The sequence below is a fragment of the Cnephaeus nilssonii genome, assembly GCF_951640355.1.
Source record: "Cnephaeus nilssonii genome assembly, chromosome: 22".
Lineage (NCBI taxonomy): Eukaryota > Metazoa > Chordata > Mammalia > Chiroptera > Vespertilionidae > Cnephaeus > Cnephaeus nilssonii.
The window spans coordinates 4652737-4723045 of record NC_137093.1 but is presented as its reverse complement, the minus strand read 5'-3'; the positions used below and the strand labels follow the sequence as shown (position 1 = coordinate 4723045).

Sequence of the window (70309 nt, the reverse complement as noted above, 5' to 3'; positions counted from 1 at the left end):
GATACACGAATGAATTTAAAAAAACCTTATATTGAGCAAAAGAGGCCAGATACCAAAAAAATACATATTGTATTATTCCAGTTATATGAAGTTCTGGATTGGCAAAATCAATCTATGGGGAGAGAAGTCAGAATAGTGTTTATCTTTGGGAAAAAGGAAGCAGATATTAACTGGAAAGCAAGAGAGAATTTTCTGGAGGATAAAAATGTTCTATACCACCCAGCTGGCGTGGCTCAGTGGTTGAGTGTCAACCTATGAATCAGGAGGTCACGGTTCGATTCCCTTTCAAGTAAGGGCACATGCCTGGGTTACAGGCTCAATCCCCAGTGTGGGGTGTGCAGGAGGCAGCCAATCAATGATTCCCTCTCATCATTGATGTTTCTATCTCTCTCTCCCTCTCCCTTCCTCTCTGAAATTAATTTAAAAAACTATATATATATATATATATATATGTATATATATATACACATATATATACACATATATATACATATATATACATATATATATATATATATATATATATATATATATAAAATGTTCTATACCAGTGCTGCCCAATAGAAGTAAGATTCAATCCACAGCTGCAAGTCACATATGTAATTTAAAATTTTCTAGTAGCCACATTAAAAAAAAGAAAACAGGTAAAATGTATGTTAGCAATATATTCAAAATATTAGACTTCAACATGTAATCATTATTAAATTATTAATGATATATTTTACATTCATCAATATCCAATGTATATTTTGTGCTTACGGTACCTCTTAGGATGGACTGGCCACATTTGAAGTGTGCAAGTAGCCACACATGGTGAGTGGTCACTGTAATAGCAAAGTCTTAAGTTTACTTGGTCTGAGTTGTTGTTATATATAAAAACTCACCAAGCTGTCCACTTAACATGTGTGCATTCTACTTTATGTAAATTATAGCTAATAAAAAGGAATAGTACTTTACTAAAAAAGCAAAATAAAATTCAAAATGGGGATAGAATGAGAGAGTGGGGCTAGAGCAAACAGGCAAAGAAAGAAGCTGTATTCATAGATCTATTGACCCTCTTAGCAGGGAAATCTGTGTGCACTCGGGACCCCCAAGACTAGGCCAGAAAACCACAAAAGGTCAACTTGGGTGGAAGCCAATCAAGAGCTTAGTTTTCAGATTTCAGCATTCTATCCTAATTTTCCAGTGTGTTACAGGTGACATGGCACTAGCAATAGTAAAAGAAGATATTGACAAATTTACGGAATCCTTGCCACTTGCTCAGGATGGTACTGAGGACTTTCCTTCATGATCCCGCTGAGGCTGCTTCTTTTATGATCCTCCCACTTTGCAGACCTGGAAACTGAGGTTCGATAACTCCACTCAGGAGTGGTAAAGAAGGGATTTCAACAAAGGTCTCCTTGGCTTCGGCCTGATATTTGAACACAGGCAAGTTCTAACCACTGCCTCTACTAAAGCTTGAAATGCTTTACTTGCTTTAAAAATAAACAAATGAAGAGAAAGAAAAAGAGTGGATTCAAGGTTATGTCTATAAATAACATCACTTGCTCCCTGGCCTTCTGACATGCTCTCCTGAGGAGAGAGGAGAGCTGGGGTTATATAGAGCTTCGGGCTATCTTATCTGAATGCCCATGGAAGCGCGTCACATGGGGATGTCATTCCATCAGGAGTGTCCCAATTTCGAAAAGGTTGAGAACGGCTGCTGTGGATAGCCTCTGATGTCCCCTTCTTGCCTTACAGATGGAGAAACTTAAGAGATCCAGGGAGAGAGGTGCCTTGCCCAAGGTCACACAGCTAGTACTTGGTGACTCTATCTTTGCCTCTTCCATTGAATGAATCAAATTTTATTTCCATTGAATGAATCAAATATGCCTTCTCTACCGTGTCAGGTACTTTGGCGGTGTCTAAGCCTGAATAAGACTTGCTGCCAGTTCTTGGGTGTCTACGCTCCAGTAAAGGGACAAAATATATCAAGCCAAGTAGGTGGCCCTTAAGAGACCTTTGGAGGCTCAAGGGAGTGAGAGAGTACAGCAGGTTGGAGAGGAAAGGGGAGACTGGCATTTCAGCTGGATTGGAAAGCAGAAATGGAGGAGTGGGCACTCCCCAAAGGAGAGCCAGTAGGCACCTGTGTCAGCTGAATTGTGTATTTCCCATCTGCCCGGCTATGGCCCTATCTCTACTGTCTGGCATGGTGCTGGGTCTACATTAAGGCTCAACCATTGTTTGGTTGACTGATGAGGGATGGGACCCATTCATCAAAAATGGAAAAAGAAAGGTGCATTAATTCATTCAACAAATATTTGCTAAATGTCTATTATTTTCCATGCATAGCACTAAATGCTTTGCCTGGGACTTGAGTCAAATATATTAATTGTCACCAGGTCCACCTCTCTCTACCTGACATAATAGAACAATAATAGTAGGAGTAGGAGCTATAATTACCAGTTATTGCATGTTTACAATATGCCAGGTGCTTTGCTAAGCAATTTGCATTAATTGACTCATTTAGTCTTCTCTCCCAAACTGAGGTAGGTTACCTTTATTATCTTCACTTGACAGGAGAGGAAGGTCAGATAGAGAGGACAGGTAACATCCTAAGGCCACACAGCAAAGAATTAGAAAGGGGGGATTTGAACACAGGCAAGTTCTAAACCATTCTGGAATCCAATCACTTATTTCCATATTTTTGTACAGGTACCACCTCTTCAGCAAGATGTGTGTAATAGCATACCTGATCTTCCAGCAGCTGCTGTTGCCCTCTGCCCCAGATAATAACCATGCAATGACTTCCCTGCGCTGATAGAACAAGATCCAGACCCTTACAGTGGCCTACGTAGCCCTGCGTGACCTGGGCCCTGCTTCTCCAGCCTCATCTCCCCCACCCCACATCCCCTCTGCCCTCTGATCAACTGGCTTTCGAGACTGGACAGCACCAGGCTCTTTTCACCCAGGGGCTTCCTTTAGTCTGGAAAGGCCTCCTGCAGCTTGGAGCACCCTTAGCCTAGCCGGCAGCACCCTTTGCTTGTGCTAGAGCACCTTCATCTTAGTCTGGGCACCTGTCCCCAGCCTGATCATGCTTCCCTGACCGGTACATCCCGCTGTCCCTGCTGTGCCTGGTCACTTCCTTACCGTTCAGATTTCCGCATACATGTCACTGCCCCATGAGACCTTCCCTGATTACTTCTCTGATTCTTTTTTTTTTAAAATATATTTTTATTGATTTCAGAGAGGAAGGGAAAGGGAGAGGGAGATAGAAACATCAATGATGAGAGAGAATCATTGATCAGCTGCCTCCTGCACACCCCATACTGGGGATCAAGCCCGGAACCTGGGCATGTGCCCTTGACCAGAATGAAAACCAGCACCCTTCAGTCCGCAGGCTGATGCTCTATCCACTGAGCCAAGCCAGCTAGGGAACTTCTCTGACTCTTTATTCCTCTGCCTTTTCCTCGTTTCTTTTTCACCTGTAGCACTTGCCACCATGTGTAGTGTGTGTGTGTGTGTGTGTGTGTGTGTGTGTGTGTGTGTGTGAGAGAGAGAGAAATAAGATTCTTGAAAGTAAGACTGTTTTCTTCTTGTTCCTGTTGTATGGCTGGCACATAGTAGGCACTTTATAAATCTTGGTGGAAGGAACAATTAGGTAAATAATGTGATAGACACATTAGGCCTCAAGGAACAATAATAATTACTGTGGCTTATTGAATTTTTATTGCAGAGCAAGCACTTCTGTGCCATTTCATTTACTCATTAGAGAACTCGATGATGCAGGTATAATTATCATTATCTCCATTTTACAGATGAGGACTCTGAGGTTCAGAGAGGTGTTACCATTGGCCAAGGCCACATGGCCGATTAGAGTGAGAGCAGGGCCTCCACCCAGGCCTCCCTCTGCACTCCAGGTGTGTCTCAGCCATCATGCCATCCACTGCCTCTCAGCAGGCCCAGCTCCCTCTCCCTGCTCCCCCGCCTGTCCCTTCCTCCCCTTCCTCCAGTGAGGGGTCCTGCCTGGAGTCCTTAGCTAACAGAGTGAATCAGAAGGTCTGTGGGCACTGGCTCCTTCATATAGTCATTGAGATCCTTGTCGTTGTTGACTGAGAGATGACCAGGAGCCAGGCGTGCACTCACTCGCCGTGCCCTCTCCACCCCCCATGGAGTAAGGACTGTGATCTGAGGCTCAGAAAGGCAGAGCTGCCGGCCTGAGGTGACTCACCCGGGAATTAGGTAGAGCCAGGGTCCAAACCCATCCTCAGACCTCAGACTCTGACTCAGAAGAGGGAAGTTAGATCCCATCCGGAGAGCCCACCCCCATGCCACACAGCAGCGGCCGCTGCCCCTCCGGACTGCTGGCCTTGCTTTGCCATCAGGACCAGCAGGTCCCAGGGGGTCAAGCTGACCCACTACTTTTTCTATTTCATCCTCTAAAAATTTTGTATATGTGATGTTTTATAACAAAGATATTATAACAGTGTAATTGTAGTATATATATTAATCTACATATATTGGAGATATGAACTCAGAGATTGTTTCCTCTTACTGTATGATCACAAAAATTTGGAGCTCATTGGTGAAGACAGTTTATCCATTCATCATTTGATGGGCATGTGGGTTGTTCCCATCTTTTTTTTTTTTTTTAAATATTTTTATTGATTTCAGAGAGGAAGGAAGAGGGAGAGATAGAAACATCAGTGATGAGAGAGAATCACTGATCGGCTGCCTCCTGCACGCCCCACACTGGGGATCAAGCCCACAACCCAGGCCGCAACCCGGGCATGTGCCCTGACTGGGAATCGAACTGTGACCTCCTGGTTCATAGGTTGATGCTCAACCACGGAGCCACGCCGGCCGGCCTGTTCCCATCTTTTAGCGACTGTGACTAGTACTGCTATGATCACTCATGTACAAGTTTTTGTTTGAATACCTGTATTCAATCATTTCAGGTATATACTTAGGCGCTGGGTCATATGGTAATTCCATGTTTAACTTTTTTTTTAAATTTAAATTCTTTATTGTTTAAAGTATTACATATGTGTTCCTTTTCCCCCATTGACCTCTCCCCAACAGCTCCCACCCCCCAGCACATGCCCTCACCCCCTACTGTCTGTGTCCATTAGTTATGCTTATATGCATGCATACAAGTCCTTTGGTTGATCTCTTACCCCCCCACACTCCGTTTAACTTTTTTTTCAAAAAACTTATTTTTTTATTGATTTCAGAGAGGAAGGGAGAGGGAGAAAGAAACACCAATGATGAGAGAGAATCATTGATTGGCTGTCTCCTGCACTCCCCACACTGGGGATCGAGCCCACAACCCGGGCACGTGCCCTGACAGGAAATTGAACCCTGACCTCCTGGTTCCTAGGTCGATGCTCAACCACTGAGCCACGCTGGCCGGGCCCGTTTAACTTTTTTGAGGAACCACCGAAGTGTTTCTCACAGCACTGCACCATTGTATATACCCACCAGCAATGAACAGAAGATCCCAATTTTTCTATATTCTTGCCAACACTTGTAATTCTCTTTTAAAATGTCTTTTCTATTCTAGCCATCCTGGTGGGTGTGAAGTAATATTTCATTGGATGAAACTGCAAAACATGAATGAACTTCAAAAACAGCTAAGTGAAAGAAGCCAGACACGAAAGGTTACATATTTCATTATTCCATTTATATGAAATATTTGAAATAGGCAAACCCATCGAGACAGAAAGCAGGCTGGAGGTTGCTAGGGGCCAGGGGACAAAGGACTGGGAAGTAACTGCTTAGAATATGGGGTTTGTATTTGGGGCAAGGAATATGTTTTGGAACTAAATAGAAGTGATGGTTGCACAACCTTGCAAATGTACTAAATGCAACTGACTTGTACACTTTAAAATGGTTGTTAATTGCAATAAAACAAAATTAGTTATAAAAGAAATAGATGAACATGGTAAGAAAATAATTTTTTTAAACAACACAGTATGGTACTAAGTGATCTCTTCCCTCTCCCCATTTCCACTCACAAAGGAAATAAATAGATACTACATTTTATTACGTGTTCTTCTTCAAATGTCTTCTGTACATAGAGAAGTGTGTAATACATGTATGTGTGTGTTGTGTGCTTATATTTCCTTTTTCTTTTACATGAGTGGGATTATATCACACCCAGCATATTGCCTTTTTCTCTTGGCAATATATCAATGTATGCCCTTTCGTATCAATGCATTCTTCTTACTGGCTCCACTATATGAAAGTCCATACTGTCCCCATCTCTCTGAGTCCTGAGTTCCAGCTCGTGTTCGGCCACAGACTTGCCTGTGACTTTGACCTCCATTGTTTCCTCACGTGGCATGGTGTGGAGTCCCCAGCACCCATCAGGTGCCTGGCCCGGGGACTCCCTCTGCCCCGCTCTAGGACCCGCTGAGGGCACTGAGACTAACGAACAATGCTCCAGAGTCCGGACTCCTGCTCTTACGGCTGTGTGACCTCGGGCACGTTCCCTACCCCTCGGAGCCTCCTCCCCTCCTCGCATGGAGGATAGCGACAGCCCCACAGGAGGAGGCCCGTGAACCGCTGAGCACAGGGCCCAGTCCAGAGCCAGCTGGCACCACAGGACCTTTCAGGAAGAAAAGGTGGGCCTGGCCCTGGGTCTGTGGCCACCTGCTTTGGGTCGGGCTCTGATGTGGGTGCGAAGGCGGGAAGGTGAGGCCGCGCTGGGCGGCCCTGGGAACCCGGGAAGGAGGCGAGGCTGGAGTGGAACCGATTAGAATGGGAACAAACGGCTCCTGAATAGAAGCTTTTATTCCGGTCGGAGAGGGCTTTGTTCCCCAAGCACGTGACACACAAAAGCCTCTACTTGAATTCGGGAACCCTAATTGGTTCTCAGGTGGGGGAGGAGAGGGGTGTCCGGATTTAGGGATTCCTTAAAGGGGCAACACTGTGGAGAGCTGGGCTCAGGGTTGTGCTTATTGTCAGGGGGAGGGGCTGGTGAGGGCTGGAGGGGGAAGAGTGGACCCGTGGGGGTGGGGCAGCTGTTCAGAAAGGAGGGGGAGGGGAGAGGAGGGGACATGGGAAGATGGGAAGAGAGGGAGAAGCAGGGTGAAACTCACAGGCCCTCAGCCCCTGGCCCAGTGCCTGGAAAATAGTGAGCACGGAGGGAAGGAAGAGAGAGGGAGAGAGGGAGGGAGGGAGGGAGGGAGGGAGGGAGGGAGGAAGGGGGGAGGGAGGGAGGGAGGGAGAGAGGGAGGGAGGGAGGAAGGGGGGAGGGAAGGAAGGAAGGAAGGAAGGAGGGGAAGGAGAGAGGGAGGAAGGGAGGGAGGAAGGAAGGAAGAAAGGAAAGAAGGGAGGGAGGGAAATCCTCATTTCTTACCAGGTGCCAAAAAGGCCCTGCCTGGTTAGGGCCCTGCCTCCCTCCCTCCCCTCTCCCCACCCTCTTCCTCAGGGCTCCAGCTGCCCCAGGGCCTTTCCATCCTGAGATATGCCCCATGGACCCTGCCCCAGGGCCTTTGCACTTGCTCTTCCTTTTACCTGGCATGCTCTCCTGCCCCATCCCATCTTCTCCAGGAGCACTTCCTCAGGAGAAGACTTCCTGGACCCCGGACTCTAGTCTGTCACCCTGTTCACTGTCTTTCCGGCACTTACCACTCCAGAAGGTACTTGATGGCTGTCAGAGTCCAGCCCCAGGAGAGCAGAATGACAGGTGATCTTGTGCTCAGTGACACCCCAGCGCTCAGCATCATGCTTGACACAGGAGGTGATCCAAAGGCCCGAGGCTGGCGGCTGGCTGAGCGGGGAAGGGACAGTGACCACAGTAACGCCGGTCACTTCCGGGCACCTGGCGCCATTGTTTACAGCAGTGATGGCGAACCTATGGCACGCGTGTCAGCACTGACACGCGTAGCCATTTCTGATGACACCCGGCCGCTGAGGCGGCCGCATGCCGAGGATGAAACATTTGCTGCACCTGAGGATGAAACATTTGCGAAATAATGTTTTTTCCTCAAAGTGACACACTACCCGAGTTATGCTCAGTTTTTTGGCGAAGTTTGACACACCAAGCTCAAAAGGTTGCCCATCACTGGTTTACAGGGCCAGGCGGGTCATGCCTCCCTTTGAAACTTTCTAGCCAATGGCCCCGGACAGGTTACTTTGTCTCTCAGACTTCACCGTCTTCTTCCTCAGAAAGTACTGCCCAGCGCAGGGTGTTCCAAGGGTTGAAGAGAGAATGGCACCTGATAAACAAGGCCCCGGCAGGGGTAGTGCAGTAGGGGTTTCTGAAGAGGCGGGGGAGGCTCCCGACCTCTGAGCCCCAGCTCTGTGACAGACACTCCCACTTTAGCAAATGCTTATAAGTACAATCATGTTCGAAGCAGGTTTCGATTGTCCCCATTTCACAGATGGGAAAACCGAGCCTCCGCGTGGTTAAGAGACTTGCCCAGGGTCACACAGGTGATCAGCAGCAGAGTTAACATTGGAACCCAGCTCTCTGCCCATTCTAACCCTTGTGCATCTTTTGACTTCAGGTGCTAGGAGGCTGGAGGGGCAAGGAGGGGTTCAGGACCCCGAGGGGGGCAACGGGCAGGAGGAGGACGCTTAGGGACCTGCAAAGGTGAGTCTGCCCCGGTGCCCTCCGTTAGCACCGAGCCTCGGCCTTGTTCTATCTATAGACGGTCTTGATTTCTGAAGGCACAGCTCTGTGCGTCAGTGGGTTATTTGAGCACCTGCTCTGTGCCCAGCACTGGGACCCAGCGATGAGCAGGCCTTAGCCTACAGTGTACCGAGGGGCCCAGAGGGGAGCCGTTCTCCCTGTGGCCTGGGTGGTGGCGGTCACACTTGGTCAGAGCTGAAGGTATTGCCAGGCTCTTTCCTGCTCCCAGTCCCAGCCTGGGCCCTGGATGCAGGGCCCTTTAAGAAGATCCTGTCCCCCGCTCTCCCCCCGTAATTAGCCTGCTAAAGAAAGAGCTGGCTAGAAATGGGATTGTGCAGACCCAGCTTTGGGCCCCGAGGATGCTGGACGGGGATTGTTATGCTAATCGCCTGAGATCAGCAGTTCCCTGCCCTTCAGATGGCAGGTAGCGATGCCGGGCTGGGCCCCGCGGCCGGGCCGCAGTGCTGGGAGGCCAGGCTTTCCTCCTGCTTCCTGCCCCCCCCCCCGCCCCGCCCCCGCCTGCTCCGTCAGACTCACTCACCCTGCTGTCCTCACCTGCCCCGTGGCTGGGAGGCTGGCCTCTCCTAGAAATGTTCAGCTCCGCTCCTTCCACTCTCCAAAGAGAAACCAGGTCCTGGATCCGGGTCCGAGCCAGCTGCCCGCCTTTGGTCGGGTGCTCCTGGGGGACACAGGCGGAAAGGAGCCGGTACCAGCTCCTCCTGCAGCCCGGTTCTCATTGCTCCTTCCTGGGTCCCTCCTGGCCCCCAGCCCTGGAGCGCACACTGCGTGGTAGCGTGGCCGCTTCCTGGCTAAGCATCATGAGCCAGTGACTTCGCCTCAGCTTCCTCACCTGTAAAACAGGCCGATGCCAACAGGGCCTGCCTCGAAGGACTGAGTGAGGACGGAATGAGCAGGCAAGGGGAAGGCCCGGCGCTGGCTCGCAGCTCTCACGCGGAGCGGCCACTGCACGCCGGCGGGTGCCGAACCTTTCATGCAACACGGTTTTCAACCATCCTGTGGGGTAATTAGCATCATCACTCCCATTTCACAGATGAGGAGACCGGGACTCCAAGGGGCTAACCTGCTTGCCCAGGATCTACCCCGAGCGGGCCTTTCACTTTCTTTCTTTTTTTTAAAATATATTTTATTGATTTTTTACAGAGAGAAAGGGAGAGGGATAGAGAGTTAGAAACATCGATGAGAGAGAAACATCGACCAGCTGCCTCCTGCACACCTCCTACTGGGGATGTGCCCGCAACCAAGGTACATGCCCTTGACCGGAATCGAACCCGGGACCCTTGAGTCCACAGGCCGACGCTCTATCCACTGAGCCAAACCGGTTTCGGCTGGCCTTTCTCTTAACTTCTCTTCTACAGTTTGGCACTGACCGTGCAGAAGGTGAGCTCGGTGGGTAGCAGGTGCTCACATGAACGTGTGCAATAGTCATGTATTTAACGTGCAGGGAAACAAAGCCAGCATCTCAAGTCTGCGAGTCCACCGATGGTATCGCCTAGGTTAAACGGATTGGAATCCAAGCAATGACTCGCCCAAGTCTGACCCTCGCAGCTGTGTGCACAGGAGCCAGACACCGAAGATGGCTGAGGCCGCCCTCAGGGAGCGGGCGGATGGTGCTCACCCGGTGGTACAGCCACAGGGAACGCTCCTCCGCTGCCTGCCGGAAAGGGAGCAAGCTGCGGGTCCGAGCCGGACCGGAATGCGGCTCACAGACATAACCCTGAGCGAAAGGAGCCAGGCTCCTGGGGCTGAGTGGCTCCGTGGTTAAGCATCCACCTGTGAGCCCGGAGGTCACGGTTCGATTCCCAGTCAGGGCACAGGCCCGGGTTGCAGGCTCGATCCCCTCTCATCATTGATGTTTCTCTCCCTCTCCCTTCCTCTCTGAAATCGATAGTTTTTATTTTTTAAAGAAGCCAGGCTCAAGAGAGTCCATGCCGGGAAGCCATCAGGGGAGCCTTCTGGGGTGGTGGGACTGTTCTCTACCTCGACCTGGCTGCAATCACGTGGAGGCCACACAGACAGCAATGCACCCCGGGGCACACTTCATGTGTGTTCAAGCGAGTGTGTGTGATGTATGCATCCGTAAATCACTGTTCATAATTTAAGTTAAAAAAATAAATTCACTTCAAGAAAAAACAGGGTCTAAATAGTAGTTCAAGGGAGACGCGGATGTGCCTAAAACGCAAAAGCAAAAAATACCACGGGGGCCAGATAAAACACGGGACTCCTGGTTAAAGCTGGATTTCAGGTTAAAAAAAACCACACACACATACTTCTTTAGTGTAAGTCTGTCCCGTGCAATATTTGGGACATGCTTACACTAAAAATAAAACGGGGGCTTTTATTCGTTGTTTATCAGCAATTCAACTTAAACTGGGCGCCCTATTTTTTCATTTTTTTATTTTTTTTGCTAAACCTGGCAGCCCGACCCTCCCGGGCCGCCGCCCGTCTGGCCGCGCGGTGCCCAGGGCGGCGGGAGCCCCGCGCGGCGCAGTCCGGGGCGCAGCCTGGCAACGCGGCACAAAGGCGCCCGGCGGCGGCATCTTTCCACATGCCTGGTCAATGGGGGCGCGGGCGGCGCGGCCAGCCCGAGACAGCCGCACAAAGGGCCCCTCCGCCGCTCCCGCCGGCCGCTGATCCCGGGCCTTTGTGGCTTGGACAACGGGGGCGCCCGAGGCGCCTCGCAGGGACTTGGCCCGTTCTCATTAGGGGGTGAAGGTCCGGGAGCACCCCCTCCCGCTAGCCTGCCCCACCGTTCCCTCTCCTGGGGGCTGCAGGTCTCAGGTCTGGGGGTGCCCAGATCCCTTCCGGGGAACAGGGTCGGGTAGGACCAGGCCAGGGAGGGCCCCCTGATCCCAGAAAGGTGTGGAGCCTGCCCCTGGGGCCAGCCACCCAGGTCCGGCCTCCTGAGCCCCCTCCTCCCCACCCCGCCCCCAGTCTGCCCTGCCAGGCCTTTTCTGTCCCCCTGGTTACGGGCAGGCCTTGCACAGTCTTTATTTTTTTATTGAGCAAATATTTATTGAGCATTTGCCTCAGCTGTTCCCACTCTCTCCTGCCCCACCGCCGCTCAAAGTGGCCAACTGCCCCTTCAAGGGTCACCTCTTGGGAAAGGAGCCCTGGCCGTCTCCCACCCCAGGGCGGGGAGGGAGCCCCTCTTCTGTGTGTGCCCCCAGCTCCCTACTCCTCAGACTGGGCAGCAACAGCTAGCAGCTACTGAGCGCTTCCTCTGCACCTGTCCTCGCCGTGCTGAGCGGGGACATCCCGGTCTTTCGCTCTCACCACAGCCCTCCAGGTTGGAGCTGTTAGGATTTCCGTTTTCCAGGGCTGGAAACTGAAGCTTCGTAGGTTAAGGTGCTCACCCAAGATCATGCAGCTGACAAGTGGCTGAGTGGGGACTCGAACACCGGGACCCTCACCACCCCAAGCTCCAGGCTCTTGGCAGGACTCACTGCTGTGTCCCTGCAGCTGCACACGCGGTCTCCCTTCACCGTTTGCCGCACTGTATTAATGTGTCTATTTGCCCATTTTCTTCTGTTTTTCCTACCAGACTGATTGCGCTGTGACCTCAGCACCCAGCACAAAGAAGGTGCCCAAGGTGTTTGTGCTGCTCTGAACTACTGGGTTTGAGAACATTTTGCTAGGCGCTGGGGTGGGGAAGTGGGGGGCGGACCTAAAGATGAATCTGGTACCGTTTCTGAGCACGAATGTGCTAATCAGACACTCAGATCTTATAAGGAGTGCAGGGCTCTGGAGTCTGGCTCCCAGGTTCGCCACCTCTTTTTAAAAGTCGACTTCTTTGAGATATAATTTACATGCAGTAAAATGCACCCATTTGAAGTGTTCAGTTCAACGAGCATTGACAAATGAACACACCCACGTAACTAGCATCGCTGTCAGATATAAAGCATTCCATCTCCCCAAAAAGTTCCCCGAGCCCCTTGCAGTCAATGCCCGCCCTCCCTCTCGGTTCCCAGGCAACCACCGATCTGCTTTCTGTCACTATAGGTTAGTTTGCATTTTCCTAGAATTTCATATAAATGAACTCATACAATGTGCACTTTTTTTGTGTCTGGCTTTTTCTGCTCAACATTCAAGTTTGGAGATTCATTCATGCTGCTGACCGATCCCTTTGTCTCAAATCCCTTCTCTACTCCTGACTTTGATCTTCAGCCTCTTTATCTATAAAATGGGGGTGAGGGCCTCTGAGGTTCAGTGGAGAGAATGTGTACAGAGGACACGGGACCTGCACACAACAGGCACACAGTACATGCTCTGCATTAGTATAGCTTCCCAGGTAGACGGCAGGCTCCGTGATCTGCACACAGTAGGCATTCAGTGAGTGCTCTTGATTAGCATAACCTCCCTACTGGACTGTGAGCCCCCTGAGGACAGAGACCTTGTTCGTTTTGTTCACCACACTCGGCTAACAGCAGTGGCTACCATTTATTACAGGCTCAGAGAGGTACAGCAACTTGCCCAAGATCACACAGCTAGTGAGAAGGCAGAGGTAGGATTGAACCCTGGCAGCCTAGTCCTGGGTCCTTATTTTTTTAAAAATTACTATTAAGGCAAAATACACGGGTCTCTACTCGTAATCACTATCCTGAATGCCCTCACACGTCATTTTCTCCTTTCCCACAATCTCCCGGAACCTTCTCTTTGGTCACCTTCATCCTTGACTGAGCTCCCCATGGAGGCAGCTTAATATAAAAAATAACAACTATGCTACTGCTAGTGTGTATTTAAAAGCATGATTTTAAAATATTTTTATTGATTTCAGAGAGAAAGGGAGAGGGAGAGATAGAGACATCAATGATGAGAGAGAATCATTAGTTGGCCTCCTGCTGCACGCCCCACACTGGGATGGAGCCTGCAACCTGGGCATGAGCCCTGACCAGGAATCAAACTGGGACCTCCTGGTTCATAGGTCGATGCTCAACCACTGAGCCACGCTGGCCGAGCCTAAAATATGTCTTTTTTGTTTTTGTTTTTTTTTAGTTTCGTGCTGGGCAGAATTGGAAGCACTTCACAATATTAATTCATGTAATTCCCCGATCACGCTGTAAGGGAGGTCCTGTGCTCGTCCCCATTTACAGGTGAGGGAGTTGCGGGGTAGCTGGGGGGCTATGGTTCTGGAATAGGGACCCCTCCTTCGGGACCCCCGGTTGCCCCTCTCCATGGGCTTCAGGAAGCGTGCTCCCCACCCTGACCTGCCGTTTCTCTGGCCACTTCTCCTCTCTCATCCCTCCGCAGAGTCTTCTCTTCCTGCTCTTTCTAAGCAGCTCCCCAGCCCCGCCCAGGCCTTGGCAGGCCCAGGCTGCAATTTCCAAAGGACTTGAGTTCCTTCTGCAAAGGGGCTGGGACCGAGCCCCTCCCCTCCTGACGGCGCATAAATACCCCCTGTGTGCAGCGCCCAGGGCCCGGGAGCCAGGCTGAGACCTGTAATTAGAAACTTTTCTCCCTGCCCCGCCGGGAGGAGGGAGCCCCGAGCCTGGGCCAGCCATTTTGTTTGTCATGAATTATTCAGGAGAAGGGAAGGGGAGTTGAGAGGGCTCCTCTGCTGCCCAGACAGCTCAGGCCCTGCCCCAGCCGCCCAACCCACCAGCTCGGTCCGGTTCCCCCGTTCAGACCCCGAGAATAAGCAGGCACTTACCGAGGAGGCTTCCGTGGGTCTGGAGCGAGGTGGCTCTCCAGCTGAGGGTGGCGGGGACTTGCCCAAGGTCACAACGCGGGGAAGAGGACAGCTGAGCTGGAGCTGGAGCCCGAACCCTGGAGCAAAGCTGGACAGAGGACGCGGAGGGGAGGGGGCAGAGCCCGCAGGCTGGCCAGGAGAGGCGGAGGGTGCTTTTCTCCGCTCCTTGCTGCGCCCCTTGCTAACTGTCTGGAGTGAGAAGCGGGATCATGTGGGGAAAACTAACTTCTTGGAGCACCAACTGGGTGACAGCAGGCATCGTTCTGCATGCAGTGCCATCCACACAACCCTTTGCGGAGGGTGTTATGCCCATTTTGTGGATGTGGGAACTGAGGCTCAAAGAGACTCAGGGAGGTTATTGGAAGGCACATGCAGCTGGCTAGTAACAGAACAGAGGTTCAAACCTAATACATCCCCCATGGTGCACGCTTTTGCCCACACGCCTGACGGGAAAGAAGGCGGAGGCACCGTGGAATCCGGGCTCCTAAACCCACAATGATCCTTGGATTGGACTCCCCTGGTCAAACCTCTCAGGGTCCACAGCACTGGTTTCAACGCACTGCCCAGGACAAGCCCTCTGAGAGCCCTGCTCTCTGCCCCCCACACCGGGGAACCTCGGCCAGCCAGCCCTTTAGAAGACTCAGAGCTTTCGCTTTGGCCCAAAACTTGAAATTCTGAGACCAGCTCTAAATGTTGTTCCCAAGGAAGCCAAGAGCACAGGATTTGCGGTTTCACCCCTTCCCATCTGTGCAAACTTGGGCCAGTTTCTTAAATACTCTAAGCATCAGTTTGCCCATTGATGAAGTTAAATGATGCGAAGGAATAAATATGAGGAGTAAATAAGATAATGCATATAAAGCATCTATATAATAAAAACCTAATATGCAAATTGACCAAACTGCAGAACGACTAATGGAACAACTGGTTGCTATGATGCACACTGACCACCAGGGGGCAGATGCTCAATGCAGGAGCTGCCCCCAGCCTGCAGGCCCCAGGCCAGCCAAGGCAGGTGCCAGTGGGGGCTCCCTCAATTGCCCCACTGGTTACCATGCAGAGGGAGGCGGCGGGGGGCGGGGCTGGCAAGTGGGTGTCAACAGGGACCCCCGATCGCCCCACCGGTCACCCCACAGATCGGCCCTGATCGCTGGTCAGGCCTAGGGACCTTACCCATGCACGAATTTCGTGCACCGGGCCTCTAGTTTAGCATAGAATGCCTGGCTCATAATGAGTGCTCAATAAGAGTTAGCTATTATCGTTGTTATTTATTATTGTTATTCCTGATGACAGCCTCTCCTTAAGCTTGGTTAAGAGAGGCATGAACTACCAGATGGTGAACGTGTGTCTTTTTCTGGAAGCAGAACCCCAATTTCCCTGGGGAACTCTCCCTCCATCAATATCAGTACTCTACCTTGGATGGAGCTTACTCCAGCCCTGTGATCTAACCCGGCCATGGGATTGGTTGAAATATGGGCATGTGACCCAATGAGAGCCAATCAGAGGGAGCCCTGAGATTTTTAGCTGGATAGAGGCCATTTCTTTTCCACTCTGAGACGAAAGCAAGATTGGAGCTTCTCAGGGCATCTTGTCAGCCTGACGGGGAGTTTGTCTGCCTGAGCAGGAAGCCACAAAAGAAGGAGAGCCAAGACATGGCAGGACGCAGATGGAAATCTTTGAATGCCTGGGTCCAGTTGTGAGCCACTAAGTAATAATTATTATTAACTATTAACTTTTTCTGTTTGCATCTGTTTGAGTTGAGTTTTCTGTTGCTTATAGCCAAAAGTTCTGACAAAATATGCCAATGATATTCTCTCTCTCTCTCTCTCTCTCTCTCTGTGTGTGCATATATACCTTTGATTGAAATGACAGTGTGCATTGAAGACTCACTTCTAATTATTACTTTTGCTTTACAAACTTAGGTCAAGAGAGAATGTCCAGTAAGACTTTAAGGTTCACAACACCTAGGTGCAAATTATGGCCTTTAACTCACTAAACTTACACTGTCATGGAGTCGCAGACTTAGAGTCATGGCTTGGCTAGAACCATGGTTTTCCTTTCTGCTTTCAGGAAAACATTTAATTTCCACCCTGGGCGTAGTCTCTCCCGGCTTCCTTGTGGTGCGCTGTCTCTGTCTGCCTTTTGTCTGTGTGCTGGTGGTGTCAGAGCCGTAACTATCTGTTTACAGTTTCAGAGCGAAGCATTAATCCCTGTTTGAATTTCCCTCTTAGAGCTCCCTGCTCCACCGTCTCACTCTCTCACCCGTGTTTCTTTTTCAGTTGTGTTTCTTTCTGCACAAAGAAAAATGTCTTTAAAAAAAAAAGTGAAGTCTGACCACCTGCAAGTCTCTACATACTCTCTTTGTGCGCAGGCAACATAAGAGGAAAACATGTAGGCAGCACGATGTCTGCGTTGAACAGAGTTTACAGGACAAGTTGTCACAACCCCGAAGTTTCTAGGCCAAACAAGGAGACAGCTGTGAGCACTGGAAGACCGACATCGGAAAGCTGGTTTTGTGACTCACTCGCTGTGTGACCTGGGGTAAGTCAGTAAGTTACGTTCTCTTGCTGAGCCTCAGTTTCCTCATCTATAAAATGGGCGTGTTAGTACCTGCTTCACAAGGATGGATAACATAGCTACTGGAAAAGCACTTTCTCGGCCCTTTCCTTGTCTAGCGTGAGTTCAAAGTAATGATAAAAGTAGTATTTAGTGAGGACTTACTACAGGCTCAGAGTTACCTCAGGTGGTATTTAGCCTTAAAACCAGCCTGTGAAGGAGTTACTATTTTTAGACTCCCACTTTACAGAGGAGAAACTAGAGGACCAGAGAGGGTAAGTAAGTTATCAAAAGCACACAGCTAGGAGGCAAAGCTGGAATTCGAACCCTACAGTTTCACTCCACAGCCTTCTCCTCCCCATAACTGCCTGGCCCCCGGTGAGGTAATAGATATAGCCACCCTCCCTGGAGGCCAGGCGTGGCCAAAAGCTGGGATTGCTGCCTTTGATGCAAACCACATCCTCCTCTGACTTCCCCGCCTGGTTTACCAGCTCTACTGCACAGAGAGCTGGGGTGTTCCCCGCTGCGGGAGGCCTGGCGGGAATAGGAAACGGCGACGTGGGCTTTGAATTCAAATCCTGCCCTCTGCCCTAGCCACCCGCACACTCACGCTTCCTGCGTATGAAGGGGAAAGAGGAGACACCAGGGCGAAGGGTCGGTGGGAACCTGAGCCTAGTCCCCATGTGCACATACATCCCAGGAGCCTTGCTTGATCACCCTTATGCCAGCCGAGCACACGCTTACATGGACATGCACTCATGCAGTCACACTCATAGTGAAAACACAGGTACGTATGTGCACATGTGTGGCCCCACATGCACCTCCCCACTCACATACTCTCACCTCCCAGCCCCGCCCCCCCCCCCCCCATGGGGAGTTCCTGGCTGGTTCTGAACCTCATGAGGCAGGTGTGACATGCTCACCTGCACATTCCCTGGCTCCTGACTCCTGGTTCTGTCACACACCAGTTGTGTGACTATGAACAAATCCTCTCACCTTTCGTGCCTCAACTTCCCCATCTGCAAATGGGAGTAATAAATAGCAGCTACTCTCTGAGAGTCCTGTCGGGAATTAAGAGGTGTATCTTTCAGCCATCAAATCAGGCTCTATTACTCAGCAATAAAAAAGAATGAAATCGCCCTGGCTGGTTAGGCTCAGTGGATAGAGCATTGGCCTGTGGACTGAAGGGTCCTGAGTTCGATTCTGGTCAAGGGCACATGCCCGGGTTGCGGGCTTGGTCTCCAGTAGGGGGCGTGCAGGAGGCAGACAATCAATGATTCTCTCTCATCATTGATATTTCTATCTCTCTCTCTCTCTCCCTTCCTCTTTGAAATCAATAAGAAGAGAAAAAAAATATGAAATCTTGGCCATTTGTGACAATATGGTTGGACCTAAGGGGTACTATGCTAAGTGAAATAAGTTAGACAGAGGGAGATAAATACGGTATGATTTCACTTACATGAGGAATCTGAAAACAAAACAAAACAAAACAAAGGAACAAACAAAACAAAACAGAAGCAGACTCACAGATACAGAAAACAAACTGCTGGTTTCCAGAGGGGATGGGTGAAGAAGTGGCAGGGGGTAAGCAGTCTGAACCTCCAGCTATAAAGTAAATAAGTCACCAGACATAATGCACAGCACAGAATAGTCGACGACATGCAACACCTCCGTGCCGTGACAGAAGGTTCCTAGACTTACTGGTGATCATGTCATAACGTTTATCATTGTCTAACCTACATTGCACACCTGAAACTGATGTCATACTGAATGCCAGCTCTATTTAAATAACACAAAACTAAACTACAAGCCAGGTTCCGCAGGAGGCAGACCCGGAGGGGAGCACAGCACGCGGACCTTCATGAGGAGGGAGGGACGGGAGCGGAACGGCAGAGGGAAGCCTTGGCTGTGACAGCCTCAGCCAGCCCACCGAGAGCTCTGACGCTGAGCTGACCGTCAGCGTTGTCCTGAGTTGCCCTGAGGGGCTGAGTGTATTTACCCGCGTTGACCAGCCCAAGAGATGAGCTGCGCTGAGGAGAGGGCATGACCTTGGGGCCACGGTTCCCTTCCGCTGTGGGAAAGCCCCAGAGGTCTCAGCGGCGAGCGGTCAGCCATCAACACCTCCCACAGCTGGGAAGTGCGTTCTCGGTCCCGGAGGGGCCTCAGTGCCCCAGGACATTTGCCGCACAGCCCCAGACCACGTGGGGGGGGGCGCATTCTCCCCTTCTCTCATCTCTGCACTCCAGACAAGGACCCCAGAAACGGTGACTCAAGGAACAGGAACCTCAACTTTCCCTGACTCGGGCCCCAGACCAAGCTGTTCACTCTTGCTTCTATTTCACAGCCATTTCAGGCCCCAGGACCCCGTTTGGTGCCTCCTTAAATGAGAAGTGATACGAACACTAACAAATTTGCTCAATAGATAGGAACCAGTTCTAAGTACTTTAAATGGATTAACTCATTTAACACAACAACCCTGCGAGGTGGATATGATATTGCATGTGCCCTACATAGAGGAGGGAACTAAGACACAGGCCAGGTAATGTGCCCACCGTCCAACAGTGTACGTGGTGGCACCAGCATTCCAACTTGAGGAGGCTGGTTCCAGACTCAGTCTTAACCAGCATGCCCCTGTGGTTAACTGTTACTCTTAATGTGGATGATGGATATTCATGAGTGGACAGAAGGATGGGTGGATGGGTGGAGAGAAATACTGGGAAATGAATGGATAAATTGATGGCTATATGAATAGGTGAATGAATGGATGAATATATGGATGGATGGATGGATGGATGGGTGAATGGATGGATATGTGGATGGATGGATATATGGATGGATGGATGGATAGATGGATGGATGGATATATGGATGGATGGATGTACAGATGAATGGGTGGATGGATGGATGGATGGATGGATGGATGGATGAATGGGTGGGTGGATGGATGGATGGATGGATGGATATATGGATGGATGGATGGATATATGAATGGATGGATGGATGGATGGATGACTACCTGGTGTCCTATCCTTCCTGAAATTTTCCATCCTACTAGTAGCCTCCCATCCTTGGCATCAGAGCATCAGGGTCCACATGAACAGGGTACATGGCCCAGCGCCAAGCGAGAAAGACAGAGCTAGACTTTCACCTCCTGGGTCTTTGACCTTCAGCCAAGAGATCTGGGAAATGCTAAGGAAGGAGATCTCACCGTCCCAGGCTCTCTCTCTCTCTCTCTTTCTCTCTCTCTCTGCTGCAGAGGCTCACCTGTAAAACGCAGTGGCTGGAACTTCTAGGCCAGACACCCATGCCGTTCTTTGCAGTGGGAACTCAGGCATTTAATTCTCTTTCACTTCCAGGGACCAGCCGATTCCCAAGTCACTCCTTCCAGGCACCATCTCCTTCCCCACTGCCTGTTTGTGCGGCCTCCCCCCAACGTGATCATTCTTGGGTCTCTCGCTGCTTTTCTGTTCACCTGAACACTTCCTACTCCTCTCAGGGAATGGCCGTGGCTGAACATGCACTGGGGCTGCCCGATGTCCTCCCTGTCTGGGCATGTGGGTGCTTACCTGCCGTTTCCGCCTTTTTAATGACGGACAGGCAGCACCCAGCCCTGGGGGGAGGCGCACAGCTGGGGCCGTGGCTCTGAGAGGCAGGAAGGCTGGCTTGCTTTCTTTTTATTTTTAATCCTCACCGGAGGACACTTTTCCGTTGATTTTTAGAGAGTGGAAGAGAGGGAGAGACAGAGAAGTATCAATGTGAGAGAAACACATCGATTGGTTGCCTCCTGCACACGCCCCAACCAGCACCCGGCCCAGAGAGAAGCCTGCAATCTAGGTACGTGCCCTGGACCGGAATCGAACCCAGGACCCTTTGGTTTGCAGTCCGATGCTCTATCCACTGAGCCACACCAGCTCGGGCAGGAAGGCTTGCTAAGGCAGAGTGTTGGAGCTCCTACAGGCCCAACCCCCTGGATTAATGCCCTGCCACTAGACAGTGGAGCACAGTGGGAATCCAGCAAGCCGGCTGGGCTTTCCCTGACTTTAGGTAACTGGTCTCTTTTCTGTCTGTAAAATGAGAGCTTGACCCATCTATACATTCATGCAAAGGGAATCTGATGGCCTGGTTCACATCCCAGCCGCACCACTTACCAGCTATGTGACTTTAGGGAAGAAGACACTTCTTTTCTTTTTGTTAAATAGATTTTTATTATTTCAGAGAGAGGAAGGAAGAGGGAGAGAGAAATAGAAACATCAATGAGAGAGAGAATCATTGCTCAGCTACCTCCTACATGCGGCCTACTGGGGATCCAGCTGGCAACCCAGGCATGTGCCCTGACCGGGATAGAACCCTGACCTCCTGGTTCATGGATCGACGCTCAACCACTGAGCCACACCGACTGGGAGACACTTTTTTCTGAGACTCAATTTTCTCATCTGTAAAATGGGGACGATAAAACCAGCCACCTCACAGGGTCTTTTGGGATGTAAATGAGACAATGTCGGAGAGTGCAAAGCACAAAGTACAAGCTCAGTAGTTGTTGGCGTTACTGCAATGTTAGAAAAGGGAAAGAAAAGGGAGAGCTGGCAGAGATTATATTCAAATTTCCAGGCTCTCCCACCCACTCTGCCAAGCTGAACCCTCCCCTTGCCATCTTTCTCCTCCTCCAGGATGCCTGTGCCCATCCAGGATGGACGTGTTGTAGGCTGTGGATGGGGATGCCATGAGGAGTTACACTTGAGAAATAACCTCAAAAATGCCTTTGAAGGGCCTGAAAAAATAGGCACACCCTTTAGCCCAATCACGCCACTGCCGAGCTGGGAGGACATTATTTGATACAGAGGAAAAGATGTAAATATAAAGTGCTCATCTGAGTCCTTGGTAATCACAAAAGCTTAGCAACAGCTTAGCCGTCATTTAGGAGGAGAATGTTTGAGTGAAGGCTTTTTTGTTTGTTTGCAAATGGTTTATAATAACATGGAAGGGCACATGAAAATACGTGAATGAATAAAAGGGAAACACAAATTTATATACATAAGAAAGAACGGTGTAAAAACCCCAAAAAACCACTCCCTAAAGAAAACACTGCAGAGAAGCGTTCAAAGTTTATATGCTAAAATGTAAACAGTGGTTATTTCTGAATCGTAGGGTGTGAGTGGTATTTATTTTCTAACTTTTCTACAAATGTATCATTTGTGTATATTTTTTGTTAGTATTTTTGAGTTAAAAATATATTTAGAAAGAAAGCTAGAAGGAAGTAAGCCAAAATGTTAAGAGTTCTTGTCTTTGGATGGTATAGGCCCTATACTATAGGGGATTATATTTTCAACTCTGTATTTCTTTAATGGATTTTGTGTTTAGGAACATTGTATTTTCTTTCATGAACATATATTACTTAGAATTATATATGGCTAAATGACATTATAATTAGCTAGTTGTTTTTTTAAAAAATTACAAATATAGCATATGCTCACATTAAAAGAAAAATTCAGTCAGTATACAAAGGTCTAAGATGAAAAGTAAAAGTTCCTGAACCCTCGGGCTCCTTCCCCAAGTAACTGTTACCAGTTGCATGTCTGTATTTCTAGAATTTTCTGTGCATATCCACTTAGATATGATTATCCATATATTCTATGGATACATATACATATATGGAGAGGGGAGGGGTAGAGAGATTGAGATTCACACAATATACATGTTTCTGAAACGTGTTTTGTCATGCAATGATGTTTGGGTATCTTTGCCTGGCTGTAGTTACTACACCACGTTTCCTCTGTAATGTCACATGATGATTTATTTAATTCACCCCTTACTGATGACCCTCAGGGTTGGTGATGAAGGTAAGGTTTTTGCTAACGTCTGCTTTTATAAGCATGGCTGCAGTGAACATACTTGTTCATACTATGCACCTCTCCCCATGCACGTGAGTGCACCGTGGGATAGCATGTTAGATGTGGAGTTGCGGGGGCCCAAGCGTTTGTGCATTTTAAGTTTCAAGACATTGCTCTCCAGCCACACAAATGTGTCTGCATGTAAACACACGTGCAGAGACGGACACATGGAAGAAAACCTCGGTAGTTAGGTTGTGCCAAAAGGATCCGTGCAGTGTAAGTATGCAACAAACAAACAAACAAAACACACACGAATGAAAGTGGGAAACTTTGTCTAGAAATAAGCCACCAAGGGTGTGCACCTAAACGTTCCCGGGGTCACGGTGGTTTTAGACGTTCTTTTCTCTGTGTTTTACACTGAATAGGAATTTACTTTCTACGCAGGAAACAATATCACAGATATTATTAAAAGGCAATACACAGTCCTTGTAATTAGCCAAAAATAAATATGTTATACAAAAATGTTAATGCGGTCCCTCTCCCCCAAATCCAACCCCGTAGGTAAACAATGTTCAAGGTCGGACAAGACTGCTTCCCTGTTTCTTTCCAGAGCATGTTATTCGCACCCCAGAAAAGAAATCCTGAGTGAAAGACCTTTGTAAGGAAAGTTTTTCGTTGTTGACGTTCATAAAGCCTCCGGGCCGGCCATCCTCCCTGCCTCCCGCTCCGCCCAGCGTTTGCCCTCTTTCCAGGTCCACACGCCCGGCCTCAAGGAAACCCGTGGGCCCGCTCCCCAGGCACCTGCGCCTGGGCCCGGGCCGGCTCTGCAGAACCAAGGCCAAGCCCAGGGAGCCCGGCCCGGCCCGGCCCGGCCCGGCTGGGGAGCGGGGCCCCGGTGGCCGCTGCTCCCACCCCCTTTCTCCGGAGTAATTAAGAGTGAAATCCTCCTCCCCGTGACCTCGGCGCTCGGGCCCGGCTGATTTACACATGAAAGGGCCACCGAGGGCCTGGGCTTTCTCCTTTTCACATTCACAATGAGGAGCGGCCTATAAATACAGCCTCTGAGAAACAAGAGGCCTCAACAATGTCTGTGTGTGTGTGTGTGTGTGTGTGTGTGTGTGTGTGTGAGAGAGAGAGAGAGAGAGAGAGAGAGAGAGAGAGAGAGAGAGAGAGCCGGAAGGAGGAGGGTGAACCAGGGACAGCCTAGAGCAGCTGGTGTTTATTGAGCGGTTACTGTGTGCCAGGCATCAACCCGTGAGAGACACGGATTTCACAGATGAAGAAACTGAGGCTCAGGGAGGGCAAGACCTGCCCAGGTCCCACTGTGAATCCGGGGAAGGCGCGGACTCAGGAAATGGATGAGCACAGGATGCAAACGTTCTCTGTCTCTCAGGATGGTTTGCTGGACTGCAGGGCTGTGATCTACAAAGGGAGAAGGTTACTCCACGTGAAGTATCCTGCAATCAGAATAGCTTTAGAAAGGTAAAATAGTATAAAATACATACCAAACAACCAACACCAAAGAGCCCGGCACTGCGGGCCACGCGTGGGTGAGGCCCTGGGCCTCGCGGGCCTCTTTGCGTCCTTTCCTTTAGCAAAGGCCGTCTCCTGATTCACCTCTGTACCCTCAGGCTGGGGGCTGACTCTGAAGAAATGTTTACTTGCTTTAATGAACGAATGAACTAGATCATTCTCTCTGGACCTATTTCTCCATCTAAAAATGAGAAACTGATGAAACACCAAGGGGAACGTCTCCCAGTCAGCTCAGAAGTCACCGCCTCCAGGAAGCCTTCCGGGTTCCCTCCCACTTCCCGGTTAGATCAGGAGCCTCTTCGGGGCTCTCAGAGCCAAGTTGTATTCCCATCCCTGCTCTGATCAGCTGTATAGTATTTGTCTGGTTCTGCATGTCCTTCGTATGAATATTCAAGTTCTCCGCAGTAGGACCTGTGTCTGTCTTGCTCATCTCTGTACTACTAGAGCCTGAATAATAAATTAGTGCATTTATTAGTTCTGGTCTGAGGTTCCAAAGTGAATCATGCTGGTGTTGGCTGGAGCTAAGTGAGGGTCTGAAATAGCAGAAAGGGGCAGAACCAGAAAATCCCTCTGCAGCAGAGATGAGTTGAAAGGCCTGACTTCTCGAGCATGAAGAAAACAATCCTGCTGTGACCGCGGCAGGAAATCCTAGCGCCGTCCTGCACCCGCCGCCCCCCCCCCCCCCCCCCAGGAGAACAGCCAGACTCTTGAGGGCAGATGGTTTGGGGTGGTGGTTCGGGCAGCACTGGGGAGTGGCAATCTGCCTGCACCTGTTTGAAGCTGGGGTGGGGTGGGACACGTGGGGTACATGGATGTGGTCAAGTCCCCAGCTCCTCTGCTTCTTAGCTGTCATTCAGCCTCACCACGCCTCAGTCTCCACATCTGTGAAGTGGGTAGGGAGTCTAATTATACCTACTTCCACACGTTTCTTAGGAAGGCAAAGGGACATATGAGGTCAAAGTGCCTGCTATTGTGTGGCCGCTCAGAAAAAGTTTAATCCACCTGACATCTCTTCCCTTTCCTCCCAAATGTTTTCACTCTAATTAGAGCGACCACCCTTGAACTCCTAATAGTCATATTAACTATTCCTAATGTCTCCTGGGTGCCTGCTATGTGTCAGCACTGTCCTGTGCACTGTACATGTCTGACCGCACTTAATCTTCACAATCGCCTTGTAAGGCGGGGTTGTTATTATTCTCATTTTCCAGCGAGGAAACGGGTTCAGAGAGATACAGGGACTTCTCTGAGATCACACAGCCTCCACGTGGTAAACGTGGGATGTGAAGCATCTGTTGACTTTAGGGAGCCCCATCATCCCCGAGAGGGCTGTTCAAAGGCAGACTGCTGGGCCCCACCCCCAAGTTTCCGATGCAGCGAGTCTGGGGTGGAGCCTGAGAACTTGTATTTCTAACAAGTTCCCAGGTGATGCGCTGCTGCGGGCCCTGGAGCACACGCTGAGAACCGCGGCCTACTAGCAAGATTTCCGCACCGCCATTACCCCGGCAGGCATGTTATGTCACGTCCAGCCTATTACAATGGGCTCAATTCAAAGACGAAGTCTAGTATAGTTCACTTAGCACTTGGCACATCCACTTTCATCCATTTTAAAGGTGCAAAAAATAACTAGAAGCTATAAATGAGCAGGAAGAAGGACAGAATTAGCTCTGTTCTAACCCATTACTTACAGAGATGGCTTTTTGTTAGACATGATTGTATAGTAGAAGCTTTCTGGATTAACTAACTCCCTGGATTAAGACGTTACTGAAGCCCTAGCCGGTGTGGCTCAGTTACTTGGGCATTGTCCTATGCAAGGAGAGGTTGCTGGTTCATTCCCCATTGCTGGCTTGATTCCCATCTGGGCTGGAGGCTGGAACCCCGGTAAGGGACAGCTGACCAGTGTTTCTCTCTTTCTCTCCCTCTGCCTCTCTAAAATCAATAAAAGTATATTAAAAAAAAAAGTAAAGTCAATTAAAAAGAAAGAGAGAGAGAAAGAAAAAGCCCAGCTGGTGTGGCTCAGTGGTTGAGCATTGACCTATGAACCAGGAGGTCAGGGTTCGATTCCCAGTCAGGGCAAAGCCTGGGTTGTGGGCTCGATCCCCCGTAGAGGGCGTGCAGGAGGCAGCCGATCCACGATTCTCTCTCATCATTGATGTTTCTATCTCTCTCTCCCTCCCCCTTTCTCTCTGAAATCAATAAAAATATCTTTTAAAAAAAGAAAGTAAGAAAGATGGATGGATAGAGCAAAGCCCCTGCTTGACCCATGATGTCATCTGAGCCAAAAATCAACTTGTGTCGAAAGCCGCTGGGGGTGGGGGGAGTTAGTGGCCCAGACAACTAAAGACTATTGGGGAGGGATGAAGATGAAATTCTGATAATCTGGACAATGAGGACCTTCAGATCCACATCAACTTTTAAGCCCAAACTAGAATTCAGGGGAGCGTTTCATGCAGGAAAGATGCGGGGGAACACCAACCAGCTGACTCAGATCAGACTCAGAGAAAAGGTTTTGGCCTGACATCAGAAGATCGGTGAGTTAATGTACAGCAACGGGTTTTTAAGTTAAAATAGAATGTTTAGATCCTTTTGTAGTTCCTGAGGGGGACTCTTACGTGAGATGTGCCTCCCTCAGACCTTGTTAGGAAATGCACATTACCTATCTGATATTTAAAAAAGAATATGTTTATTTTTTAAAATATACTATATTTCTATTGATTTCAGAGAGGAAGGGAGAGGGAGAGAGAGACAGAAACATCCATGATGAGAGAGAATCATTGATTGGCTGCCTCCTGCACGCCCCACACTGGGGATCGAGCCCGCAACCCGGGCATGTGCCCCACCAGGGAATGGAACCGTGACCCCTTGGTTCATGGGTGGACGCTCAATCACCGAGCCACGCCGGTCGGGCAGTTTCCCATCGTTAAGAAGTTCAAAGCCAGCATTCTCCTCCTTAGGAAAACGGACAGACATTCATAACCCTGTGCTCTATTTCTGGGTGTTCATAGATGATGCTTTTGAGCACCCCCTGTGGATTCCTCAGCAGAGGGGGACCCATGGAACCCTGAGTGGGGAATCCCCTGCATTCAAGGATCCCGTGTTAAAATGTAATGCGAATAACAGCAACAACAGTAATAATGGGGCCCAGAAGTTTCTGGATGCTCACTGTGGGCCAGGCACTACGCTAAGAGCTTTACCCCATTTCATCTTGTCACAGCCCACGACGCAGCCATGATTGCTTTCATCCCTGTTCTGCAGAGGAAGAGAATGAGGCTGACAGGGACTAGACCTGCTCAGGCCACACAGCCAGAAGGTAGGGTCGTTGGTTTCCCATTGAGCCCTGTAGACACCAAAGCTCCCACCCGCTCCCACCTCCGTTCCAGGGAAGTGTAATCATATGACCTTCACGTGGCTCTTTCAAGGCCAAACTCAAGTGGCTGTATTTGAAGAACATATTACAATGCTGGCAACCATCATTCACTCATTCATTCACTCATTCATTCAACAATCCGGTTTGAACACCTCCTATGTGCCAGGCACAGACTGGCTAATGGGGGATGATAGTGATCATGATCCTTGCCTTCAAGGAGCCCCATTTTATTTATTCATTTACTTACTTATTATTTAGTATTTTTATTGATTTCAGAGAGGAAGGGAGAGAGAGAGAGAGAGATAGAAACATCAGTGATGAGAGAGAATCATAGATCGGCTTCCTCCTGCACACCCCCCACTGGGGATGGAGCCCACAACCCGGGCATGTGCCCTGACCGGGAATCGAGTCATGACCTGCTGGTTTATAGGTTGATGCTCAACCACTGAGCCACGCCAGCCGAGCAAGGAGCCCCATTTATTGAATCGCTCCTCTGATGCCTCCCACAGCAGATTCACGGGGTGAGCTGTTACAGTGCAGATTCTCAGGCCCTGCTAAAAACTCTGAATCAGATTCTCTGAGCGTGGAGCCTGGGAATCTGCCCCGTACAACTCCCCAGATGACTTACAGACACTGAGGTGTGGGAACCCCTGGATGAAGGGTAAGGCCACCTAGACAAGCAAACAAGCAATCATTACTTAGAGAAAGGTGCTCTATACAGATTATGGGGGTTGCCAGGGAAGGCTGCTTGGAGGAGGTGACCTTTAAGATGAGACCTGAGGGGTGAGTAAGAGTGAAAAGACCAATAAGAGGGGAAGAGACACAGCCGGGATGAAGCCAGTGTCTGCCCTTAGGGAGTTCTCAGTAGGGGGAGGAGGGCAAGGGGCAGGAGGGGGGCAGCAAAGCAAAGTGGTGGGCCCAGGGGGCTCCGACGCAGCCTGAGGAATCAGGGGGACTCGGGTTTTCCAAGGCTCTCTCAGATACAAGCTTCCGCTCCGTCCCCTGTGGGGTGGAGAGCACGGGTGTGGAAGGGAATCGGGGCTGGCCGGGAGGAGGTGTGGTCTCCCAGGACGTTCGCTGCCTCTTATCAGCCGACTAATGGTGGGCGGAAGCCCAATCCTCCCTCCTCTAATCTGGATGCTGTTTTCACCTCCATTGTCAATGCTAAGCCTTTGTTTGTTTGAACTAAGTCCTTCTATCTGGAGTCCTCCGTGCCAGCAGTAAATGGTGACATTTGAATAAGCGGAGAATTCCTTTGTAATGGGACCCGGAGAACACCTGCTTCCTTAGGTCTGCCCTTTCACAGAGGACTCGCAGCAGCTCTTCCTTCTTGGAATAACCTTCAGGCCACACTGCGACTCATCCTCAGGGGGTGGGGGGGTCGTAGGACTCTGCCCCTGGCCAGCTCGGATTCTGTCCCCTTCCAATGCCTCAACTTCCTCCTCTGACAAAGGAGGCTAGTAATAGTACCTACTATATATGTCCACGGAGCTGTTTTAAGAATGGAATGAATTTTCCTATGAAATGCTTAGAAGAGTGACTGGCACACAGTAGGACTTCAGAAAATGCTGACTAGCCGAAACCGGTTTGGCTCAGTGGATAGAGCGTCGGTCTGCAGACTGAAAGGTCCCAGGTTCGATTCCGGTCAAGGGCATGTACCTTGGTTGTGGGCACATCCCCAGTAGGAGGTGTGCAAGAGGCAGCTGGTCGATGTTTCTCTCTCATCGATGTTTCTGGCTCTCTATACCTCTCTCTTCCTCTCTGTAAAAAATCAATAAAATATATTTTTTTAAAAAAGAAAAAGAAAATGCTGACTAACCTCCACAGGCTGGGCTGAGTGAGTATCTTTTTTTTTTTTTAAATATATTTTATTGATTTTCCACAGAGAGGAAGGGAGAGGGACAGAGAGCCAGAAACATCGATGAGAGAGAAACATCGACCAGCTGCCTCCTACACCCCCCCCACCGGGGATGTGCCCGCAACCAATGTACATGCCCTTGACCGGAATCGAACCCGGGACCTTTCAGTCCGCAGACCGACGCTCTATCCACTGAGCCAAACCGGTTTCGGCTGAGTGAGTATCTTTTTGAAAAGCTCACCCTCAAGGCCTTTGAGGGGCCCCTCCGCCTCCCTGCCGTGTCTGGCCTTTGCCTGAGCCTCTCCCTGAAACCACTCGGCATCTTTTCATCAACCTGCAGCCCTGGGACCAAATGGAAACAACAAAGCTTTTCGTAGGGAAAAGATAAAGGAAGAAAAAAGAAAAGAAAATGTTGGGTATTATTCAGGCCCCAGGAAGAGTGCAGCGTGTTGAAGATACAACAGCAAAAGAGAAGTTAAATGTTCTTATGTAACAAAGTAAATTAGAGAGAAACAACAACACCATTATGATTTGTGCTATTAAAAAATAAGGTACTCGCTGTAAAGGAAGAAGGCTGATATTTCAGGGGGTAGCACACTACGGGGCCCGCAGGGGACGCGGCTCCGGGGAGAGGGCACACAGCTGCGCAGGCCCGGGTGGGATGAGGCTGTGACCCTCTCACTGAAGAGAGGAGGCCCTGAGGAAGCAAATGACTTGCCCGAACGGCACACGGGAACTGTTGGAGGCAAGATGTGAACCTGGATTTAGTCTGATCAGAAATTTGATCAGATGTTTTAATTTCACATCAGGGTTCAAGGTCATTCAATGTTCACAAACTTGAATGAAGACCTAAGGTCGGGTTTAAGCATGAGAGCAGCCTCCATCATGGCGAGGTTTTAACAGGCCGCCTCTCCACCAGAGTCATGTGAGCCACCCTGGCCAGTAGCTCAGTTGGTTAGATCTTTGTCCCGATAGCCGATAGCCAAGGTTTCAGGTTCGATCCTTCATCAGAACACACCCAAGGAGCAACCAGTGAATGCACAAATAAGAGTACAACAAGTCGATGTTTCTCTCTCTGTTTCCCTTTCTCTTGCTCTCTCTCTAATATCAATTTTTTTAATTGTTTGTTTACTTTCCTCCTTTCATTCTTTTAAAAAAATATATTTTTATTGATTTCGAAGAGGAAGGGAGAGGGAAAGAGATAGAAACATCAATGATGAGAGAATCATTGATTGGCTGCACCGTACTGGGGATCGAACCCGCAACCTGGGCATGTGCCCTTGACCGGAATGGAACCCGGGACCCTTTAGTCCGCAGGCCAATGCTCTATCCACTGAGCTAAACCAGCTAGGGCTAATGTCAATTTTTTTAAAAGTTAGTGAAATGCGGAGTGGGAGGGCACAGCATGAGCAAAGACCCTGAGGTTGAAAAGGGTTAGCATATTTCAGAGACGGAAGGCTAGCTCACGCACGCATGAGGCTTCCTTAGGAAAATGGTTGAGGTGGGCAGTGGTTGTACCTTTGAGGACCTTGGAGGCCAGAGTAAGGCGTTTGGGCTTTATCCCAAGGGAACAGGCAGCTGTTGACGGCTTGCAAAGAGGGGCGGTGGTACGGTCAGATGTGCACTTGAGAAGGATCAGCCAGGCTGCTGTGTGGGGAACAGACTGGAGATGGTGAAGCTGTAAGGACAGCCCAGCCTGGAGGCTACGCAGTTGTCCAGGGGAGAGAAGAGTGGCCATGACTGAGCAGGGATGGAGAGGGTTAGAGAGAAGGTAACCCCCACCCCACCCACCCTCCCGCCACAAGAAAACACCCTCTATTTATCAAGGTCCTCATCCTGCCTGCCCCGTCCCTAAGAGCTCCCAGTATAGTGTTGGTTTTAAAGCCCCGTTTGCACAGGTTTTCAGTGACTCAGAATGCTCTTGAAATAAAATAAAATAAAATAAAATAAAATAAAATAAAATAAAATAAAGGTAAAATCCACTTGGTGCTTGATTGAATGTGAGAATGAAAGAGGAGACAGTAAGAAAAACGGACTCCTAGTTTGTTAGCTTGGGGACTTGGTGGGTGGTTATAAGGCTACCTACCCAATGACAAGAGACGCCTGGAATGAATAGGCTAGGAGGGCCAGGCATGGAGACAGCCATCCATCTCACACGGTGCAATGAAAAGTGCTAAAACAGAGACGCTGCCAGGCCTCTGGGGGCAGGAAGGGGGGAGGGATAGATTCCGGTTGGGGAGCCTCAAAGGGTAAAGAGATCACAGTAGATGGGCAGCTGGAGAGAAGCAGGAGCCAGCAGACCGGGAGGATGACGACATGACATGGATGGTGGAGAAGGCCTAGATGGCTGACACATAAAGTGGGTGGAGGTGCCCCTGGAGGCCCTGCCTGCCAATCCAAGAAGTCTGCCTCTCTAAGCCACAATGGCCCTGCTGTGTAAAACGGGGTGCTAACACCGCTCCCTCCCCAAATCAAAGAGCTACTGGGTGGGGGCAGTTAGTCACCTGCCAAGTGCCTTGCCCGGTGAGGTATGTTATGAAGATAAATATGTTCAGGACAGCCTCTCTCTCTGTCTCCCTGGCCCAGGGGGCCTTTCAGTCCCTCTCTCTGCTCCCCCTTGGGGGTGGGGGAAAGGTAGAGTTGGAGGGGCATTCTCTAGGAAGAGAAGTTGTCTCTTCTTGTCCTAATCTAGGGAGGATTCAGGAGAAGTCTCAGGGGCAAGGCCTTAACAAGGAGTCCGGCCTGGCTCTCTTTACCCGCCTCGCAGGTTCCGCCACCCCTTCCTTCAAGGATCCGGATCCTGAGACCAGAGAGCCACGTTGAAGGTCGCAGGCCGGGCTCATCCCTAGCCAGACTGGTGGGCCGCGCCCGCACATGTGGAGCCTGCCACCCACAGGCAGAGCGCGGTACTGCAGGCGCCGGGGAGCACCCCATCCAGTCACCCTGCTGCCGCGTCCTCAGGGCCTTCCCTGCGCCAGGCTGAGGGGTCCCTGCCGCCCTGGCTGGCCTGACAGTCCAATGCGACGAATACCAGCAACAACTTCATAATCTGCTTTTTGGTGAATGTCTTTGTGCTTTTTAAAATTTTAAATATATATACTTTTTATTGATTTCAGAGAGGAAAGGGAGAGGGAGAGAGAGATAGAAACATCAATGATGAATCATCGATGAGCTGCCTCCTGGACGCCCCACACTGAGGATGGAGCCTACAACCCCGGCATACGCCCTGACTGGGAATCCAACCGTGACCTTCTGGTTCATAGGTCGACGCTCAACCACTGAATACCTTTGTTCTGGACACAAGTAATATATATTCATTGTAAAAAAAAATTAAAAGAAAATTAAAAGCCAGACATAACTGTTGTTAACATGTGAATATAACCCTTACAGTATTTTTCTATGCATTTTACAAACATGAAAACATACATGTCATAATATTTTGTAGCCTGCTTTGTTGGGTTTAACAGCTTTATTGAGATACATTTCTCATACTGCACAGCCAATTAAAAATGTTTAGTGATAGATTTTATATAGAGAGAGGAAGGTGAGAGAGAGAGAGAAACATTGGTTTGCTGTTCCACTTATTTATGCATTCACTGGTTGCTTCCTGTATGTGCCTTGACTAGGGATGGAACCTGCAACCTTGGTGTATGGGGGAGAGTGCTCTAACCAACTGAGCTACCCGGGCCAGGGCCTGCCCAACTTGATTTAACTGAATGTAGCAGTAGACGATGGGTAATGATATGATATGAATTGCTGCTATTTGTTGAGCAAGGGACTAAGTGTTTTTACACACATCATCAGTCTCCCCTCAGAGCCTTAGAAGGTAGGTGCTATGGTTTCCCCATTGATGACGGTGAGGCGAAGGTGTGAACGTATTTTCGAACAATGCAGGCAATGCCACGGGATAGAACGATTTATTACAGGGCTATTGACTTATGGGAATGTAGGGTTGGCGCAGACAAATGCCCAGTAATTCTGTACAAATTATTTTCTGCTACCAGGCCCCTGTTACAGTACTTTTTAAAAATGGTACAACTCGGGTACTAATGATTGACAAGACCAAGGGACAAAGAATTCAGTACGTACCAGGTGCCATACCTCCCGCTGGTCTTGTGATGGATGGTTATAATCAATACTATAAGAATAGCATGTATCTCATAGGAGTGTTGTAATGACCAAATTAATACATGAGAAGAGCTCAGTACATAGTAGATGCTTAATAAATGTTCGCTAGTATCTTTTATCCTGTTAAATCCTTGTAGTATCTTCAATTCACCAGTGAAACTCTAAGAGGTGACTTGACTTGCCCATGATCCATAGCTAAGCAGCAGACCTGGGACTTGAACGTGATGCGAAGGCCCATGCTGAACTGCCTCCCGTTGCAGAATCCATCAGGCTGGTTTAATAGCTGTTTACTTGTCCGTCTCTCCCTCTTGGTTGGGTGCTCCATGAGGGTCACTGCTGTCTTGTCACCCCAGCCCCAGGACACATTTGAGACCCTAATTGAATTTATGATGCTGAGCGGCTCAGACGGTTATTTAGAGGGCTGAGCGGTGGTCACAACACCCTGGCTTCCCCTGCAGCCTCATGGAAAATGCCTCAGTGCCTTCTCCTAGAATTCGTCTCTTAGCGGACAAATATTCACTGGTCCAGGAATCGGAGGCGCTCTTCGCTGGGAAAATCCACAGTAGAAGTAGCAGACAGGAGGCCTCAGATAAGCTTTCCCTAACAAGCCCTGTCCTTGGATCGGCAGCCTCCCCCAGTCTCACTCCGACGCCTCCCCGCTCAGTGGTGTCCATAGTATTGAGGTGCCCACGCACCAGCTCCCTGTTTCAAGGAACTCGAGCGTCAGAGAGAGCCTTAGTGGGTTCCGTATGAGTGTAAATATCACCAGCTGCCAGAGAGGATGACGTCAAACCCAGGGCTGGCTGGCCATGGCCTTGGGCAGCTCCCTGCACACAGAGGCCTGGTGCCCTGGGAGCCACAGTGAAGGAGGGGGAGGGGCAGCCCAAGCTGGGAACACGTTTGATGGTTCCGTCCATTATCAAGGATCTCATGACTCGGAATAGTTTTCTTTGCAAACTCACTGAAGTCAGAAAGGGAATAGTTTTCCTTTTCTTGCTGTTCCCGGTTCAGAGCATCTGAACAGCAGGAGCTTGACAGGGTGCCCTCTTGGAGTTGATATCCTTCCAGCTAAAGCAAAGTCTGTATGGCTTTGAGGTTAAAAACATTGATTTGAGCCCTAGCCGGTTTTGCTCAGTGGGTAGAGCATTGGCCTGCGGATCGAAGGGTCCCGGGTTTGATTCTGATCAAGGGCAGGTACCTTGGTTGCAGGCTCCTCCCTGGCCCAGACCCTGGTCGGGGGCTCGTGCAGGAGGCAACCGATTGATGTGTTTCCCTCACATTGATGTTTCTCTCCGTCTTTCCCTCGCTCTTCCACTCTTCCTAAAAATCAATGGAAAAATATCCTCGGGCCCTAGCCGGTTTGGCTCAGTGGATAGAGTGGCGGCCTTCGGACTGAAGAGTCCCAGGTTCGATTCCGGCCAAGGGCACCTGCCCGGGTTGTGGGCTCGATCCCCAGTAGGGGGCATGCAGGAGGCAGCCAATCAATGATTCTCTGTCATCATTGATGTTTCTATCTCTCTCTCCCTCTTCCTTCCTCTCTGAAATCAATAAAGAAATATATTTTTTTTAAAAAGAAAAGAAAAGAAAAATGAAAAATATCCTCGGATGAGGATTAACCAAACCAAACCAAAACAAAACATAGTTCATGAAGGAAGACATACAATAAACCAATACATATTTAATATGTCAGATGGTGGTAAGTACTATGGAGATAGATAAGGCACAGTAAGGAGAATAAAGTGTCAGGGGTGAGAGGATTGTTTCATTTCGGGGTAGTCTAGGAAGGCCTTTCTGATAAGATGACTTCTGAGCAGACCCTGGTTGAAATAAAGAAGCAATTCATGGGCTCTCTGGAGGTGAGCTCTTCCAGACAGAGAAATGAGCACGTGTCAATGTCCTGAGGCAGGGAATGCCTGGAATGTTCCAGGAAAGGCAAGAAGGCCAAGTAAGCTGGAGTGAGGTAGGCAAGGGGGTGGGTAGAAGGGAGGATGTCGGAGAGGTGGCTGGGGGCAGGGTGTGTAGGGCCTGGTAGCCTACTGTAAGGACTTGGACACTTACTTTGAGGGAGATGGGAGCCATTGGAAGATTTTGAGCAGAGAAGGAAGAGGATCTGACAGGCTGGAAGGATCCCTCTGGCTGCCATGTAGAGAATAGACGGTGGGGGACCAGGCAGCAGGGAGGCCATTTAGGAAGTTGCTGCAATTGTCCAAGTGAGAGAGAACACTTTTGATTACATTAGGGGCCATCGGTAGTAAGAAGGGGTCAAATTTTGGATATGTCTGAAGGAAGAGCTGCCAGGATTTGTAGATGGATTGTAGTGTGTGTGTGTGTGGGGGGGGCGGGGGTTGGGGAGGGAGAGAAGCCAAGGATGACTCCACGTGTTTAACGTGAGAAACGGAGTGGCCATTTACTGAAGTGGGGAAGACAATTTGGGCACAAAATAAGTGCTCAATAACTATTGGTTATTTTTTTGTATTGGTGATTTTGGTTTCCAGGGTTGTCTAAACTCAGTGGCCCAAGGGTTTGCAAATGCTGAGCACACCTGGCAATAACACCGTAGGCGTTATGCCTGAGCATGAACTCTGTGCCAAGCGCGATAGACAGGATCCTTACTTAGCAGTACCACCCTGCACGCATAAGAATGCCCTCTGAGAAAACCAATATTTGTTGAATTTTTAATATATTTCAGGCATGGAGCATTTTTCACTTAATCCTGTCTCCACCACTGGAATGTAAGCTGCAAGAGAGAGATCTTATAGCTCTGGTGTATTGCGCATGCCTGGAACACAGTGGGAACACTAGTTAATATTTATTAAATGAAACTTATTGTACATGGAGGTTGAATAACTTCCAAAGGTAGAGCTGTGTCTCAATAAATATTTGTTGGATAATAATTATTGGTTGGATAAAAAATGAGTGTTACATTCCCATTTAAGAAAAGAGGAAACAGCAGGTGGCAGACGAGAGACTTGAACCCAGGATTTCCTGATGCCTGAACTTGAACCCTTTCCAAAGCCACACTCTGGGGCCTCACACACCCGCTGGTGACTCTGATTACACACATGCAAACCCCAGACGACCCAGAGGAAGATCTAATGCTCGATCAGACTGTGAAGCTCTAGTAATATGAGCCTAAGTTTTTGTATTCATGAAATGCACGACCTTAAAGTATTCATTTTATCTAACTTGACCAAGGTCACACAGATTGTTAGGGAAGGAAACAAGATGGGAACCCAGTCTTCCCACACAGTGTCCCTGTTTGTTTCCCTATCCAGGGTTTCAGGGTTTCTTCACCTGGGGCACAAGGACGGTTACGGGGTCTCTGTAAAAGTCCTTTATGTACTTTATGGTACCTTCTTCCCACAACACTGTCTGCTAAACAGTGTGTTCTTAAGAGCAGGTGCATTTTGGGGGGAAAGGATTCATAGCTTTCATTACATTCTTTATGTATATATATATTATATATATTATATATATATATTATATATATATATATATTTAAATTTTTAATTTACTTCAGAGAGGGAGGGAAGAGAGAAACATCAGTGATGAAAGAGAATCATTAACCGGCTGCCTCCTGCACGCCCCCTACCGGGGATCTAGCCGGCAACCCGGTCTTGTGCTCTTAACCGGAATTGAACCCGGACCCTTCAGTCCGCAGGCCGACGCTCTATCTACTGAGCCAAACCGGCTAGGGCTTTCATCATATTCTTAACGGTGCTTATGATCAAAAGCTTACTTTTATCTCCTGTACCTATTTCCTTAAGCTTTTATTTTCAAAGCTGTTTTTAGATGAGTGGAAGGAAGAAAAAGGAAGGAAGAAATGATGGGGGGCGGGGGTTGTTGAGCCAGAATATAGCAGAGGCCAATTTTTCATTCCCGTTGCTATTCATTCATTCATTCATTCACTCACTCATCGGCAAACGTTTGTTGGGCACCTGCCAGCTTCAGGCACCATTCCAGTCCTGGGATGCTGTGGTGCTGGCATCAGGGGGAGACAGACATAATAATGACAATGACCACGACTGTGTCTCGTGCCGTGAAAAAATAACGTAGGGCCCAACCCGGTGTGGCTCAGTGGATAGAGCGTCGGCCTGCGGACTGAAGGGTCCCTGGTTGCGGGCACATCCCCAGTGGGGGGTGAGCGGGAGGCAGCTGATCGATGTTTCTCTCTCATCGATGTTTCTGGCTCTCTATCCCTCTCCCTTCCTGTCCGTAAAAATCAATAAAATATATTTTAAAAATAAAAAAAATAACGGAGGGTCAAAGATGAGTGGTTTGTGTTGTCCACGAACTCCAACGCAGGGAGTGACACGGATGCCAGGGCGCCCTCCACACCCTTTCCCTCGCGCTCAGCTCCTCGGGGCGGGCGGGCGGGAGGCGGAGCGCCCGCGGGAGGAAGGACGCCCGGTCCCCCGGCTCCTCGGCTCCTCGCGGTCTCCAGTCCGCGGTCTACCGGGAGGCGAGTGCGCAGGCTCCTCGGTCAGGCACCGCCCAATAGGAACTTCCTTTGAGGTGGGGTCCCGCCTCCACAGCTCCTCCTTCCGCTTCCGCTTCCGGCGTTGCGGAGGTCTGGGTGAAAAAATGGCGACTGCGGCGGGGTCTCGGGTGTCGGGGCTGCTGGGTCGGTGGCGGCCACAGGCGGCGCGGCCCATGTCGAGCGGCGCCCACGGCGAGGAGGGCTCAGGTACGCGGCGGCGGGCGGCGGGCGGCGGGCGGCGGGCGCGGGGCGGGCCTCGGGCGGGGCGGCGGGGCGGCGGGGCGGCGGGGCCTGTGACCTTGGCTCGAGGCCGGGGGAGGGGAGGCGCGGACGGGCCCCCCGCCGGCCTCAGCCGTCCGCCTCCGCAGCTCGCTTGTGGAAGGCCCTCACCTACTTCGTGGCGCTCCCCGGGGTGGGGGTGAGCATGCTGAACGTCTTCCTGAAGTCGCACCAGGGAGAGCACGAGAGACCCGAGTTCATCGCCTACCCCCACCTGCGCATCAGGACCAAGGTACGCCCGTGCCTCCTCTCGGAGTGTCCGCTCTCCTTCCATCCCAAAGGCCCTCGTCCAAGTTCTGTGTTTTCTGAAAGCGAGGAGTCCATTCCGAGCGTCTAGTTTCTCATTAAGTAATCACCAGTTATTTTCTTCGGTGTCACGGAAGGGAACCTGAGGAGGGGGTAGGGGATGAAGAAGGGGGTGTCACTTCCCAGTTTCTTCTTCCAAGTCCTACAGTAAGTGACTTTCAGTTTTCCTCCTCTGATCCATCCCACCTTCTGCCTCCTGACTGTTCTGAAACAGCCGTCGTTTGTCTAAAACGTGTAGGTGTGGGGAACTTGCTTAGATTGGCAGTCGGAACGCGGTTCCCCCTTCTAAAACCTGGGCGCCTGGCCGGTGCCATTTGCATAATAGAGAGAGGGACACTTCCCATTCTCCTTCAGGCTGCACATCTTCTCCGCTGTGTTCTGCTTTGGCTGTTGATGTAGCTATCATAGTCATTTGCTCTCCGTTGTTTGCTGTATTCTTAACAAGAGCCCCTCTGGTTTTTTGTGTTTTTTTTTTTTTAATTTCTTTATTGATTAAGGTGTCACATATTTGTCCTCATCCCCCCATTCCCAGCCCACACCCCTCCCCACGGATGCCCCCACCCCCCTGTTGTCCTTAACCATTGGTTAGGCTCATATGCATGCACACAAGACCTTTGGTTGATCTCTCCCCCCTCCCCCCTCCCCTCCCCTCCCTCTGCCCTCTGGTTCTTTAATAACTTACATCACTTAGTCCAGGTAGGACTGGCCTCATAGAAATTAAGCTAGGTTCTTAGATTCAGAAAAAAAATTTTTTTTGAGTCTTTGAGCCCCACTCCCACCCTCATACAGTAGAAGTCATACAGCAAGGTTTCTCAACCTCAGTACTATTGACATTTAGAACTGGATAATTCTGTGGGGAGCCCGCTATCCTCAGTTGTAGGCTGTTTAGCAGCATCCGTGACCTCTACCCCCTAGAGGCCAGTAGTACCCCATCCTGCCTCGGATGTCTCCAGATATTGATTGCCTAGTGTCCCTGGAATGGCAAAATCATCCTGGGTTGGAAACCACGATCCAAGAGCAGTGCTTTTCAAAGGTACCATGCGAGTACCTTCTTCCCATACCACTCTGCCATTCCCATACCGGTGATTTGAGGGTTACACTTTCATAAACACAACACTGATATGCCTACCAGGGAGAGGTTTATGAATAACAAACTTAAGCTTGCTTTTCCTGCTACCTACTTTATGCCAGTAGTTGAAGGACTAATTTCCATGTTGTTTTATGTATTATCTGTCACCCTATTTTAAGCAGTTCGTGGCAGTGCGGTTTCTGAACTTTTCTGGAATGTCCTAATTGACATCTTCACTCCACAGCCCTTTCCCTGGGGAGATGGGAACCATACTCTGTTCCATAACCCTCATCTGAATCCGCTGCCAACCGGCTATGAAGATGAATAAAGAACCTGGACCACTACCCAGTGGGACCACAGCACTGGTTTGGACCACACTCTGCACACGGACCAGAAAGGTGTATGGGACCTTAAGCTGACTGCTTTCCTAATGTAAAATGATGACTATAGAGTACACTGATCTTCCATCTCTTTGCTTATGGCAGGAGATGGCTTAAATAAATAACTGAGGTTGGCCATAAGCTGAGAGTTGCATTCTTTGGTGGTGTTTTTCCCTCGGAAATTAGCATTAATGTTATTTCTGTTGCTGCAATGAGGCCTCTGAATAATGGGGTTTCTAACAGGCCTGTCTTTGGTTTCTTGTGCCTAGGGTATGTAACACAAAGCAAAAGGAATGGAGCTAAGTATCAAGATTGGGTCCTGAGTGGCCAGCAGAATGGCTGCAGTTTCATTTAAAAAGGATTCTCGAGAGGAAGTACTTCCTGTATCTCAGCATTTTCCTATCCCTTTCCGTCAGCATTTGCTGCAGAATACTAACTAGTCTGATCATTTCCTCTGGAGGTGTCAAGTTCTCACCTTGGGGTCATCTCTCGGCACCCTGAAGGTTGTTAGGGTCAAAAACCTTTGGAAAAATAAAGGCAGCTTCTTTAAGTAGCTGAGATAGTTGGAGGGTGAAGTCAAAATAGCATGAGGAACAACAACAAAAAGTATTCTCTCAATAGCAATTACAGTAAAAGAATGTGGTTGGCCTGGAGCTCATTTTATTCTCAAGGCTCAACCAGTTTTATGGTAAGATTCAGGAAGTTTCAAGGTTTTGGTGTTAAGACATATAGTAAACTGGTACTGCACAAAGGTGAGGCACATAGAAACGGGGTGTGAAAACCATTTACAGTTAAGAAAGAAGAATCCTTGTTATCTTGGCCATTTTGTGATCTAGCCATATCCTGTGCTTCCCCATAGAACTGTTGTGCTTGTGGCCAGTGTGAGTTCAGGACAGATGGACTTACCTTCAGCTTGCTGTCTGGCCTCCCTCAGCTGGGTTCTGAATATCTCTTATAATCCTTGTAGAATGGACATTAAACCGTCAAAATATAAATGCAGAATGTTTTGGAATGACATTAAGGACTGGTCATATTAAATATGAAGTAGTGTGCTCGCTTCGGCAGCACATGTACTAAAATTGGAACGAGTCCTGTCTGGTTTGGCGTAGAGCCTCGGCCTGCAGACTGAAGGGTCCCAGGTTCGATTCCAGGCAGGACACATGCCCAGGTTGCAGGCTTGATCCCCAGTGTGGGGTGTGCAGGAGGCAGCCGATCAATGATTCTCATCATTAATGTTTCTCTCCCTTCCTCTCTGAAATCAATAAAAATATATTTATAAATAAACAAAATAAAATTGGAACGATACAGATTAGCATGGCCCTTGCGCAAGGATGACACGCAAATTCATGAAGCATTCCATATTTGAAAAATAATTAAATATGAAGTAGTAATTGGTAAAGTGGAGAGAATAATTTAGGCTGCCTTTAAGTCAAGTTTCAGACTATTGAATCAAATTACTCAAGATAAGCAGTTGTGGGAACTACAGAACAGCGGTCGCCAACTGGTGGTCAGAAAGGTTGGTGACCACTGGTTTAAGGAAACCTTTGGAGCAGCGGTTGCCAGCTGGTGGTCTGTGAGGTCCGAAAGGTTGGTGACCTCTGTTCTAGAGCCGTGGTCGGCAAACTGCGGCTCTTTGGCCCCTTGAGTGTGGCTCTTCCACAAAATACCACGGCCTGGGCGAATCTATTTTGAAGAAGTGGCGTTAGAAGAAGTTTAAGTTTAAAAAATTTGGCTCTCAAAAGAAATTTCAATCGTACTGTTGATATTTGGCTCTGTTGACTAATGAGTTTGCCGACCACTGTTCTAGAGTATGGAAGTGTTCACCTGATCCTGACTTAGTGCCATTATATAAACATTTAAAAATATTTGTGTAGCCTACTGTGGAAGTACATCTTTAAAGTCAGTGAAGTTTCTAATTGCTATGCCATACTGCTTAAGTTATAAAACATAAAGCCCTCCCCTACCCCGTGTATATATGGGATATGTGTGATACCAGGGTAATAGCTATTCTATAAAGTGCACAGAGTTCAAGGGTCAAATAATGATAGAAACTAAATGTTACAATTTATTCCATCTTCATGATTACAGATATTACAGGGCAGGGTGGATAAACAACGCAAATAAAGCAAATTCCTTTCTTCCCTAACCAGATACAGTATTTTGGCATTTTCATGATGTACAGGTTGACTTAATTCATTGACTTAGCTTGAAAGCTGGCCCCAGCAGCAAATCTTTGCAATTTAGGATCTTCCTCCATAGCATACTCCAAGGATCTTAATGACTGAACTACACTATGAACTCTGAAATGGTGTTTGCTCTAACATTCTTGAAGCTTTCACATCTTAATCTGAGATCTGACACCTCTTGTTAAGGCTGGGAACTGTTAAAAGCTTCCTCTTGGCTAACCTAGTCCACCATTGCAAGCTTAACAGTTAAATTACTATATAAAAAAATAAAACTCCCAAGCATTGATTGAAACAGTCATACTGGGATCCCTTTTCAGAGCGTTAGCTCCCTGAGAGAAAAGAGGTCCTAACCAGTTGCTTCCATGAACAATGACCACAGTACAGTATCTCGAATGTCCTTTGAGGCATACTAGTAACTCAAGGGGTCAGGCAACCATGATTATCCTGACAAGTTTATCAGTCTTTAGATACAGGATATATAAAGCTGATCCCAGATGAAGTATTGCAACCATAATCCCAAGAAATCATTCCGTTTTAGCACAGCGAGTTCCTGCAAGATGTCAGAGCAAGTGAGAAATCATCCCAAAGTAAACAGTGGTGGTTCAAAGTGAGAGGAAAACATCTAGGAGGAAAATAAGTCCTCATTAAATTGATGGCTATCTTCACAGCCTTCATTGACAAAACCCAGAGGGCTCAAATTTCCTGATTTGAGGAGTCTATTTTCAAGGTGACTGTCAAGGTCAAGAAGAGCTTTCAGGCTTGTCTCTGCCATGGCCCATGAACTCCAGTCCTTCAATGGGAATCTCCTTCTCCTTTATTGCTTTCTGATGGGAGAAGACACATTATAAAGGTCAATATGAAGCTTACTGGCTTTGAGCAAGCCTCACTTTTCCTGTCTGCAACTGGGATAAAGACAGCAACTGGAGAGAGGGAGAGAAAACAGGTCAATAAAGGATTTATAACAACCAAAAATAAAGCCCTCCATCAGGCCAATAAAGTGTTTATAACAACCAAAAATAAAACCCTCCGTAATATCTTAACAGGCCAGAGAGGCTAATACCCAGCCTCACCCCCAAACAATAATAGTGGGAAAGTGCACTACCGCAAAAAAAAAAAAAAAAAGCAACTTGATTCTAGTGAACTTGGCCTAACCACTTCCTTTTTCTGGGTGTGTGTTCCATTTTTCAGTTAAAACTACGCCCACTTGGCAAGGTTAAGATGAGCACCAAGTGAACCCAAGATGTTACTGTGCTCCACAAAAAGTAAAGCACCACAGAAACATTTAACTGTGTCGTCTGGAGCGATCCCAGGCAGCCTGGTGGGGACGGCCGGGAGAGCTGCCCCTGGCCTCAATGACAAGGCTTTTCTCCACCCACCCGGTCCCGGTCCCAACGCCCGCAAGCCAGGCGGCGCGAGGCCGGGGACAAGCCGAGAACGCGGGGCCCGGGGAAGAGCGAGGCCGCAGCTCACCTGAACGCACTGCTGGTAGCGCTTGAAGAGGTCGGTGCACGGGTCCCCGGAGCTGTCCCCCTTGAGGAACTTCTCGGCAAACCAGCGATTAAAGCACTGATCATACTCGCGCTTCATGTCGGTGCAACCCTCCCCTACGCTGTTCATGGCGGCTGCGGCGGCGGCGGCGCACTCTGATGTCGTCATTCCCAGGCGCGTCGCCTGCTGGCGCCGTACGGAGTCCGAGAGGAGGAGGAATGTGGGCGCGGGCGGTGCGGCGGGTCCTCCGGGCCCCGGGGGGCGGGTGCCGGGGCTTCGCTTCCAAGGCGGGGTCTCAAGGGAAGGCCGGAGGCGGCGACGTCTCCGCGGAGGGCGGGGCGGGGCCGGCGGCGCCGGAGGCCCACACCCACCCTCCCCGGGAACGGGGGCGCATCACCGGCGAGGTGATCGAGCACCTGGAGCGGCTGGCGCTGGTGGACTTCGGCAGCCAAGAGGCCGTGGCGCGGCTGGAGAAAGCCGTCGCCTTTGCCGACCGGCTCCGCGCCGTGGACACGGACGGGGTGCAGCCCATGGACTCAGTACTGGAGGACAGGTAAGCCCGCGGCTGCGGCCGAAGCCTGGCATTTAGGGTGGCGACGAGGTCTCGTTTCACCGAGGGAGAATCTTAGGCGAGATGCAGGAACTTGCCCACGATCACCCCCGGGAAAGGGGTGTTACTCTGTCTAACGGGTCCTGTCGCTCGCGTGTAAATTCCTCAGGGCCTCCCAGGGTAACCAGGGACCAGATCCGAACTGCTGATTATCCTTGAGGTTCTACTTCTCAGAGCTCCTCCTACCACTCGGGCATCCTCCTCTTACAGTCCAATCACGTCGGCATCCTCACTGCTTCTCCAGCATGCCAAATCAGTTCCTTCTCTAGGATCTTTGCACTTGTTATTCCACTTTTCTTGAACAATCTGTCCCTTTGGCAGGTCTGTTTATCTCCTCTGAAGGTCCTGTCCTGACCAGTCCAAATCCCCTCCCGATTCCTTATCTTAATTGGGTTTTCTTCAGATATTTTTCTTGACTGTCTTATTTTTGTTGATTTGTTATGTCTCATTAGAATGAGTTCACATATGACTTGCTTACTAAGTTGGATGCATATCTCAAATTTTTATTTTTTCAAAAATTTAAATATACACATTGTCTGACCTAGTGGTTATGGAACTATCTGTGAAAGTGCACCAAGCTGTGTTTACTAGTATCCAGGGTATGCAAATCTGTTCATAGTAAGGAAGAAACAAACAAAACCCCCTAAAAACAGATATAATCTAAGTGTTCTTTGTGACTAATACATCATACAATGGACTATTCAGCAGTTGTTAAAAAGAATGAAACAGCCTTAGCCGGTTTTGCTCAGTGGATAGAGGGTCGGCCTGTGGACTGAAGGGTCCTGGGTTCGATTAGGTTCCATTCCATTGCTGGGATTGCAGGCTCGATCCCCAGTAGGGGGCGTGTAGGAGGCAGCCAATCATCATTGATGTTTCTATCTCTCCCTTCCTCTCTGAAATCAATAAAAAAATATAAAATAATAATAATGACACAAATACCTTTCTGTGCTGATACGGAAAGGGCTCTAAGATATATTTGATAAAAAAGGCAAAATTCAGAACATTGTGTATGATATCATCAATGTTTTTACATATTCTGATGATGCGTTGTTTCCTTTTGCTCCCTGAAAAGGCATGTAGAAAACTGTTAATGGTTAGTTTTAAAGAAAGTAGCAATGCAGAGGGAAGAACATACATGCCTGAGGAGGCAGAGTAATAAGTTGTGAAGAGTAGTGTAATGCAATGGGGAGGGGCGGGTCTTTGACAGACTAACTTGTAAATACTAAAAAGACATATCTTCTGCCCACCTCTAACAATTGTTGCCAAATCTTAATACATTTTAAAAAAGAAAATGCTTTTTTGAAAAGCAGACTTATTTGCTGGTTTGGCATTGCAGCTTAGTTAGTGGGTATGTAATTCATAAAAATAGGGGCAGTCTACAACTCTGTCCTAGCCTTTTCCTGATGGAATTTTAAAAAGTAATAAACTAGTACAGGTGGGAACAAGAAAGATGAGTGCCATTAGTCAGCACCAATACGGGTAGCCACACCATCTGTAACAATACCCTTTGTGTTAACTGCTTGTTAGCCTCCTGTTCTGAACTCGTCTTTGATTCCTTCAAATCCTTTCTCTATTTGTATTTTGGTGCTCAGGTAGAGAGTTGAACTAATTTGCCAAAGTTACACAGTGTTTCAAAACAGAAATCTGATGTCATCCTCCTACCGAAACCTTCAGGTGGCAAAGCATCAAGACAAAAGCTTCACCATAACAGGCAGGGCGTCATTTAACGCAAGCCCACCCCTCCTCTTCAAGACAACAGCACTGTAACTTTCAAGTCCTCCTGCTCTTTTTTTTTTTCTTCCTTTTTTTATTGATGTTTAGAGAGTAGAGGAGGGGAGAGGGAAAGATAGAAACATCAATGAGAAAGGAACATCATTGATTGGCTGCCTCCTGCACGGCTCCCACTGGGGACTGAGCCTGCAACCGAGGTACATGCCCTTGACTGTAATTGAACCCGGGGCCCTTTAGTCCGCAGGCCAACCCTCTATTCACTGAGCCAAACCAGCTAGGGCCCCTTTTTCCTTCTTAAAGGCCCTTGCCTTTACCCCCAGGTTCATCTCACTCTTTTGCCTAATTTCTTTCTTCAGATTTCTTCTGTCACCTCCTAAGGACTTGTGGCTTTCACATGGTATTCAATAGTGCTTGAATTTTACGTGTGTTTTATACATCATTTAAGTGATATTGGATTCTCTACACCTCTCCTCCCACTCATCCATGTTCTGGGGAGCATGTTTGTTAGTGCTCATCATGTTCTCAGTATCTAGCACTAAGCAGACACTCAGTAAATGTTTGTTGACCTTTATTAACATATTTGGGAAAGTAGGGGATAGAAGCACAAAGGAGAGTCAGAATTTCCTAAGTCATCTAGAGAATAACTAAAGAAATGTGACTATTACTCAGAGAAGAGTTTGTGAAAAAGATGAAGAGGGATTTGGGTCCGGTAGCTGGAATAGTGACTTGGTATTCAGTGATGTGCCATCTTGCCGTAAATTTGGGACTCCATGTTTTGGACATGCTGTGTGACATTTGAAATGGAACCCAGTGAAGACAAGTGTAAGAGCTTTAAGTGAGCCACACTGCTGTAAAGCTTAATCCTTTTGAGCTCAAACCAATGACAGGTGATCAGGGCTTTCACAGCAGTAAGGCTATCGTTTGGTTTGGCCTAAAAAGCATTAGCATACTAACATGACAGACACTAATATTTATATGCATTAACTCAGTTATCACATACAACCCCTGAAAGGAAATACTAGTATCTCTTTTATAGACGAAGAAACTAACACTCAGACAGGTTATGTAACATGCCCCGCAGTTTCCCGGGGAGTGAGAGGAGATGTCAGGATTTGGAACTCAGAGCCTTACTGCTTTAGATGTGCCACAGAAACCTTATTCTCTTTCATCTCAAAGCCAGAGACTGACTCAGATGACGTCTCTGACTGCAGCCAAATACTTCAGTGCCTAGGATGGCCCTCAGGAACCTTATTTGAGCCAAAATGATTAACTTTCATTCTGGTCTGCATCAAACTAGAAATAAATTAGAAGGGAGGGAAATGCTTGTAGATGATAGAAGTAGGTTGGTGCCCAGAGAAATGACTCCTGGCAGCCAGCCCGATACCAGGGAAGGTCAGAACCTGAAACAGCAAAACTGTCCTAGTGTCAGTCCAGGGCTGGCAGAGCCCCTTCTTCATGCTGCGATACTGATTTCCATTAAATACTTTTTATTTGCATTCCCCAGTTTAATACCTGTCTATGAGCTTTAGAGGGCAGGGATTTCTAGTTCACAGTTGGAAGTCTTTCTCAAGCAGGGTTTTTCATCTGAACCAGAACACAGATCCAAGTGACTCTTTTCAATTCTTCCAAGGATCGTTTATAACGAATATTAGCCCAGATACATAGCTGATTGTCAAAATGGGTGCCCTACGGTATCTGGGCTAAATTTTCTTGTAAAACTTGGACTAAGAAAGCTGAGGTGAGGTAGGCATTTAGTCAGTGGGTGATTCACAGGCACCTAAGAGCTCGTCGGTTCCTGTTCGGTGTCTGACACAGGGTTCCGAGGTCAAGAAAAGTCAATCTACTTGCCACGTGAAGGGTCTGCTCGCAGTGCCCCTCTCAGAGACCTGGGCTCAGTAGCCTGTGACGAAGGAAACGGAGTGGTGGGCTTATTCTAGAAGCATCGTCATAAACAGGTGGAAATGTGTGGTCACTAAAAGGATGAATTTTTTCCTGGAAATGTCACCCATGGTGAAGTGAGTAAATCAGTTGCTACTAGATCAGCTGTTGGGAAGCAGTAGCTGTTAACTTGTTGGCAGAAGGAGAGTCTTCATCAAAATCTCCAAAGGCCCAGGAACAATGGGCACCCCTCCAGTCTGTAGAGACTAGGCAGGTTAAGTGTGATTATGGCAGGTTAGTGCAGTTATACTCTGAATGAGTAGTGGGGACTGATGTGTACTTGGGGTGTACTAACTCTTTCTAAAAGGAGCAGGTGCGCCCTAGCTGGTTTGGCTCAGTGGATAGTGTCGGCCTGAGGACTGAAAGGTCCCAGGTTCGATTCTGGTCAAGAACACATGCCCAATTTGCAGGCTTGATCCCCAGTAGGGGGCATGCAGGAGGCAGCCAATCAATGATTCTCTCTCATCATTGATGTTTCTATCTCTTCTCCTCTCTGAAATCAATAAAAATAAATAAAAGGAGCAGGTGCTATTCAGCATCCATCTCTTATTGACATGAGAATATAACCCAGCATTATCAGATATTTTTAACGTCATTTTATTTAATCTTCCCAGCAACTCTATGAAGCATTCTACAAATAAGGAAACTGATACATAGAGAGGATAATTTGCACATATGCCACGTGAAGGTGGCTATGGTGGGAAAAAAGCATCACTGGGACTTGAATTCAGGAGCCCAAGCTCTTAGCCATTTTGTTATACTGCCCAACAGAAATATAAACTCCAGACAGTTCAATGGTCACCTTTATGGAAGATTTTTTCTCCAAGTTTTCTTAAACACAAAATCCTTCTGTGATTAACAAAAAAACAGTAGTGCAACCTTCACTTTTTTTGGCAAGAAACTTAAGGTCTGTTAAAATCATACTTGTTCCAGACCAGTTAAGACAGTGCCTGTCCTGGAATGGACCCCAACTGTCCACTCTTCATACTGTGAATAAGTGTTTACTGTGTCTAGTCTAAGGCTGGTGCCACAAAAAGAACTAGTCCTTTCCTTAAAAAAATCTTGCCCTAACCGGTTTGGCTCAGTGGATAGAGCGTCGGCCTGCGGACTGAAGGGTCCCGGGTTCGATTCCGGTCAAGGGCATGTACCTTGGTTGCGGGCACATCCCCAGTGGGGGGTGTGCAGGAGGCAGCTGTTCAATGTTTCTCTCTCATCGATGTTTCTAACTCTCTATCCCTCTCCCTTTCTCTCTGTAAAAAAATCAATAAAATATTTTTAAAAAAAATCTTACAACTTAGTCCTCTAGGCAGCCTCTGCCCAGATGTTCATGTCACATCCTTGCCCCTTTGTCCCATTAGGTTTAGCCCTACAAGCTCAATGCAGAAAGAGCTTGGCCGCTCCCCTATCAGTGATTGAGCAGACTGCTAATTTTTCAGCCCAAGTATCTGGAGGCAGGCTCAGACCTCCTGTCATATACTCTTAAACCTTGAAACAGTAGTGAAGCCTCATAGATGTTCAGCTCCTGTTTGCTTTTACTAGCGTTTGCCATCTGCATACTTTAATGAAGCAACTAGTAGGCAAGTCCTGAGTTGTTTGTGGTACATCTTGCAAGGGGAGGCACTTTTATCTCCACAAAGGTGGCTGTAAAGAAAAAAGCACTTGCCTCAGAAGTACCAGAACTGGGCACAGATCCCAGTCCATCACTGAGGAACCTGTAAGTCACTTATAAACCACTCTTGAGCAAGTTACCTGCCAGGAAGTCCATTTCCCATCCTCCTAATCCAGCTATTTTTGCCCATCCTTTAGCAATGACATCACCTCTTCTGAGTAATTGTTCCTCACCCAGGCTGAGTTAGGTGTCCTTTCTACTCCCTTGACGAGCTGTACTTACCTGTTAGATTTAACATTGTATTTCAATTGCCTTTAATTACCTATCTCCACCAAAAGCAACTTACCCATAGTAATTATCCAAAAATATTTAAATTCATCAATCCCAAGGAATAATAACCAATTACTGCAGAGGGTTGTTGGAAGAATCTTTTAAGTTGTACACTGTCACTTAATCTAATGTTGACCATTGCTCTTCCACTTTTTTAATATATTTTTATTGATTTCAGAGAGGAAGGGAGAGGGAAAGAGATAGAAACATCAATGATGAGAAAGAACCATTGATCAGCTGCCTCTTGCACACCCCCTACTGGGGGTCGGGCCCACAACCTGGGTATGTGCCCTTGACTGGAATCAAACCTAGGACCTTTCAGTCCACAGGCTGACGCTCTATCCACTGAGCCAAACCAGCTAGGGCATAGCTCTTTCACTTTTGAGCAGTGCCCAGAACTCAAGAATATGCTGTGTCTTTGTTCCCCCATTCTTGACCCTCTCCACCCATGCCTTCGAAGCCTTGTTCTCCCAAGAGGTAACCTTAAGCTTCTGGTTTTGTAGATGTCTGTACCTGAGATCCGACAACGTGGTAGAAGGCAACTGTGCTGAAGAACTACTACAGAACTCCCATCGAGTTATGGAGGAGTATTTTGTGGCTCCCCCAGGTACGTGTTTCCCAAAGTTTAACAAGCTGTCCCACAGTAAATTAAGAATATAGTAGGACCTGTGTATTCCCCAAACAGAACGGGTGGAGAGGAGTATGTCCAGTAGCAGATCTGGAGCTCAAGCTCTACTGAAGGGGCAACTGGCCTTCACTGCTTCTCAGGCAGGAATGTGAGCCCATTTTCCCAGAGAACCTGGACATCTGGCATTTTGTGTGATACTTCCCAAATTTTAAGTACTGGCAACTAATTAAAAAAAAAAAAAAGACCATGCAAATTAAACATACCTACAAGCCAGATGTATTCTGTGAGCCATCAGTTTGTAACCCTTGGTGTAAAAATTTGCATGTTTAAACCTCACTGCAACTATTTTAAGTGGAAATTTAAAAATAATTCTGGGCCAATAATAAAACCCAGAACTTTGGGTGGGTTTTTTATTTCCTCTAGATAAGTGGGCCCTCAGAGCTTCTGCATACGTGTAGATATTTGCAGCCTAAGCACTCAGGTAGATGATTTTCCAATGCCAACTTCAAGTTCAGGAGGTCCCTTTAGCAGAGAATCATTCTGAACGTTGTCCAGGGAAACATCAGCCCTCCAGCTCAGGGGTTACCTCTTTGATCAAGACCAACCAGTTAAAGGAAGAAGGCTTTGGTTGAAGCAAGGATGGGAAGGAAAGCTAAGATATTTGTGAACTCTAAACCATGCCTCTGCTTCACTAAACTGCCTCAGTAACTGTGGAGAGAAATAAGACTTCTTAATCTATCTCAGAGCCTGACGGTTGTCACAGTTTCAGCAGACATATCCACTGATCACATGTTATTTCTACACAGAACCTTGTCCCAGACTTTGTTTCTTGGGACAAAGTGAGTTCACAGTCAGACTTCCCTCCATTCCTATATGCATATAGATGGGTAATTAACCTGAATCTGCTCCTTATTGAAAAGTGCATTAATTAGACTTCACTTTTAACTGATTTTTTTCAGAAAAACAGGTTGGTAGCTACACTTACTTTCATTGTTTATTTTCCATGACAAACCAATGATAAGTTAGCTCAGAAGAGCCAGCTGGGAAAGCAGGGTCAGCTATAACACTCTTTTTTATTATTATTTTCCATCAGGTAATATCTCTTTGCCAAAGCTGGATGAACAAGAGCCCTTCTCACAGAGCTGAAGAGCTGTCTGGGAAGGGGTGCCCTGTGGACACATGGAAGCACGATAGTACTTGTTATTATGAATACTAAAGTGCCCACTTCCCTCAGTAACCGGGAAAAAATCGATGATTAAGTATTTTTCTTAGTAACTAACTCTTCTGAAGATGGAACTGGGAAAGATCTAGCCAAAACAAGGCAATGTGTTCCTAAAGCTAATGGAAGTAAAAGGTATTGTCAATTTCCAGTGAAATGTTCACTTTGGAAGATATCTCCCTTTATCTCCTCCCAAAATTGTCTGCCCAACTGCACTTAAGTGAGTTTTTCTTTTTATATAACCTGTTAGACATTGTATCTGACCACAGTGTGACAACCCGAGTTGTCCTTTCTAGTTGCTGTTTCCATCGACCTGAGCACCCTTCTATCTTTACCAAACACACCTGAGATTGTTCCTGGGCACCCACTGGTTCTGAACAGAGGGTTAACTTTTTGCTAAATTCTGAAGAGTGTTCAAAGTAGACTATACAGCTTTGCAATTCCTGACATCCATCCCACAAAGTGATTATATGCAAAGGGGATATTAACCACACCTACAGTTTTACTTTCTGAAAAGAACTTAATGGCTTTGATGGTGGTGGGTTCAGGGGTGTATACTTAACTCCAAAGTCATTAAGTTGTATACATTAGTTTTCTACATGTCATACTTCAGTAAAGTGGGTTATGTAAAAAATATAGCCCCAGGCCTGGGACATAGTTGACCTCAATTGAGCAGAATCCAAGATGGTGTGTTCAAACCGCCCCACCCCCAGGATTTTTTTTTTTTAAAGATCACATACCTCATAGATACAGAGCAGTGATGGCGAACCTGACACGCGTGTCAGCACTGACATGCGTAGCCATTTCTGATGACACGTGGCCGCTGAGGCAGCTGCATGCCGAGGATGAAACATTTGCGAAATCATGTTTTTTCCTCAAAGTGACACACTACCCGAGTTATGCTCAGTTTTTTGGCGAAGTTTGACACACCAAGCTCAAAAGGTTGCCCATCACTGACAGAGAGTGGACTGGTAGTAGCCAAAGGGGATAAGGGCTGGGGGACGGTGAAAAGGGTGAAGGGATTGAGTACTAATTGGTAGTTACACCATAGTCACGTGGATGTAAAGTACAGCAGTCAGTAATATTGTGGTGACTGTGTATGGTGCTAGGTGCGTACTGGGAATATCAGGGGTGGGGAGTGGGGGACAATTTGTAGAGTATATGATTGTTTAACCACTATGCTGTACACCCAAAACCAAGACAAAATAATATTGAAAGTAAATTATAATTGAAAAATAAAAAATTTTGGAAGTTCAGGTAGCATGGATAAATGAGACAGATTTAGAAGTAAAAGTGATAGGCCCTAACTGGTTTGGATCAGTGGATAGAGCATCGACCTGCAGGCTGGAGGGTCCTGGGTTCACTTCCAGTCAAGGGCACATGCCGATTTGTGGGCCCAATCCCCAGTGGGGTGTGCAGGAGGCAGCCGATCAATGATTCTCTCTCATCAGGGATGTTTCTATCTCTTTCTCCCTTCCTCTCTGAAATCAATAAAAATATATATTTAAAAGAAAAAAAATAGAGAATCCTGAACCTGCCCTTGGGATGGAAGTTCTCAAACTATCATCAGAGCAACTACCTTTTTTAAAAAATACATATATACATAAATATTTTTTTATTGATATCAGAGAGGAAGAGATAGATAGAAACATCAATGATGAGAGAGAATGGCTGCCTCCTGCACGCTCCCTACTGGGGATCAAGCCTGCAACCCAGGCATGTGCCTCTAACCGGAATTGATCCTGGGACCCTTCAGTCAGCAGCTGACGCTCTATCCACTGAGCCAAACCAGCTAGGGCAGAGCACCTATGTTTATCCCCAAATAAAGTTACCCATTCCTGCTCCTTACCAACTGAGCACAAGTTGTCACTACAACTCTTTTTTTTTTTCTTAATCATTATGCCTGTTTGGTGAAATCTATGAACTTAATCAAGGACAACCACACATGTCAATTATGAAACATTTAAAATATATTTCTAAACAGAATGGGTCCATTTCGTCACAGTAACTGCTGATCTCCATAGCAGAGCAACCCACAAACACATAGCACTGATTTTTTTTTTTTCCCATAATCAGGGGTGAAAAATATACAACTTGTTTCTGAACCAAAACCACAATTTCTGCAGTTGAAAATGTTTCACTGCTAATATGGCCCTGGTAGAAATTATGTAATTTTATTTCCTTTAAAAAAAATTAAAAAAATTTTCTAAGACACTAAATCATCAATCTGGAATGTAAATTCTGAGCACAAAGCAGCTCAGTTCGCCTAAAAAAATAAAGAAAAAATTCCCATCACCTGTTTCAGTAGGGCCTGAAGGGAGAGAAGTAGTGTGGGGAACCCCTGCTTTGGTATGGAGAGTCACGGCCTCTTGACCCAGACCGAGACCGTGAGTAGCCATAGCTGGTGCTTCTCTCTGGATAAACTCTGATGTAGGAAGTTTCACCCTGAAATTCAAACAAAAAGTAAAAGGTAAAATAAGACCCAGAATAATAAAGTCTACCAATACCTAGCATAGCTGCCTAACAATAATAGTGCTGTACTGAGCACTATTTGCCTGGCACAATGTTATCTCATCAAGCCCCTGCAATTCTATGGGGTAGGTACTCTTACTAGTCCATTTCAAGAATGCTCTCATCTGCTGCTGTAGGTGACACAAATAATAAATCGTAACTTGACGTGTAAATGCTTAAATACTAGCTATTACTGTTAATATATCTTAATAACTGCCACTAACCCCTAGAATCTAAGAACTGGAAAGGATCTCAGAGATTATATATATACTATATGGATGGGCAAAAGTAGGTTTACAGTTATTCATATGGAAAAATACAGTAATTAATAAATAATACAAAAATAAACGGTGTTTCACATACTCTCAACTGTAAAACTACTTTTGTCCTACCCTGTATAGTTCAATCCCCTGCTGCCTCATATGCATCTTTTAAAAAATATATTTTTATTAATTTCAGAGAGGAAGAGAGAGAGATGAGAGAAACATCAACGATGAGAGAGAATCATAACACAGTGCTATTGTGACTATTTTGCATATGGAGGAACCAGAGTTGAGAGTAGCTCAGCTAAGCAGCAGGAGTCACGTTCAGTCTGGCCTTTCTCCAAGCCCTTTGCCGTCAGCCAACATTTTCAGAAAATCTAAAGATGCTAAAATGAAAGAGCAGGATGCTTTTCCCCTAGGTCAGTGGTCGGCAAACTCATTAGTCAACAGAGCCAAAGAGAGAGGAAGAGAGAGAGATGAGAGAAACATCAACGATGAGAGAGAATCATTGATTGGCCGCCTCCTGCAAACCCCCTACTGAGGATGGAGCCTGCAACCCGGGCATGTGCCCTTGACTGGAATCGAACCCAGGACCCAACGTACAACGACTGAAATTTCTTTTGAGAGCCGAAAACCGACTTCTGCGCATGGGCCACGAAGTTTCAATCGCACTGTATGTGCACGCCCGCACGTGGTATTTTGTGGAAGAGCCACACTCATGGGGCCAAAGAGCCATATGTGGCTCGCGAGCCGCGGTTTGCCAACCACTGCCCTAGGTGAAGTCAGTAATTGGATTTAACTTAAAGTTAGGCTTTGCGTGTATTTGACCAGGTGCTATTGTGTTTCTGCTCCAATTTCAAGTCCTAAGAGTTAATCTGAGCAAAAGCATTGTTAAGCCATACATCCCCCACCCCATAAAATTAGGGAATTATATGAATCCTTAGAAAAAAAAAGAAATGGGCCTAGATATTCATGTCTTTAGTTTAGACATTCCTAAACCCCATACCAAGTCAGGCAAGATAACCAGAAAAAACAACAACGTCCAATTGGTGGTCTAATATCTGGTCTCAATGGTATCAAAAGGATAATCACCATCCGAATCAGACTGAGATATCCAAAGCAGCAGCTGCCTTTTATATATGTGTGTGTGTGTGTGTGTGTGTGTGTGTGTGTGTGTGTGTGTGGATTCCAGAGAGGAAGGAGAGAGAGAGAGAGAGACATCAATGATGAGAGAGAATCATTGATCAGCTGCCTCCTGCATGCCCATATTGGGGATCGAGCCCACAACCTGGGTATGTGCCCTTGGCCAGAATCAAACCTGGGACCCTTCAGTCCGCAGGCCGACCCTCTATCCACTGAGCCAAACTGGCTAGGGCAGCAACTGCCTTCTTGAAAGGAAGGACATCCAGAACTAAGCCCTGAAGGTGAGGTGACCAACCACAAGAAAATAACGAGGGGGCTCAGGTTTCAAAAAGGATCCTGCACTACTTTGTGAAAGAACAATGAAGTGACAACTCTGCCCCAACAGCAGTATCTAGAAAGGCTGAGATGAGGTTGGCTTGCAGAGCCCATACTAGACCCAGAGGAGAGACAGCCATAATATTTAGGTTCACAGACATTGCAGATTAAGCCAGTTCTGAGAAGGATGTTATCACAATAGCTCACCACATTATGACAGACTGCACCAGTATTCTCTCCAGGTTAAAAATACTATGAATGCAGACTTCTCTTTGTTATAACCCTGCAGGGCTTAGGCATGATGAATTCCTTGGCTTTGTCCACTTAAGATAGATCTTTAATGGTACTGTGAGGTCATCAAGTGGCAAATGCATGGCCTGTTGCTGCTACTGCTAGGTCAGCTTCAGATGGAGTGGACTGGGTACAAGCTCCTCAACAGAAGGTGGGGACCCACCTCATGAGAGCGGAATTTGGTGTCATCCAGTTTACGCAGGGCATATTCCATGTCTTCTTTTCTGAGATACTCGACCATCCCCATTCCATCCTTCTGCACATCTGCGTAACAGACGTCCCCAGCTTCTCGCATGTGATCCTTCAGGTCCTGCCAGCTTCCTGAGGGAGGAAGTCCTAGGTATGGAGAACATAAGAGGCCAATCCTTCAGCTGTGTTGAATGCCCTGTTAAGAGCCAGCAATACCTAGAGTCCCTTCTCCATCAATCACTACTTTTAAATCCTGGGTTCCCAAATCACAAATCTGGGTAAGGGACACAAAATCAAAGCGCAATAAAGTATATGTGGCAAACCACCTTAAGAAGCTAGTCCTAGAGCCTTAGCTGGTTCAATTCAATAGATAGAGCATTGGCCTGCAGATCGAAGGGTCTGGGGTTCAATTCTGGTCAAGGGCACGTAATTCGGTTGCAGGCAGCTCCTCCCTGGCCCTGGTCGGGGCTTGTGCAGGAGGCAACCAATTCATGTGTTTCTCTCACATTGATATTTCCCTCTCCCACTCTCTAAAAATCAATGGTAAAATATCCTCAGGTGAGGATTAAAAAATAAATAAATAAATATAAATATATAGAATCAGATGTTCTTTAAAAAAAGAAAGGTAATCCTAGACTAATCTTCCAGAGCAAGCCTTCCCAAGATAGCAAGAAGTCCATCTCATAGTTTTATTATCTCTTGAGAATTCACAGCCTCTCTTTCTTTGTCCCTCAATTAATACCAGACTTCCAAGACTTTGAGTTCTTTATTCCATATGAAATATTTCAGTACCAATCAATGATTTCTTGCCTGACTGGGTTCCCAGGACATGGGAATTTGAAACCATCCAATGAAATAACCAAAATGTGATGGAAGATAACAAAAATCTAAAGTTTTGTTTTTTTGTAGGTGTGATTAACTGACAAACTACCTTTTAAAAGATCACCAGTACTCTTCAGTGCAGTGGGAGAAAGGTAAGACTCAGACGCTAAAACTAGTCAGAAGTCGTACAACCCTACCTGAGTCATGAAAGGGAAATGTGCTCCTGCTCTCAAAGGCTGTGTTTACCGCTCACAGCTCAGGACTACAGCCATTTCCTAATAGTTTTCTAGGCAGGATTTCAGAGCAGCATGGAGAGAAGAAAAACTTTGTATGACGTCTTGAAGGAGGGAACAGAGTCCTGGGGTTAAAAAAATTAAGAAGTCCCTGGCCGGTTTGGCTCAGTGGATAGAGCAGTGGTCGGCAAACTCACTAGTCAACAGAGCCAAATATCAACAGTACAACGATTGAAATTTCTTTTGAGAGCCAAATTTTTTAAACTTAAACTTCTAACGCCACTTCTTCAAAATAGACTCGCCCAGGCTGTGGTATTTTTGTGGAAGAGCCACACTCAAGGGGCCAAAGAGCCGCATGTGGCTCGCGAGCCGCAGTTTGCTGACCACTGGGATAGAGCATCGGCCTGGGTACTGAAGGGTCCCAGGTTCAATTCCCACCAAGGCACATGCCCAGGTTGCGGGCTCGATCCCCTATAGGGGGCGTGCAGGAGGCAGCCAATCAATGACTCCCTCTCATCATTGATGCTTCTTTCTCTCTCCCTCTCCCTTCTTCTCTGAAATCAATAAAAATACATTACCAAAATAATGTTCGATTCTGGACAAGGGCACATGCCTGGATTGCAGGCTCGATCCCCAGTAGGGGGCGTGGGGGCAGGCGTTCAGGAGGCAACCAATCAATGATTCTCTCTCATCATTGATATTTCTGTTTTCCTCTCTGAAATTAATAAAAATATATTTTAAAAAATTAAATTAAGAAGGGATACAAGATAGGCAGATACTATCACTCTTAAGCACCAATGGGAGTCAGCTGTGATTGTGATATTCACATAGAAAAAGGTGTCAGGCTCCTCAAGACATTTCACTCCACCAGGGCCCTAAAACACCCCCGAAATGTGCAAAAGCCCCCAGGTCTTTACCATTGTGCTGATATTTCAGCTTAACAATAACCCACAACCGTCGGACCAATTTGTGCTGATATTTCAAAAGATGAATAAACCTCAGAGCATATTATTTCATCACTTGTCAATCTAGATATTTTGTTCTATATTCTATAATACAATCTGTAAGACACTAAGTTGTTTTTCTTCTTTTATATAAGCCCAAAACCACCACAAAACTGGTCTTTTTCAGGATCCACAGCTGGGTAAGTTGTTTAAATCTGGCTTCTGGAATGTCTTTTCTATCAAGTCCAATACCATGGTACATTCCAAAAAAAAACCCAAAACATCTTTAGAATTACACCTCAAGGGGTTTTGCCATCATCTTCCCTTTCAACACTAGAAAACTCCTTTATAAGAAACACGTTTATGCCCTGACCAGTTTGGCTCAGTGGATAGAGCGTCGGCCTGCGGACTGAAGGGTCCCAGGTTCTATTCCGGTTAAGGGCAAGTACCTTGGTTGCGGGCACATCCCCAGTAGAGTTTCTAACTCTCTATCCCTCTCCCTTCCTCTCTGTAAAAAAATCAATAAAATATATTAAAAGAAAAGAAACACGTTTATGTTCTAACAAGGCTACGATTGGTGCAGTTTCATTTGCAAGATACCTGCCTCACTGGCAGGGCAGGGCTTCAGACTGAGAGTGTGCATAGGCTAAGGGAAAAAACAAACATGTATGCCATGCACTAAAGAATAACAGCTAACATTTCTTGAGGCCAGACTGCTAAGTATTTTACATGCATCGTCTCATTCGGTTTGAAAGGAACATACCTGAAACAAGAACTCGGAAATCAGATCTTCTTGTAGGAGGTCCATTCCTCCCACCACGGGGCCACCCACCCCGACCTCCATAAGTTCTGGGGAACTCCACACGAAGTCGACACTGGCCATAATCATAACCATTCCTTCCATAAATTGCATCTTCAGCATCTCTGCAAAGAAACATTTGGTGTTAGTGCTGCTCAGGAGGCTGAATGACTCTCAGTGAGGGGCATAAGTAACAAGTATGAAAGGAAAACCTAGAGTGAGAAAACAAAACAGGATCTTAATGCAATAACTGCTTTGGTTTGAAGACTTTTTATAATATTGGAATTAAACTTTACAGCTATCACACATGGGGTTTTCTAGGTATGAAATGGTAAACAGATTACTTATAGGAGGACTAATTCAGAAACAAAAGAAGGAATAAATTAATAGATGACCGATTTTGCCAATAAGTGTTTAACTTTGGAGGGCAGTTTCTCAAAATGCATACCACACATTAGTCCTTTAATATTCTTTGACAAGGCCTAGTATCATCAAGTCTATAGAAAGAAAAACCCATTTAAAAAGAAGGCTCAAAAGACAAATGCAACTTAGTGTTTTGTGAGGAGACCAAACAAGTGTATGTCTGACTCTCAAGCCTATGTTTCAGCATGGTATGGAGAAGTTGTCAAAACCACTATCTGGGTACAATTTCCCCAAAAAAGATAAAGTTACTTTTAGTTTTTTGTAGGCTCTAGGACAGAGGAACACTAAATTGCTTCTCCAGTATTGGATGAGAGAATGGCCTCAGGGCTCGGGTGGACCAGCAGAGCTGGAGATATATTAATGAAGCCTCATTCAGTTGTCACAGGCACAAATTCACTTACCAAGATTTTAGCCATAGAATTAAAAGCAAGGAGACCACATCCAGGGCAACCCTGGCTCTATTTATCATGCAGTGGGAGAGGCGGGACTGCTAAGGTTTAAAGCAGACTTTTAGTACAAATTGACCTGAGTTCAAATCATTCTTCTGTTTTGACTAGTAGCTGTCTCTGGTTAAGTAGTCAAGTTTTCACATCTTAATCACTGATGTCTTTCTCACAAGGTTACTCTTAGGATTAAATAAGATCCTATATGTGCAGTGCTTTGCTTGAAACTTGGCAACTAGTGATATCAAATGGTAGCTTTTCTATTATTAAAGAAATGAGGGAGGAGATAATGATGTAGCATATTATACAGTAAGTTTGTATTCCAAAAGGGCAGAACAGGGAATTCAAATCCTACCTTGATCCCTTACTAGCATTCTCTTTTATCAATTATCTAATTCCTCAGTTTCCTCATCTGTAAAATGTGATTCACAATACCTATCTCATAGGCTGAAAATGCTAAATACTAGTACATAGCATGGTACAGGACACACGGGGACTGCTCAAAAACTACACCGAGCTGTTACTAATAGAGGTGCCACCTTCTCCAGGTTAGGTGTGGAATGCCTCCTTCCATTTTTGAGGCAAATGGCAATCAAAGCCTCAGGGTGCTTCCTGCCTTCCCATCCTCAAATCTCTCCTTGCCCCAAACCACACACCAGAGGAGCAAGGCACCTAAGGTCAGGCCTGCAGGGCTCGGCCGGGGAGCGCGGCCCCCGAGACCCCGCTGGAAAACAGCGGACACCAGCACAGCGGGGCGGCTTCTGGGAACCACCCACCGCAGTTTTGAAAGTTCCTGTCTTTTCGGGCGAGGGCGGACAGTGCCTGCAAAATCACCAAGACCCCTCGGAGCCCAGAACTTCAAGTCCTTGGGTACCTTAGCATCCAGCGGTGCCTCCTTCACTAGAGAAGGGGAGCGAAATTAGAGATCCCCCTCAGCCAGTTTTGGAAGTTTTTCCAAATCCTTGATGGTTTTACAAGGACAAGGCCCTAACCTGGTGGGGCGGGGCGCGCGCGGACGGAGGTGGGTTCCATCACAGAGACCCCTTTATGACCTCCAAAGGCATCCTCCGCTCCGCAGTGTGTCCCCTTTAATGGCGAGTTGGGGCGGGAGGGGCGCGGAGCGGGCGGCCGGCCGCTCCTGCTCGTCGCCGAGTCCTCTCCGGGCTGGTTCCAGGGACAAGGCTCCCAAGGCCTTCCCCTTCAGGCGCCTCTCCAGCCGTGAGGGGTGACCATTTGGACCGTCCCTGAGGCCAGTTCAGGGGCGCTTGGACCCTCCAGAGACCCAGCTTTTAGGTTTTGAAGTAAAAAAAAAAAAAAAAATAGAGGAAGTGACGACGGCGCAAAGGACAGCCCGGAGTCTAAGGAAGAGGAGGCCACAGCCTCCACCTGGGGGCGCCCAGAGGGGTCTGCGCGGGGGGAGGGGACGCCCCGGGAGGGGGGAGGGGACGCCGGGGGAGAGGGGGAGGGAGAGGAAAGGCGGGGGCCCGGGAACGCGGGCGGGCGGGCGGGCGGAGCGGGGCCTCACCGGGGATCCTCGAAACGCACGAAGGCAAAGGGCACCAGGCCGTGCCTGTTCTTGAGCTCGATCTCGCGGATGCGGCCGTACTTGTAGAATAGGTCCTCCAGGTCCTTCTCGCGCACGTCGGTAGGAAGGTTCCCCACGTAGATGCGCCCGTCGCCCTCGCCGCCGCGCTCGTCCGCCCAGCCCGACATCCGCACCACCCGACGCCGCGGGCCCGCCGCAGCCCACGTCGCCGCCGCCGCCGCCTCAGCCGGGGTCCCCCCGCAGCGTCCCCGCGGGCTCGGAGGCGCTCAGCCGCACAGCATTGTGGGAACGCGGAGCGGAAGCGAAGGGGTCGGAGGAAGCAAAAGGAATCCTCTTAAAGGGGACGCGGCTGCGAGGATTGCGCGTGCGCGCAGGCCCGCGGACCCCTGTGCGGGCCGGCGGGCTCTTGGGCGTCAAAAGGGAGGTCGTGGAGTCCAGCTACTTGGGTTCAGTTCCCGAAGGCAATTCACTCGCCAGCCGCATGGACGAGGGGAAGTGACAGGCTCCCTGGGCCTCAGGTTCCTGCCTCTGTCGCGCCGCCTACCTCACGGGCGTTTGTGAGCCCTCACCCGTGTCCCCGGGCTGTGCGGAGGGCGGGAGGGAGTAGCCGCAGGCTGCCCCCGTGCCCTGAACCTGTCCCCGGCGGCCGGGCTGGGCAGGGCCGTGGCGGCCTCAGCCTCAGGTCAGTAGCCCTCTGGGCCACCCTGTGCCCACTTTACAATTGCTGAGAGCCCTGGCTGGTGTGCGCAGTGGTTGGAGCGCATGCCCCCACCCCAAAGGGTCGCGGGTTGGATTCCCGGGGGAGGGCAAGTGCCAGGTTGTGGGTTCAGTGCCCCGGCCCCGGTTGGGGTGCGTGCGGGAGGCAACAGTCCTTGTGCTTCTCACATAGATGTTCCTCTTCTCTCCCCACCTCCTCCCTCCTGGCCTCCCTTCCATCTCTAAAAATCAATGAATCTCCCCCCCCACCCCCCCCCCCCCGCCCTCAGTGGTTGAGCATCGACCTGTGAACCCGGAGGGCACGGTTCCATTCCCGGCCAGGGCACAAGCCTGGGTTTCGGGCTCGATCCCCAGTAGCGGGGCGCGCAGGAGGCAGTCGTTCAATGATTCTCATCATTGATGTTTCTCTCTCTCCCTCTCACTTCCTCTCTGAAATCAAGAAAGAAATATATTTTTAAAAAATCAATGGAAAAAACATCCTTAAGTGAGGATTAACAAAAAAGGGAATAAGCCGAAACCGGTTTGGCTCAGTGGATAGAACGTTGGTTTGTGGACTGAAGGGTCCCAGGTTCGATTCCAGTCAAGGGCATGTACCTTGGTGCGGGCACATCCCCAGTGGGGGTGTGCAGGAGGCAACTGGTCGATGTTTCTCTCTCATCGATGTTTCTAGCTCTCTATCCCTCTCCCTTCCTCTCTGTGGAAAATCAATAAAATATATTTTTTAAAATAAAAAAAAATAAAAAATAAAAAAAAGGGAATAAAATTTTACAAATTATTATCCAGTTCTATATAATACTATGAATATATATAATACTAGAAGTATGTATAATACTATGAGTATATATATGTTATATATATATTCACCCCATGTAACCAAAAGCATGGTAAATAATAACCTTCCAAATTGTTGTGGAGATATCTCTTGATGGAAATGATTTCTGGAAATTTTTCTTTTTTATTTATGTTTTTCTGCATTTATCAAATTGTAAGTAGCAGGTACTACTTTTATAATTGGAATAAAACACAATAAGTTATTTCTAAAATAAAACAATCAGGACTATCTGTTGTGTTCTGTTACTTTTTTTTTTGTATTCTGGATTGTATAAAGCTTCTAGTTGTTCTTTGCTGGCCTTCAAAAGACAAGCAGGGAACAGCCCTGGTCAAATGTGATCTTGAGTCTAAGTACACAGCCTTATCGGAGCTTACATACCCTAAAGGCATCCTAAAGTCCAGATGCCTCCTCATTTTGGGGGTATATTAACAGCACCTTCTGAGTTCTCCCACTCTTACATGCCAGGAAAGAAAAACAAAAACTATTGGCGACAATTAGGTAATCTCCGAGGCAGAGAGAGAAATGGAATCAGCTAAGTGACCTAATAGGACTCTAGGTGGAAGACTGCTTATGAATAGTAATGATTCCGCTGGTGTTATGCAAAATCTTGCAGCCCTGCAGTCACCAAAGGGGGTCACACCTAACCTAGAACATGTCGTGCCCAGATATGGCAATGCGGCAAGGACAGCCTTCCTGAATTAGGAGGAGCACAGCTAAATCGCTAGGACGGACTTCTGATAATCCATGGAACCCCCAAGGTGGATTTTGTTCCTATGAGCCCAGGTACTAACCTTTGCAGGTTAGGATACAAACGAGGCCAAAACTATTGCTTCATGCTCAAGGGGCCCGTGGGCTCCATTCTCTGCTGAGGCCACAAGCCCTAGGCAAGGACACCCTTTGGAGCTTTTGCTCATCTAGTTATTCAGCATCATCAAGAGCATGCTATAATTTAGGCTCTGTAGGAGGCCCATGGCGTGCAGTAATACCATTCTGTCCTCAAGGTGTCTGTTCAAGTTGCTATTCAGTCATTTAAAGCAGCGGTCGCCAGCCGGTGGTCCACGGACCACTGGTGGTCCGTGAGGTCCGAAAGGTTGGCGATCACTGATTCAAAGCACAGTTGGATAAGGGTCAGCTGCAGTGAAACGACCATTTAATGCGGTCCTAGAGATTATAAAGCAGGCCTCCAGGAGTAGGTGTTTAGATTGAGCCCTGAAACACCAGCAGGAGTTAACCATAGGGAAGAAGGGAAAGGCTTTTCAGGCAAAAAGGACAGCACGAGTGATTGCCTGGATAGAAGAGAGCTTGGCAGACCAGGGCCAATCCCCACTTCCTTACCGTATGGCTAGGCCAAGTTCAAGTTGGGGGAAAGGAAGGAGAAGGAACTGGAGCTGGGGCTTCAGGGCCTCGTAGACCATATTATGGAGTTTGGACTCTGTTGAGGGCAGTGAGTAACGGTTGAAGGATCTTAAGGAATTATGTTGGGATGAGACCTCCGTAGGAAGTGGCAACTGAGGGGATTTGGAGATATGCAAGTTGGGGAGGAGACCGAGAGCTAATTTGACTAGAGGGCAGCTGCCGGATAGTAGGGGAAAGGAGAAGAGAGAGAGAGAGATGTGGCAGTAGCTGACATTATGGGGGAACTTAGGGAAAAGGGAGAGTTAATTAAGGGGTCAGTGTAGGAAGTATCTCTGTTTAACTGCAGTGTAAGCCTCCTCCTGTGACCTTATAGATTCCTTTGTTAAAAGCTAAGATGTAGCTCGGTGGTTGAGCATCGACATATAAACTAGGAGGTCCACGATGGAGGGCAGGCCAAGGGCAGCTAATTGATGATTCTCTCTCATTATTGACATTTTATCTCTCCCTCTCTCCCTCCCCTTACCCCTCCCCCCCGAAATAAATTTAAGTATATATATGTATATGTATATATAACTACATTATCCATTAATAATTTTGAAGTTGGATTCTTATTGTTCTGGGAATATATATAGTGTGTTCTGATTAGCCTAAAAGGTGAGTATAGGTAAGAAAAGGGATAGCCCCAGATGGCCCATTGACTAGCAGGTTACATGGGAAAGTAGCATGGGAGGAGGTACCAGGAGACTAGCTAAGAGGCCACTGCAATTACCCAAGGAAGAGATGCCAGTGACCCGATTTAAGGTGATAAGATATAGAGATTAGATTTCTCAAGGAAATTAAGTCATAGGACTTGAACATAGATTGGACATGAGGGCTGAGGAAGGAGTCCAGGTTGATTCCCAGGTTCCTGTCGTGGGGACCTTGTTAGGAAGTGGTAGCATTCTGAGATGGGGAATAAAGCAGATGGAAATGATGTGCAGGGGACTGGTGATGATGAGTTCAGATGTGTGTAGAGGACAGAAGAAGGAAGGGAAAAAAGAAGAAGGAAGGATAAGAAGTGCAATGACTCTAGGATCTATGTGCCCTCTCCACTGAAAACAGAATTCCAGGTGCATGACCTAATGATGATGAATGGACATTGGAGTCAGAAAAATGGGATAGGACTGTCCTTCCTGCAGGGATAAGGTTTCTCTTAAAATATGAGGGAGTTCAACCCTGGCCGGGTAGCTCCGTTGGGTAGAGCATCCTCCGGATATACCAAGGTTGTGGGCTTGATCCCTGGTCAGGGCACATACAAGAATCAACCAATGAATGCATAAATATGTGGAACAACAAATCTATCTCTCTCTCTCCCCACCCTAAAATCAATAAGTAAAATGAAAAACAAATGTATATAAGGGAGTTCAATAAAATTAGTCATTCCTGATATGATAAGAATGGTACCGATGGGCCTGGCCAGGTGGCTCAGTTGGTTGAGTGTCGTCCCAGGCACTGAAGGGTTGCTGGTTCAATTCCCAGTCAGGGCAACTGCCTGGGTTGCTAGTTTGATCCCTGGTCAGGGAGCATGCGGAAGGCAACAGTCTCACATCGATGTTTCTCCCTCTCTCCTCTCGCCCTTCCTCTCTCTAAGCATTTCCTCAGGTGAGGATTAAAAAAAAAAAAAAAAAAAAATGGGACCAGTGGGCTTGGGCTTGTCTTCAGATGAAAAAGAAGCCTTTGATCTTGGCAGACTGTTAAGAATTTATGCATTTCCCACAGCAAGCCATTTACTCCCTAGTGCGGTGTTGGGCAGTGCCCTATAAAAAAAATAAAACAATTAACAGTGGAGATAAAACATTCTCTGAACCTGCCCATCAGGTTTTCTTCCTTTCCCTATGACATCAGTCTCCTCTGACATCCCAGCCAAACAATTTTTTCTCTGTCAGGCTCAGTCATGACCCTGACCCTTGGGAGCAGTGGGCAGGAGAGGACGATGGGGAGTGGACCTCAGCGGGACGATGAGTCATCTCGAACTAGTCCAGGCTGGCAGGGAGGTCTGTGGGCGGGCCGCTGTGGAATGTGGTCCCGGGCACAGCTCCGTGGGAGCGCTCTCTGCCGTTCTCTGCCACCAAATTTGTGCGGTGGGATAAAATAAAACCTCTCTGCAGAGCTGCCTAATAAAGAACTTGCCATCAGGGCGGGCAGGGGAGCAGCAGCGGAGCCAGGCGGTTTGGAGAGAATTTGGAATGGGGGTACAGAGAGCGTTACGGAAGCAAGTGCCATGTGTGGGAGGATGAGAGGAGAGAAATCGGAAAGATAATGCAAGAAGAGTTAGAGTGTGTTGTGAACATCATTCCCCTTTGGTGTTTTATGAGACCGCAGAAAAGCTTTAATACTGTTTTTCAACTTATTTTTGGAGATTGAACTGTTTTATTTGTTTTTTAAAATATATTTGTATTGCATTCAGAGATGAAGGGAGAGGGAGAGGGAGAGGGAGAGAGAAAGATCAATGATGAGAGAATCATTAATCGGCTGCCTCCTGCACGCCCCCTACTGGGGATGGAGCCCGCAACCGGGGCATGTGCCCTTGACCGGAATCGAACCTGAAACCCTTCAGTCCAAGCATGTCAAACTCAAAGGCTAACACGGGCCAAATAAACAAGGTTTAAGTTTCTGTTGTTACAGAATTTACCAGGCAACCGAAAAAATACGCAGAAGTACCGGAGGCACAGGAAAAAGCCATTTATTTCCAGGCATTTCACATGGACCGGTACAGGACTCAGGGGAGACTGTTTCTCTCAAATCCTGAGTCCCAACATGGAGGAGGCTTTCCCTTTTTACATTCTCTCTGTCTCTTTGTCTCCCAAGTATGGAATATACTTCCGACCTGTCGAGGGCTTTGCAAAAAGCCCCAGTTGTTGGGGCCTCGAAACCACAACTCGAGGCCTGGCCTGGCGCCAGCACTGACAACTCCTCTGGGATGGCTCACGGCCTCTCTAAAGTGGGAGGAGTATTCTGGGTAAACAGGTCTTACAGGACCAGATAATTAAAGGGGCAGTGACTAGATTCAGATTGCTAGCCCTCCCAAAATGTCTCATTTTCCCCATCACCGTGGGCCACAAAAAAAACAAAAGCTCCAATTTTCATAAACGTAGGTTTATTTCGATAGAGGCATGCTGAATACAAAGGGCTGAAATAAATGAGTAATCATTAACATAAAACCATAGAACATTTTATTTTTTTATTTTTTAAATATATTTTATTGATTTTTAAAATAATTTTAGTTATATAACTTTCTTCTCTTCATATTATCTTCTTTCACTTTTTAAAATATATTTTATTGATTTTTCACAGAGAGGAAGGGAGAGGGATAGAGAACCAGAAACATCGATGAGAGAGAGACATCGACCAGCTGCCTCCTGCACATGCCCCACCGGGGGATGTGCCCGCAACCAATGTACATGCCCTTGACCGGAATTGTACCCGGGACCCTCCAGTCCGCAGACCGACGCTCTATCCACTGAGCCAAACCGGTTTCGGCTATTTTATTGATTTTTTACAGAGAGGAAGGGAGAGGGATAGAGAGCTAGAAACATCGATGAGAGAGAAACATTGATCAGCTGCCTCCCGCACACCTCCCACTGGGGATGTGCCTGCAACCAAGGTACATGCCCTTGACTGGAATCGAACCCGGGACCCCTCAGTCCGCAGGCCGACGCTCTATCCACTGAGCCAAACCAGTCAGGGCAAAACCATAGAACATTTTAATAAAAATTAATCTTTTTTTCTTGAACATTAACTTACCAGACACTGAATAACTACACAAATTAATAAGCCTAATGCAAATAAACCTATTTTTCTTATTCTCGGGAAGCAAAATATTTCCTGTTGTGCACACCAAACAAGTCAGTCCAAGACTAATGATGTGGCATCAGCTGCTAAAATATTTGCTGCTAGTATGAGTGGAGAGAAGTGGTGCGCCTGCACATAAGGCAGGTAAGGGAAATGAATGCAACACGATTATAGTCATCAGTCATTAGTGAACATTGTAGTTCGTTATTAATAATTATGTATAACAGGATATTGTAAAATTTAAGTTATGAAATTTTTATTAAGACGTTTCTTACATACCGTTATATTGGCTGGGCCGCAAAAACATTTGTTGTGGGCCGCATTCTGCGAGTTTGACATGCTTGCTTCAGTCCGTAGGCCGACGCCCTATCCACTGAGCCAAACCAGCTAGGGCTGAACTGTTTTTTTAATGTGGCCAGACTGGTAGTAACACAAGGACCTGGTTTTATATGAGGTGCATGTAAAGCAGTGAGGGTACTGAGTTTGTAGCAGCTCATTGCTCGATTTTGGCCAACTTGCTACATTCTGAGATGGAATATAGCTTGTTGTATCAGGACTTCCTTTTCTTGGATTCGTGGGTTCAAGGATCAGTGAACTGCTGCCTAAACAGCCAGTCCTCACCCCAACCTTGCAAAGTTGTACAAGTTGGATCCAAAATATTGCCTGTGAGCAGAAAAGCCTTTATTCTGGGAGAATATCCAGGTAGTGCTACCAATAGAACGTTGGGTAATGATGGAAACATTCTGTATCTGAATTCTATATGATAGCCATTTGCTGCCTATGGCCATTAAACACTCAAACTGTGGCTCCTGCAATTGAGGAACTGCACTATTATTTGTAATCAATTAATTTTGACTTTAATAGCCAAATGTGGCTAGTGGCTGCCATATAGGACAGTGCAGTTCATTCTCAAAGGTGTGTGAACCACAACCCCACTCCCGCACTGGGACCAATCACTTTCTTTACCGCTCTTGGTGTTGGCACATAATAGGTGCTTTAACAACACCTGTTGATTTTATTGCCTAGTACTTAAAGAAGAGCTACTCTGGCTCCACAAAAAGGGAACTGAGGTAGAAAAGGACAAATGGGTTCCTTAAGTTCACCAAGTTTTATTTTGTAAGCCCCAAATTCCTTAAACATTTCCCACTCTGTCACATACCTTGGAAGCCTGCTTTATAGCAGAGTAAACCAGAAACATAAGCAAAGGCTTAAAGGGGTGTGGAAAAATAACAATGCTAATAATGTTTTTTTGAAAAAGGAGACTTGAGCCGAAACCGGTTTGGCTCAGTGGATAGAGCATTGGCCTGCGGACTCAAGGGTCCCAGGTTCAATTCCGGTCAAGGGCATGTACCTTGGTAGCGGGCACATCCCCAGTAGGGGGTGTGCAAGAGGCAGCTGATCAATGTTTCTCTCTCATCGAGGTTTCTAACTCTCTATCCCTCTCTCTTCCTCTCTGTAAAAAATCAATAAAATATATTTTTAAAAAAAGAAAAAAAAAAGAAAAAGGAGACTTGAATAGAATCCTAATGTTTTTGGACTCAAAGCAGTTTTGTACTAAGCAGATTTTTAATGAACTGTGTTAATGTAATTTGGCAATGTCACCTTAAAAATAAACACATTTCTTAAAGGTAAAAAAATATATATAGATGGTACCCTGGCTGGCATGGCTCAATGGTTAGAGTGTCAGTCCGTAAACTGAAGGGTCCCAGGTTCGATTCTGCTCAAGGGCATGTACCTAGGTTGCAGGTTCCCAGCCCCGGTTGGGGTGCGTGTGGAAGGCAACCAATTGATATGGTTCTCTCACATC

General features: G+C 47.7%; 4 protein-coding genes across 4 annotated transcripts; 2 read left to right on the top strand and 2 right to left on the bottom strand.

Moving 5' to 3' along the window:
* Window positions 1-38143: 38143 nt before the first annotated feature.
* COX6A1 (cytochrome c oxidase subunit 6A1) lies at window positions 38144-40246 on the top strand. Its single transcript, XM_079763167.1, has 3 exons — window positions 38144-38278; window positions 38440-38582; window positions 39970-40246. Exons 1-3 carry the CDS (start codon window positions 38176-38178, stop codon window positions 40051-40053), a joined length of 330 nt encoding a protein of 109 aa, XP_079619293.1. The 5' UTR covers window positions 38144-38175; the 3' UTR covers window positions 40054-40246.
* A 1898-nt stretch (window positions 40247-42144) lies between these two features.
* TRIAP1 (TP53 regulated inhibitor of apoptosis 1) lies at window positions 42145-44074 on the bottom strand. The gene is made up of 2 exons (XM_079762395.1): window positions 43762-44074; window positions 42145-43115 (listed from the first exon to the last, which is right to left on the bottom strand). The coding sequence occupies exons 1-2, from the start codon at window positions 43945-43947 to the stop codon at window positions 43032-43034; spliced, it is 270 nt and encodes an 89-aa protein (XP_079618521.1). The 5' UTR covers window positions 43948-44074; the 3' UTR covers window positions 42145-43031.
* GATC (glutamyl-tRNA amidotransferase subunit C) lies at window positions 43998-53650 on the top strand (the record flags this gene model as incomplete). The annotated part of the gene is made up of 3 exons (XM_079762387.1): window positions 43998-44332; window positions 50501-50604; window positions 51719-53650. The coding sequence occupies 3 exons, from the start codon at window positions 43998-44000 to the stop codon at window positions 51769-51771; spliced, it is 492 nt and encodes a 163-aa protein (XP_079618513.1). The 3' UTR covers window positions 51772-53650.
* Window positions 53651-53792: 142 nt separating this feature from the next.
* SRSF9 (serine and arginine rich splicing factor 9) lies at window positions 53793-62321 on the bottom strand. The gene is made up of 4 exons (XM_079762386.1): window positions 61746-62321; window positions 59319-59479; window positions 56531-56703; window positions 53793-54289 (listed from the first exon to the last, which is right to left on the bottom strand). Exons 1-4 carry the CDS (start codon window positions 61931-61933, stop codon window positions 54146-54148), a joined length of 666 nt encoding a protein of 221 aa, XP_079618512.1. The 5' UTR covers window positions 61934-62321; the 3' UTR covers window positions 53793-54145.
* Between the last annotated feature and the right edge of the window lie 7988 nt (window positions 62322-70309).

Excerpts from the sequence above, each read along its gene's own strand:
- COX6A1 (XM_079763167.1), top strand. The coding sequence starts at position 38,176 with ATGGCGACTGCGGCGGGGTCTCGGGTGTCGGGGCTGCTGGGTCGGTGG. Across the intron at positions 38,279-38,439 it reads CCACGGCGAGGAGGGCTCAG|CTCGCTTGTGGAAGGCCCTC; the intron begins GTACGCGGCGGC and ends CCGCCTCCGCAG. Across the intron at positions 38,583-39,969 it reads ACCTGCGCATCAGGACCAAG|CCCTTTCCCTGGGGAGATGG; the intron begins GTACGCCCGTGC and ends TTCACTCCACAG.
- SRSF9 (XM_079762386.1), bottom strand. The coding sequence starts at position 61,933 with ATGTCGGGCTGGGCGGACGAGCGCGGCGGCGAGGGCGACGGGCGCATC. Across the intron at positions 56,704-59,318 it reads TTTCCGAGTTCTTGTTTCAG|GACTTCCTCCCTCAGGAAGC; the intron begins GTATGTTCCTTT and ends CTCCATACCTAG. Across the intron at positions 54,290-56,530 it reads CCAAATTCCGCTCTCATGAG|GGTGAAACTTCCTACATCAG; the intron begins GTGGGTCCCCAC and ends TTTGAATTTCAG.
- TRIAP1 (XM_079762395.1), bottom strand. The coding sequence starts at position 43,947 with ATGACGACATCAGAGTGCGCCGCCGCCGCCGCAGCCGCCATGAACAGC. Across the intron at positions 43,116-43,761 it reads GCTACCAGCAGTGCGTTCAG|AAAGCAATAAAGGAGAAGGA; the intron begins GTGAGCTGCGGC and ends TTCTCCCATCAG.